Raw genomic sequence first — 72,089 nt, forward strand, 5'->3', positions numbered from 1 at the left:
AATTTTGTCATTTTATTTCAACACTATTCAATAACTTTTACCCCAATACTACTTGGTCACTTAAATACTACATGTTCTCTTCATATTATGTAATGTTCAACAAAGTCTAGATCCTGGTTACCATAAAAATTGAATGGATGTACAACAACTACCATCCTCCTATCGTCATCCTGGTTGCAGGGGGGCTGGGAAATAACCCTGAAGTGATAGGTTACAAGGCAGGGTACACCCTGGACAACTCACAAGTCTGTCACAAACAACCATTTGCACTTACATTGACAGGTAATTTAGAATCACCAATTAACCTAACTCTAACAACTGCATGACTTTTAACTGTGGGAAGAAACCAGAATACCCAGAGAGAAACCAGTGCAAACTAGCCAGACTGTGGATTTGAACCCAGAATCTTCTTACTGTGAAGCAACAACACTAACCACCATGCCACCAATCCAGACTTAACAAAAGCAGGAAAGCTATGATTTCAAGGCTTGATGCAGAATTTTTTGTAATGCTTTTGTCCTTGACAGGTTAAACCACAATAAATAGCAATAGCATACACGTGGTGTGTGTGTAATTGTCTGCCTCTTCTAACTCCAGTGATTTTCCTGCAGTTTGACATCTTGTGCGATCTTGTGAATTTCATGAGATCAGCAACTAACCACTCTTACTAGATTGTATCATGCCATCTCAACAAGAACAAATTAAGTTGTTGAATTTCGTACAGATCCTTCATGATTTAATTACGTTTATAGAAACATGATATTATTGTGTTTAAATTACAGGTTAGACTTTTTAATGTAACAACCACCCAATTTGCTCGATTTGACTGAGATGGATGCTTTCCTGAAACCACGATCCAAAGCGTGAGACTGAAAGTTATTGACTTACTTCACTCGAACATGATATGAACAATTTAATCTAGCCTCTCTGCATATCATGTAGTTTCTACACTATATAGTTACACTTAACTTTAAAGCATGAGGCACTTATGTTAAATACACGCAAGATGCTTACGTAAATCCAAGAGTTGGCCAATCCCTTTTTTTCAGTGTATATTTGTCTTTTTTGGGCTACTTTTATGTCAAGAAAGTTAACTTTTTAGAACTGTGATCAAGGATAACACATAAACCCTTGAAAATGTGATGGTAAAAGGGTCTAACATCTAGGTGTTACATGGTGTTGCAGGTGATAAAGAGCCATAAACTACTTCCATTTGTTTAGAGGTAATTGCCAGTTTGGTTGGGTTTTTTTTAGAGGCACAGAGATCCTGTCCTGCATTACTTTTTTTAAAAAAAAAAGGGATTTTCAGAGCTTTTGATATATGAATCAGTGTTCATAGAAACATGGATCAACCCTGTTTTGACAGTGAGAGTGTTACATTGTGACAGTTTCCATAAAAGCCTGCAAATTCTCTGAACAGGTAGCCATGAAGCAACCATATTTTTCTTAAGATTAATTCAATTTAATATTATTTGTATGGCCATATCACAACAACAGCATAGCCTTAAACCAGGTTTGGAGTAAGGAGAACTGGACATATAGTTGCTTTTTGGGTTACTTTGATGTCAAGAAAGTTAATTTATTTAGAACTGTGATCAAGGATAACACGTAAAACGTTGAAAGTGTCAATATAAAAACTGCACAAACTCCAGAAAAGTGGCAACTGAGGTGGCAAAAGTGCAGGCAATTTTTACTTAAGTAGAAGTACAGCTGCTAGTGTCAAAAACACTCGAGTAAAGGTTTGATAAAGTATCGGGTCAGAAATGTGCTCAAAGTGAGAAAGTCAAAGTAGTAACCTAACTGAACCTTGTGCTATAATAAAAAATAAAATAATATTAGTAGATAGGACTACAAACTTAGTCTGGTGGTAAAAGGCACAAAGGGCTCAGAGGCACATTTGGCAGCCAGGGTTAGAGCTCAGACACCTGGAGCCTGGGGGTTGGGGCTAACAACACTGACTGGTAAAAGAATCTAACATCCAAGTGTTACATGGTGTTGCAGGTGACAAAAAGCCATAAACCATTGTTTAGAGGTTGTTGTGGAAGTTTTCCATTTAATAAAGCCTGCAGACAAGCAAAGAGCGGTAGCTAACATTCTTTAATCAAGACAAAGAACAGAAATCAAGCTTGGTGAGGGACTGCCATCGATGGGGCAGACGGTGAGCATGGCTCTCAGTTAAATACCTCCTACAGGAACAAAAGGCAGTACACAGCTGTTTTCACACCTTTGGTCTTTCCCCAAAGAAAGTTTCACACTCCTTGCTATCTCTTACAGTGGAGAAAAGACAAAAAGACTCTTCCTGTGGAGTTGTCTGCTTCCCCCCAACTTCCTTACCAGACCCCCACCGTGTGTCTAACTGTTTGAATGGAGTATGAGGCAGACATGCTAAAACAGTGACCTAAAAGCATTACCAATAAACAAAGTGATCAACACATAAATGAAAGAAATTCTCTACAAGGTGATTGCCAGTTTTGTTGGGATTTTTAGAGACACAGACAGTCACAGAGATCCTGTTCTGCATTACTTAAAAAAAAAAAAAAAGGATTTTCAGAGCTGTTGATATATGAATCAGTGCTCATACAAACATGGATCAACCCTGTTTTGACAGTGTGAGTGTTACATTGTGACAGTTTCAATAAAGCCTGCAAATTCTTGCATTTATACTGGAGAGCAAAGAAAATTAAATGCTACTTGTACTATGGAAAATCAGTTTCATAAAAGCTACATAAACAGAGCTGAAGAAGACTGTGCTTGTAAAACTAGTGGTAACGTATGAGAACTATAAGACAGACTGTTTCTGCTATCGAAACAATTTGTGTTGTTAATCCTGAATGACTGATGGTGACAGCATCATAAGAAGAAGGTCATTTTACTCCACACACACACACACACACACACATTTGAAAATCACATAGTTTGACCATAAAATCCCAGAATAATTAGTATTTGAGAATGTGGCAGCAACATCATTAAAGAAAAATGTCTTTCCATGACACTTTCATTTAAAAATATAAAAATGTGAAGTTTTTTGTGTAAAACATAAAAGCAACAAAAACTTAAGACCATAAGAATCTCCTGATGAAATTTGTGAATATCTAGATCAATAGTGTTTCCATGTGAGAGTCTATAGGGCATAGACTGAGGCTGGATTTTAGAAATACATGATGGTAACATAAGACATGTTAACTCTGAGAACACTAACATTTAGTTGAACGTATGAGAGGTGAATGCATCACAGAAGCTAAAAAGGAGTTGCTTGTCTCTAGATTAGTTAATATAAATTGAAAATAAACTGATTTGAACAGGTTTGATGCATTATACAAAAAAAGAAAAGAAAAAAAAGGTTCATGACATAGTTCACATGATCTAAGCAAGAGTCACTCGGAATCTCAAATGTTAGAGTACACTTACTGATTGTACTTTTACTACATGAGCTAATGTAGATGCTCTAAAAGCACGCTGACTGAAAAAGAAGCACACATTTGGAGAAAACTGTGCTGTAACTTCTCATACTGTGAAGTTTTCTGACAAAAGTGAATTGAAAACTTCTGCTGTACAGCTGACTAAGGGGTCCTGTGATGGGCCATGTGCAATTACACAAAAGAACAAGTTAAATTTCACCATAACACTGACTGGAGAAAAGCCAGTTTGGGATTCTAATTGAGATTACAACTGTAATCAGTAAAATCAGTGCTGTGATAGTTTAAGATCAAAACCTGATTTAAAACACAGTCTAACATCAACATTCTTGCCCCTGAAAATAGGTCAGGATGGCCGAAAATGTACTTTAAAATGAGATTTTCTTTTGTTTCATTGGAACAGTAAAGTACCATAACAAAGAAATGAGTACACCTTTGTAGATATCACTGATATGGAGTTTTTCATGTTTTACACAAAGACTAAGGGCTGCTAGTTTCCTAGTGGCATTTTCTCATTTAAACCTTGGTGACTTAAAAGTTTAGCAGCAAGACACTTGTTTCCTTTGTTCCATCAAACATTTCTTTCAGCCATCTGTGTTTATCAGAGCGATATGTGACTATTTTTTTTATTAAATCACCAGAAAGTACACAAATACAAGATTAAATATGTTATTTATTTATCAAAGATACATAATTACACATTGATACAATGAACAAGGTGTCTATAAAAATTACACATGGTGTAAGAAAAACATTATAACATACAAATAAGTATTTTATGATAATGTGACATAGTTTAAAAGCATAAGAATAAAAGTTTTAATAAAATCATGTTCTTTGATGATCACATCACCTGTATCACATATTTTAAAGCATAACGTAGGGAGCAAAGTGTTCACAAAAACAGTTTTATGATTGCTTTTTCTACAGTGCTTGTATGCCTCTTGCAAAACTATGTACTTTTCACCATAAGACACAATGACTCACAATTATCTAAGACCAGCCATGAAATGTCCGTCGCTTCATTACAATCATTTGTCCCCGCTGCTGCCCTCAGATCCAGTCTTCTGTACTGGGGGTAAAATTGCTTTTTGGTGGTTCGTAAAAAAATATCTCAAAAGCGATGTTGGTGAGGGGACCAGAAACACTGGGTTGCAGAGCAGTTGGTAAGGACTTGTATATTTCTGGAGAGTCTGCAAAAGCTGTCTTGCTCGTGCTCCTGATTGGATATGTGGAGCCCGGCTCTGATATCTCACTGGTGGCAGCTAAAGGTAGGCACGCCTTGGAGGCGGAGTTGGTCTCGGGCGCAATCTTTTCAAACGAGCCTGACGGCATTTCAGGCAACCTCAGGCCGGAAACAACATCCGTCACTCGCGGTCAAAATCCACGGAGAGCTGGTGTTTCGCAGGGATCAGGTTAACACATCTGGCTTAAATGAGAGTCTAAAAAATAAAGAAAACAAAAAGAGTTTTAAAACAAGCAAACTAGCAAAATATCAAAGGAGCATAACATAACAATAACAAGATGATATGAGATACCTGATGAGGAAATGATAGGTGATGTAGAGATGTAATGTATGAGCTTTCACGGGAGTTAAACTGGATCTTATATATATTTTAAAGTGTATTGTACGTGGGATAGGCTCCAGCGCATCGCACGAGCCTGAAAAAAAGGATAAGCGGAAGCTAATGGATGGACGGATGGTGTATTGTACGTGTTACAAACCAATGTGATATTTTTTAAATGAAAGGATTGAGAGAATGGTAAAAAGGAAAATGCAAAATGTAGTTAGAGAGGAAGATGAACACTTACCGAGTGATATGCACATAGGGAAAGCGACGCGAGTTGTTGTTGATCCCTGGTTCTCGGTTGTTGCAAGCTCGCTTCCGCAGGCTCTTCTGCACTTCGGGCGTGGCGATGAGGCTCAAAACACCCCAATTAGACAAAGTAAAGGCGATCCGCTGTGTGAGGGGACCAAAACTTTCACCTCCTTTTAGCTGGTAGAAAAGATTTTGCTCTCTCTTAGGCTGAAGGCATAGCCCCAAAATCGAATCTGTCTTGCATAGGGTTTTTTTCCGGTAGAAAAGAAGAGTTACATTTAGGCCTAAATGTTAAATTATTTAACCTGAGTGAGAGCCAGCTGTCCATGCTTCCGAAGTCAGATGGCTTGTGAGAGACCAAAGAAAGTCTTAACCTCTGCGGAGATCATAAAACATCCGAGCTGAGTGCGATTGGCAACCGGGTGCGAGTGGAGCCGCCGCCTTTGTTATGTGATTGGCAGCGGGCAGTAAGGTTTACCTGGTATGATTGATATGCACACAGGTAAAAGTGACGCCAATTGTTTTAGTGGTCTGGCGAAGGGGTATTATTGTGAATTCGGTCTGAGTGGCGGCAGGGCAGTAAGGTTTACCTGGGAGGCGGAGTTGGTCTCAGGCGCAACCTTTCAAACGAGGTAAGCAGCATTCGGGGATGAGCCGGGGAACGAACAAGAAGGAAAAAGATGCTGCTCTGGCAGCGGTTCGGTGCGAGTAAGAGCGATGTAGGACTTAGACTCTGAGCGGAATTTGAGAAAAAATGCCTAAGGATTTGGTTTCAGGATTTTCCCCTGTTATCGAATATAAGGCTTGGGGATAGGAGGTTGCCTACAGGTTATTTCTAGGGTTTTTGTTTTATGTGATTTTGGAGAGAAAACGCGAGGGTTTTGAGGAGTTTCTCCTGCTTATTTGCCTAAGGATCATGAGTAAGAACTTAGACACGGAGCTAGTGTTAGGGCTGTTTTTTGAAGAAAAAAGACTAAGGATTTGGTTTCAGGATTTTCCCTGTTATCGAATATAAGGCTTGGGGATAGGAGGTTGCCTAGAGGTTATTTGTAGGGGTTTTGGAGAAAAAAGCGAGGGTTTTGAGGAGTTTCTCCCTGCTTATTTGCCTAAGGATCGGGTGGGACCCGCGGAGATCGCGAGTGTTTTTGTGACTCTGAGTTTGATTTTAAATTTCTTTGTTCGGATAAAACAAATGCATATAAATTGAAATAAACTTTTCCCACAAGGCATGCACCCTGTATGTCTGGCCATACTGAACGTTACAAAAGCACAAGTTTAACTAAGCACATTTATACTGGTTTAACACATTTTCACCCATAAACACGGTCCCAGAGACACAGGCCCGGTCCCGAAACAGGCGCAGCGACGAGCGCGCTTTGGGACACACAGGCGCGTCGCGCGCCAAGACTGTGCACTCATGCGCTGTCATGCGCTGACCCACCACCAGATGGCGCTTTCTTTAGGGAAAAAGGAAAAGTTTTTTAATGGATTAAAAAATAAAAGAATGCTATTTGATATAAAAACTTTGTAAAATAATCAATTAGTTCTTTTGGGGAAGAAAAGCAATGAACTAGCATATTTTGGATGAATATCATAATTTTATGAAAATCATAATTTTTATGAATATCATAATTTAATTAATATCATAATTTAATTACTTCCTGAGCTCATGAATAATTCATTAGAACCTAACACTCAAAAAGCTCATGAATATTTTTGACAGAAGGGGTATAATATCCCTCTCTTACTAACAAGGAACATGGAATCCAAAGCAGACTGGTAAGAGACACTGTGACAGAGGACAAAGAGAAACTGAAGCTTGAAGCTTAGTTTTTTAAGACTGTCTCTGAGTTCAGCCAAATGCTGAACAGTCTTAACAAAGCAGGCCTGCAGTTTATCTTCAGCCTGATCACTCTTATAACCTTACTTCTCCAATTGGGAGACAATCGCTCCACTCAATTGCATATTCCATGTGTAAGGATTGACCCATACATGTGGCAGGGTGTGTTTTGAAATTCTTTAAGACATTCTGGCTTCGCCGGTCACATCCCATGGCTTAGCTGTGCAGATGTGAAGTCAGCGACAGTTTGATGAGAATGTGTCTCTAAGGGGCCTCAAAGCTGGAGACATAGTCTCTCATTCTGAAAACCAAGGGTTTTTGTTTTTGGACTTTTTCAGCTTTATTGGAAAGAGCAGTGAATACTGACAGGAAAGCAGAGGGAGAGAGCAAAGAGGATGCTATGCAGCAAAGGGCCACGGGTTGGACTCAGGCCAGCCACTCTCTGCCATACGGCAAATGGTTGCCTGCTGATCCCAGTGAGCTAAACCGGCTCCCAAAAACCAAAGTCAGAAAGTATTCTACTGTTCTCTCACATCAAGTCTATCTCTCTACTCTGGTACATATTACACATGCATGGGTCCAATACCTTAAGCACATTACATGCCCACCAGATGAGGGCCCTGCCAGATGGAAAGGCCAGAGGGGCTTTCTGTCTGCAAGATACAAGACTGGCAACAAAGAGTCCTGCAAGATGCAGGGACCAACTGAAATGGAGTAACTGCTTTGGTCAGTCCGCAAGACGCCAGGCTGACTGTGGAGATGATGCCCTGTTGGCTATTGCCGAGGGTGCTGAAAAGAATCAAGAAAGAATCAAGAAAAACAAACGTTTTTAATCCCAGAGGAAAATCGAGAATATTGTAAAGCTGTTTTTGGATCAATTATCAACTTTTAAAACATGGAAATCCAATAAATTCAGAAGACACAATGATTGTGTTTAATTTAAGAAGCAATATGAAGCAGTAATAACAGATGAAAGTACAAACATGACAGTATGTTGGTATATATATTTTTCTTCTTCTGAGCAGGCTGTAATGTCTACATGTGTGTTGAAGACTGTTGGTGCCACCTGCTCTACCACAGGCTTATTTTCATCTACTGATAGTTCAGGTCACCTAGAAAAGAGGAAATGCAGCCTGTGGTTTCAGTCTGAGGTCTTCTGTTCAGCAGATGTCTTGTTTTATGTTATCAGCTCACAGCAGATAGTTAAGAAGGAATTAAGGCACATGTAGCATTCATAATTATTACTGTTATTCCTGTACAGGCAGATCATGTAAAAATGTGCCCTACCTACAAATGTCAAACTTCAGTTCCCACTGTGCTCTCTAAGTATACATGCCACTGTGTGAAAACAGGTAAAGGTGGAGTCAGTGTGTTTATCACATAATAAAGAGAAATTAATGTTTGTGTGCATCAAGAGAAACCGTGAAAAACTTGTTTCTCATGCTGAAAAGCAGCTGCCTTTATGAATGTCTGTGTGTACATGCTGTAGCTTTACATCCATCCACCCATCCATACTCTTATGACTTTCTGTGTCTGTTAAGGGATTTCTTAGGATTTTAGGATTTTTATTATGTTATGCTTAAAAGTACATTTCATTATCTAAATGTGTTTGCTCTTTCTTATTCAGCTTAACCTCTGCAACTCTGTGCAGACTCCTAAATGGGGAAGTTAACCTCTGCAACTCTGTGCAGACTCCTAAATGGGGAAGTTACACAGGAAGCCTGCAGTCCTATTTTCTCTCTTCCTGTATGTGCACTCTGAATAAAGACTCTTCCTTTTTACTGCAGCGGTGCGAGTCTCCCTCGACCGTGTACACGTAAACCTGTCTGAGCCTTTTTATTCCGACCTGGGTTGCAATTCAGGAAAACTCCTGACATTTCTTGGTCCTTCGAGCCGGATGGGACACAGCACTTTTGTGTGACCCCACAGGAAAGCCTCATCGAGTCCTGACGCCGTGAGAAGCCCGCGCTGAAGTCTGTCGACAGCTCCTGTCCAGGTACAGGATAAAGTCCAGAGACGTGAATTCGGGTTCTGGCCAGCGTTCTTATAAGTGGTCCACGGCAGTGGGGGTCGATGAGGTAGACCTGAGAGACCGGCAGCAACCAGGTGAATATTAACACTCAGACACCTCGCAAGAAAACGCCTAGGCTCGCCCAGAGGGGTTGGTAGCATTCCTAAAAGTAAACGCCGCCTGAAAAAGGGGTGGAAGCTATTTTAGGGGATTTCTAAATGTAAACGCCGCCTGAAAAAGTGGCTGGAAGCTATTTTAGTAGGGTTTCTAGAAGTAAACGCCGCCTGGAAGGGCTGGAAGCTATTTTAGATAAACCTGGTCCGTAAGACGAAAGGCGCGTGGAAAAGGTGTTGTTGTTGTTTTATTTTGTTGGTGGAATAAGTTGATTTTACAGCACAATAAGGAGGCTGAACTATTCCACTATTTTGTTTGCTGTTGGCCACCCAAGTACTGGTGAAAAGAGAGAAACAGGTTGTGTTGACACCGCTTTCAAGAATAGCTTGAAAGTAGAAGGCCGTGTCAACTACCACTCTCGATTCTCGTGCCAGAGAAGGTGCCGCGGTTGTGTAGTTGTAAAGTATTAAAAATAAAAGGATTAAAATGGGTAATGAAGCTTTCAAAACTCACTGCTGACGAGCAGTGGTTAGAAAAGAAATGTCCAGGAGCTGGACAAATTAGTGCATATAGATGGAGAAATCCAAAGAAAACCTAAATGTCCCACGTGGGAGGGAAAATGCATTAACTAAATTTATAAGAAACCCTCCAAGCAGAAATAAATACTGAAAAGGAAGCTAAAAAGAAATCAAAGAGTACACAAGAGTTGTAATATTTTAAAGCATGGAAAGAGGAATGAAGTGGAATAAACAAAAGGTTAAATTAAGGTTAACTTAAATTAAAGCAGAGCTTATCTAGTGATAAGCATGATAATAGGAGATAATAGGAAGGTTAACAACCTGTAAACTGGTATTAACAATGAAACATAGTTGGCATGATGACCGTGCCTAGAATGAATAGAATGCATGAAACCAGATAATTCACACGAAAATATATCAAATAAAAAGAGAGATGCATAAGGTATTATTATGGCTGTGTCATTGTTCAGCCAAGGAAAATGTCTCCAGCTTGGGGAGGTGTGAAGCTGCAGATTCACACAGACCTGTGATGGATACATAATAAAATATAAACTAATATACTATTGTATATTAGTAGTAAAGTAGTGAAGTAGTGTATATACTATTGCTGTTATAAAAAAGGAAAAACAATACAATGATAACATTAACAATGACATACTATTAATAAGAAGGGGCACCTCAATCAGTTATGATGTGAGGTGGAGGATTGTTAAAAGTAGTCTGATTCAAGCTTAAGGTTTGCTCAAACTCAGTACAATGATATAGGAGATGAAGAAAATAAGGAAATAACTACACTAATCAGGTGCATAGAGACACTCGACCTGCTCATAAACCTGTCATCTTAGATGAGACTTTGTTAAGATGAAGACCTATACTAACAACTAATGAGAAGCTGAATTAAATATGTGGACACTACCAAGCTAATGAGGAGCGGTGACGTGCATGGAGATGCTGGTTTTGCTCACTACAATTGTAGTTAGAGTTTGAATTCATAACTGTGGATGTACAGTGAGTGACCTCTATATATCTTGAAAAGCATGTCTGAAATACTCGTATGAAAGCATATTTTGAGTGATTCTAACTGTGTAAATGCTGTGAGTAGTAGGTTTTGAATGACTGGGTGTGATCTGTACAAAAATAATAAAACATAAGTAATAATAACACTACAAAGGTTCATAGCAGAGTGTGTGAACAAGTGGAAGTGTGTGTGTGATGATTCCTGATGTCTGAAAGAGCTCAATTTAAAAGTGTGTGTGAAATAAAGGTGTATTGTTTCTAGCTCAAGATTTAGCAGAATTAAAGACTATGAATACAAAGAGAAACAAAAGAGTTCGATTAGTCTGCAGAAACAGGAAATATGTATATAAATATATATGCGAGCTCACAGAGAGAAACAGAACTCTATGAATAGACTCTATGAATGAATAGACAACACATACTCAAACACTTGCAATGAAGAAAGCAGCTTACACTCAATTAATATGAATGCAAAGCCTTGATGCCAAAGGCAATTTGTTTTTGTTTTTGTTGGTTTGTTTTGTAAGTTTGGAAAACAAATTTGTGATCATACTTGTGGATCACAGTGACATATCATGATTAGGCACATGATTTAACAGTGACGAGTTTTAGAGCTGTGAGCTATGAGCTATAAGCAATGCAAAGTTTTTCCTAACTTAAAAGTTTGAAATATGTAAGATGTATGAATTCTTTGAGAAATAGGAATTGCCTAAAATGCAAGTCAAAATTAAGTCAAACTAAAATTAAGTCAAAATGTAGTGTTGCTTTTACAAAGAAGAAAGCGGAAGAAGCATTCAGTAACTTGAGAATAGCCTAGGACGAAACTGTGTAGGCTATGCAGTAACCACAGCAGATAGAGTTGTAGAAGCGAAACCGTTGACATCCTCACACACGCAGGCCAAGATATAAATATATACACTGACAGACAGTATGTTTTCTCAGCTGTGCAACACTTTGAGATCTTCTAAAGACACTGTCAAAACTGCCGAAACAGTTCAAAGGTCACTGAAGGCAATAACTTTGCAGACCAAAGCCGCAAAAGCAGCAGCACAACAAACTATAGACATATTAATGTTTGACTCCACAATGCAAATACCACTTGATGTGCTTATAAACGAACAGAAAGCCGCACCAACTAGAGAACAAAAGAGGTGGTTAAAAGGTGGAGCACAGCCAGAAAGTGGTTTGATGACTTGTAATAGCAAACCAATACTACCAAAGTCCCTACGCATATCAGCAGCATTGTTGTCAACAGGAGGGGGGGTAGGAGTGGTAGATAAAATTTCGGAAATTTGTCGGAACATGCATGATTTGCCAAAAACATAATGCACATAATGCACACCACCTCATCCTTTTCATACAATCCACATGAGTTTTATTGAGCTAAATGAATGCCAAGGCTCAGAATACGCTCTAGTGATCATAGACGTGATCTCAAAATTATGGAGGACCAGAAGAGCCACGCGCATCGAAATAAAAATTTCTGTGCTTTAATAATGAATTTTAGAATAAATTCTGCAATTGTAAATTCATTTTTGAATTCCAATTTAATAAACTGCATTTCAAAATCCTTTTTCCAATTGCATTTCAAAATCCTTTTTCCAATTGCACTTTAATAAACTGCATTTCAAAATCCTTTTTCCAGTTGCACTTTAATAAACTGCAGTTCAAAATCCTTTTTCCACTTGCAATTTAATAAACTGCAGTTCAAAATCCTTTTTCCACCTGCAATTTAATAAACTGCAGTTCAAAATCCTTTTTCCACCTGCAATTTAATAAACTGCAGTTCAAAATCCTTTTTCCACCTGCAATTTAATAAACTGCAGTTCAAAATCCTTTTTCCACTTGCAATTTAATAAACTGCAGTTCAAAATCCTTTTCCACTTGCAATTTAATAAACTGCAGTTCAAAATCCTTTTCCACTTGCAATTTAATAAACTGCAGTTCAAAATCCTTTTTTCCACTTGCAATTTAATAAACTGCAGTTCAAAATCCTTTTTCCACTTGCAATTTAATAAACTGCAGTTCAAAATCCATTTCCTTTCCTGTTCGCTCTGGGATTAGCTGCTGGATTAGCTGCTGGATTAGCTCTTCGATTAACAACTTGCTGGAGGCTATTCAAATTAGCCACACCGTGGGATGTAAGGAGCTCTCTGATTGGTTGGTCAGACACAGGCTGTCTGCCAGCCTGGATTTTTCTAGCTCAAAGCTTCTCCCTGCTACGAAGCGTGTGTGCTTGTACAAAAGGCCGTTCAGCGTCGGGATTTACACTCGGCTCGACACGGATATGTGAAGAATGAAGGGACCCTGCAGCGAAACGGAGAGCCAACCTCTGACTGAGTGCCTGTCTACACATTCTGACCACCTGTTGAAGGTAAGGTGCTAACGTGGCTAACGCTAGCCACCGCACGTAGCCCCGTTATTTTAAGATCATCTTAGCTAATGAAAGTTTTACGTCGCAGCTGTACGAGCTCGCTACGTGTTTTATAAGCTGCTGTGCTCTTCACAAATAAAGCTGGAAGCAGCTCAGACTGTTAGAACCAGCACTGAGCCCTGTTACATTTATACGGTGTTAGAGCAATGGCTGCAACCTACAGCCTTTAAACTAGCGATTACAAATGCTGACAGTAAACTCATCAGTCCAGATGTTACCACATTACTCTGTGGTACTTAAGAGTTAAAACAACTGAGACAGGCTGATTAAAATAACAGCTGTCAGTTCTCTCATTCAACATATAAAGACTGGAGATCACACTACTGATTTCAGTTCATTTAATATGTGAGTGCACAGATTCATTCTCAACTGGACATAAATGATGATCAAAGGTTGTATATATGATGAATTCATCAAATCCCAGCCTCTAACACAGTGCGCTGAATCTTAGCTTTGAATGTCCAGTATATTCTAATCAGTGCAATGTAAGCATTCACCGAACCTATAGTATCTACACCTGTGTGGCAAATGTGTGGTAAAGATACAGATAATGAAATTTAATTATTAATACAATATACATCATGAAAATGAAAGCTGAAATTGATTCAGTTTAGTACTTTTCTCTGTATGCTCTGTGATTATAAAGGCCTTAAATTCTGTGATATATACTGTAAATGATTTTCACAGAGGTCTTAAAGTACTTAAATCACTGCTGATAGTCTGGTTGTTTATATTTTCACATGTTTTTGTGTCTGTAGGGCTGTTTGATGACGATTTGGACTCCTATGGGAGATGAGGACACACCCACATCTGTTCCATACTGCAGCCATTGATGGTGTTACAGCTCTGAGTCAGATTTGGGCCATCAGACGCACACACTGGAAAACCAGCACCTGGACTTCATGCAGGAGAGACGGCCTCAGTGATGTAGGTTCATAAGCGAGTTCAAACATTTCTGGCCTCTTATCACTTAGATTTTGAATGCATTTAAAGCAGGAACTGCACACTAGGGTGGGTTTTAATAATCGATTCATCGATTAAAATTGCCTGGCTTGGATAACGTGAAATCGATTCATTAAAATCCTGAATCGATTTTTTAATATAAATTTATTTTGCCCGAAACGCCAGAATCTCAGGTGAAACCTCACAAAATTTCAACAACCACCAAACAGCTAAGACAGTAAATGAGAGCAGGTACACGGATTCTGCACAAGGACGTAAACACACAGCGCCGGACCCGTGGATCAGAATCAGTGAGATGTCGCTTTTCTCACCCGACGGGCGCTGCAGCTTTAAGCGCTCGCGCGTTCCCGCAGACGGCAATCACTTTCTGGCACAACAACTGCACGGACACGGTCGGTGCTGAAAGCCGACAGCTCGCTGATTCTGATGTTTCGCGGGTAGCGCTTTTGTGTTCTTTTTGCGCTGATTCTAAAGCTGTTAGTTTTATCTCTCCAAACAATATTGACTGAACCAACAGCAAAAGAAGATCCAAACTACGCTCACGTAAACATCGCCATGAATTCCCTCTGACTTTTACTGTTTTGCTTCACCCACGATAAAATCACACTTCATGCACAGCTCTCTCTCTCTGTACTGTTTTCTGCATTATTCGCTTGCTTTGTTACGCCGCAACTCTACTGTTGTTTACAGAGCTGTCGGCCGCTGTTTTTTTTGTTTTGTTTTTTTGTTTTACATACTTCCGAAAAGAAAACCTAATTTCTGCCGCTCAATACTGAACAAATCTAAACTTTTAAAATTATGCAAAACGCTTAGCCGTGTCTCTAATAAGACCGCTGTAACGCCAGAGGTAACGTTCATATGTTGATTAATGGTTTTCTTCGTTTTTGATGTACTGCAGATACATATTTTTATAAAATCCCAGGCCAGGAAAACCACCTTCATGTTTTTCTGTATTATCTTCAGCTACTTTGACACAAAGGCATCTGCTGTGACGCTCACACCTTTGATAAAGTCTTATGTGTGTCAGCTTCCTTTTATAGATACAAAAATATGTCAATGAAATCTGAATTATAATATTTCTGACTGTCAAAATTTCCCAGATTCAAATCGAATTGAATCGAATCGTGGATCGAATCGATTCGGGACCTTGTGAATCGGAAATGAATCGATTCTAGAAATCAGTGACGATACCCAGCCCTACTGCACACCTAGCTGTCAAAAGTTTGGCAGCATGAGTACTGTAAAGTTTTGTAGGGTCCTTGTTAAAAATTCCACAAGCACCACACCACATTTGTCATATACAGTTCCATTTTGTACAGGACATTTTTGAAATTATATCTATATAGATATTATATATCCTAGTTATCCACTTGTCAGTATTTTTTTGAGTAAATGGATGTCACTGATAAATCAGTGGTGATTCACCTGCAAATGTTTTAACAAACTTTGGTTTTTGTAGAATTCATCAGCAGCTGTGGAGAGATGCATTTGAATATCTTCTGGTTCCACTTTTCCTTACCTGGAAGCTGAGTATTGCTGATTTCTGACAAGGACACAAACCTCAGTGCTTATCGTGGGTGTTACATCCTCTGTGCAGCAATTCCAGAGAAAACGAGAGAGCAACGACCACTCATTAAGACCAGCCAGAAATCTGTCCCTTTCTGGCAGCTGTGGAAACTTCCATTAAGAAAGTTTGCATTCTTAGAACAATGCTGGATCATGTGTGATGTGTCATATGAGGATATTACATTTTGCCTTAATTCTGCTCAATTAAGTGTTTTGATCGTTGATCCAGTATGGCAGCTTTGTGTTGTGCTGCAAGTTAAAACCCATTGTCCTCATGAGCACAGCATCTAACAACTCTCCTTAAAAAAGTCGATTGACTTTAACTGGACACAATGGTTTCCAGTGGAGACACATTCATCACTCATCCGTGACACTGGAGAAGTCACCTGGATGAGTGATAAACAATTTTCCATGGAAAATCCAGAGGAACTAAACTTTGTTGTTAGTTTCTTTGGGCTCAATTTTGCCTGAGGCTGAAATTGAGCCCAAAATGTTTTCTTCTTTCAGAAGAATGTTTTCTTCTTTCAGAAGAAAACATTTTGCCAATAATCAGATAAAAAGATTGTTGAACCAGGTGGTATTCTCTGGAGTTTAAGACCAAAACTGAACTCAGTGAATTGACATTAGACTGGAAATTCATAAGATGAATAGAAATACTGCTGAAGCTGAATGATATGTGTGTGTATGTATGTGTGTGTGATCTTTGTTTTCTCCAATTCACCAGGTCTGTAAAGTTCAGTATGACTGTGGTACATGATACAAAAGAATAAATACAGAAGAATAACAACTTTATGTGAATAACTTTACTCTTCTTAAAAATAACTCATAAAACAAGTAAAAGTACAAATGTGTACAAGTTAGAGACTTCCTCAGTAAGTTTACACTCTTTTGGAGTGATTTTAATTGTGTGTTAAAGAAGAAAGATTAGAGGTAAAGTAGAGGATGCAGAGTCCATCACTGAGGCCGTCTCTCCTGCATGAAGTCCAGGTGCTGGTTTTCCAGTGTGTGCGTCTGATGGCCCAAATCTGACTCAGAGCTGTAACACCATCAATGGCTGCAGTATGGAACAGATGTGGGTGTGTCCTCATCTCCCATAGGAGTCCAAATCGTCATCAAACAGCCCTACAGACACAAAAACATGTGAAAATATAAACAACCAGACTATCAGCAGTGATTTAAGTACTTTTAAGACCTCTGTGAAAATCATTTACAGTATATATCACAGAATTTAAGGCCTTTATAATCACAGAGCATACAGAGAAAAGTACTAAACTGAATCAATTTCAGCTTTCATTTTTCATGATGTATATTGTATTAATAATTAAATTTCATTATCTGTATCTTTACCACACATTTGCCACACAGGTGTAGATACTATAGGTTCGGTGAATGCTTACATTGCACTGATTAGAATATACTGGACATTCAAAGCTAAGATTCAGCGCACTGTGTTAGAGGCTGGGATTTGATGAATTCATCATATATACAACCTTTGATCATCATTTATGTCCAGTTGAGAATGAATCTGTGCACTCACATATTAAATGAACTGAAATCAGTAGTGTGATCTCCAGTCTTTATATGTTGAATGAGAGAACTGACAGCTGTTATTTTAATCAGCCTGTCTCAGTTGTTTTAACTCTTAAGTACCACAGAGTAATGTGGTAACATCTGGACTGATGAGTTTACTGTCAGCATTTGTAATCGCTAGTTTAAAGGCTGTAGGTTGCAGCCATTGCTCTAACACCGTATAAATGTAACAGGGCTCAGTGCTGGTTCTAACAGTCTGAGCTGCTTCCAGCTTTATTTGTGAAGAGCACAGCAGCTTATAAAACACGTAGCGAGCTCGTGCAGCTGCGACGTAAAACTTTCATTAGCTAAGATGATCTTAAAATAACGGGGCTACGTGCGGTGACGCTAGCGTTAGCCACGTTAGCACCTTACCTTCAACAGGTGGTCAGAATGTGTAGACAGGCACTCAGTCAGAGGTTGGCTCTCCGTTTCGCTGCAGGGTCCCTTCATTCTTCACATATCCGTGTCGAGCCGAGTGTAAATCCCGACGCTGAACGGCCTTTGTACAAGCACACACGCTTCGTAGCAGGGAGAAGCTTTGAGCTAGAAAAATCCAGGCTGGCAGACAGCCTGTGTCTGACCAACCAATCAGAGAGCTCCTTACATCCCACGGTGTGGCTAATTTGAATAGCCTCCAGCAAGTTGTTAATCGAAGAGCTAATCCAGCAGCTAATCCAGCAGCTAATCCCAGAGCGAACAGGAAAGGAAATGGATTTTGAACTGCAGTTTATTAAATTGCAAGTGGAAAAAGGATTTTGAACTGCAGTTTATTAAATTGCAAGTGGAAAAAGGATTTTGAACTGCAGTTTATTAAATTGCAAGTGGAAAAGGATTTTGAACTGCAGTTTATTAAATTGCAAGTGGAAAAGGATTTTGAACTGCAGTTTATTAAATTGCAAGTGGAAAAAGGATTTTGAACTGCAGTTTATTAAATTGCAGGTGGAAAAAGGATTTTGAACTGCAGTTTATTAAATTGCAGGTGGAAAAAGGATTTTGAACTGCAGTTTATTAAATTGCAAGTGGAAAAAGGATTTTGAACTGCAGTTTATTAAAGTGCAACTGGAAAAAGGATTTTGAAATGCAGTTTATTAAAGTGCAATTGGAAAGGATTTTGAAATGCAATTGGAAAAAGGATTTTGAAATGCAGTTTATTAAATTGGAATTCAAAAATGAATTTACAATTGCAGAATTTATTCTAAAATTCATTATTAAAGCACAGAAATTTTTATTTCGATGCGCGTGGCTCTTCTGGTCCTCCATACAAAATGGCCAGAAATCTATCCTGTGAAAAAGCAGACGCCATCTCAGTAGCAAAATGTTTGTACAACCATTTTATTTCAATATATGGCATCCCCACTCTGATAAGATCAGACAATGGGACACATATTGTTAATGAAGCAATCAGTAAGGTCTCTGAAGCACTGGGAAATAAAACAGAGACTGAGAAAATGCATGGAAGAAACAGGGAGACCATGGCCTGAGTGTATAGGCCTGGTAAAAATGTGGATGAGACTGACACAAAGTTCTCAGAAACTCACAACTTGAAATTACTTGAAAATAAAGAGATTGTTCTAAACAACTCTCCAGTATCTTGCAGGTTGAAACCAGGTGATCGGATCCTGATCAAAGTACTCCAAAAGAAAAATTGGAGTTCACCAAGGTGGGAAGGTCCTTATCAGTGCTACTCACCACACCTACTGCCTGCAAAATAGCAGAAAGACCGTCCTGGATCCATCAAAGCCACTGCAAAAAAGTGAGTGACAACCTAAACGTTTAGACGCCGACACCCCTAACTCCTGTATGGTGATCTATTGGTGGAGGGAGGGCTGATCGGGTATACCCCGCCTTCTTCTTCTTGCCAGTAGTCTACTCATCAGAGGTCACAGGTGTGTCTGGTCATCATGAAGACGCTCGTCCTCCTAGTGGCTAATATTGCACTCCTGGTGAGTTTATTAACACTCACCCGAAAGAAAGAAGATGGACACATGACAACTCACATCTTCGTGACATGACACAAGACCACATTCACCCATGGATGAACAACGCCTGGTATCGATATATACATGACAGCACACCCAGACAAGACTGCTATGTTTGCTCCTATATGCCCCCAACGACACAATACACCACCTTGTATGCGAAGGGAGTGGACATAATTCAAGCAAAGTGTGCCGGAAGCTACGCCAGCCGTGGGCATCAATTCCAGGGAATCGTGGTCAACCATGAGGACCTCTCCAAATAGAACTACGAAACGGCACATGTGACGAATGGTTCTGGGTCGACCTGAATGTGAAGCACAGAAGTAAGGCTAAATCATTCCCAGTCTTTCTTGAAAACAATGAGAATTAGAGCCACAGCCCATGCTACCGCCAAGAGAACGGATCCACGCCAATGGGAAACACCACCAACTGCAAAGCAGTACAGACACACGTGAAGAGCAGCTACATCTCAAATGACACCTTGCACCTTCTGGGTGCAAGGGATTGCCTGGGATATCCTTCCTGGGAACTGGACAGGTCAGTGCGCTCCCATTTTCATATCTGACCACACTTTCAAGATAACCATGGACGCCACGTCAACTTCAACGTCAACAACAAGGAAAAGACGAAGCACCCCAGACCTCAAGCAGCATGATTCCATATGGGGTTCCGATGTCCCAGAGGAATTCAAACTTTGGACTGAAAGACAAAAGGTTCTGAATGCTTCATGTAGATTCAACGACGAACGGGATCAAGAGATTGATGCTCTGTGCGTTGCAGTAATGCAACACAGGGTAGCATTGGACATAATTCTCGCCGAGAAAGGAGAAAGGTGTCCTCTCAGAGTTGTGTAGGTTGTTTGGGTTCTTTCTGTTCTTTCTGTTTAGATGTTCATATATGTGTGAACTGAGTAAAGTTAGCTATATTTCTGTCTTGCTGATATGATTTTCTTGGTATTAAAACTCCAAACAATCATTAATAACTTATAAGACATAACTCTAAAGTAGTGGTGCAACGGATCAAAAGTCTCACGGGTCGGATCGGATCACGTTTTTTTCATCACGGATCGGATCAATTTTCGAATCAGCAGAAAAAAAGAAGACAAAAAATTAACTCGCCATTTACTTATTTAAGTATTTTTTGCCTATTAAAAAACATGAAACTCAAGACTTATTCCACGCAATTATATAAAAACAAATTAAGGTGCAATATAGGTCAGTACAGGGCTTTCTAACTACCACTCCGCTGTGATATAACGAGCGGTCATGGTCACGTAGCTTTCCGTTGCCCTGGAGGTCCACCCATTTGTAGTTAGGGCAACAGAAGATGCCTGGGACAGCTCAGCCATAACTTTAAACTTTTCCTATTCATACATGCTTGGAGGGATCTTGTCACTGAAGTGGACGCGCGACGGGATGTCATAGCGTGGCTCAAGCGCGTTCATCATAGTTTAAACTAGTGCTGTCAGCGTAAATCTCGTTAAAATGACGTTAATGCCATAACTGCATTAACGGGGCAAATCTCCGTTAACTAGTTACCGCGGATCGCCCCGTGCGTGGGGCTGCACGGTGTCAATGCGTCAACTAACGCCTTGACTAGTTTAAACCCCTTGTTTTGCACAACGGAATATGCCCTCCCGTCTGCAGCTAAACACCCCAATAGCTTTTGTAATAGCTTTAGCCCGGTCGGATTGGGCAGCAAAGGGCTGCTTAAATGCCACAAACTCCTCTGCTCCTCCACTTGGACCGCTAGCGCTGACCATAACTATCGCTTGACAGACTGACCACGCGCACCATACACATACTTTTTTCTTCTTTTTCGAATCTTCGGATCACGTGCGTACCGAACCGTGGAGTGGGATCAGTTTGGATTAAGGATCAACCGTGATCCGTTGCACCACTCCAAAGTATAATCAGTGGTTTGCAACCTGTCATGAATTGGAGAGTTTAGGACACATAGACACATTTAGACAGGCAGAGTAAACCAAAGGCAAACTGTTATTACAACTGGAGAAAAGTCCTTAAAGCAGATTCCAACAGTAAAATCAAGAGTATCCAGACCTGCTTGGAAAATCACAGAGGAGGTTAACAGACACTGAGACAAAGACTGACGGGAAGACAACACAACATACACACAAGGATGATCAGGGGAAGCAGGCACAGTTGGATAACAAGATGCAGGCTGAAGATAATCAGAAAACTAGACAGGAGAGGAAGTAACTATCAAAATAAAACAGGAAGTGAGAATGGTAGTAACAAAGTACCTTAAAAAGTACCTGGCTCTTTCAGAAGTTCCATGTTAAGTGTAGACACAACACTGGTTCATCTATTTTAACACAGATCAGTGTTAAATGGCTTAGAAAACTGTAGGCAGTCCTGTGAAAATGGTCAGATACAAGGAACAGACTGAAAATGGGAGAAAATCAGAATCAGAACACTTAATTAATCCTTGAGGAAATGATGCGGTTACAGTTGTTCCACGAGAGTAAGAACAGTAACTGACTAAAGTAAAGCAAATAATAAAATATATTACAAATAGACTGTTAAACTAAGAACATTAAAGTATCCACAAAGTGTTCACTGGTCTCTAAAATCAGCTGAACATCAGGGTTGTTTTCTCACAGAGTTCAATACAATCAGACTCCAACCAAAGGAGTCACCACCTGCTGACCATTGGTTGGTTTTATTGATTTTATATTATTATTTTTTTTTATATTATCATGAATGAAGTGTATATTAAGTGTGTTTAACAAGGTTTAACATTAAGGTTCACTTCTCAATAAAGACACATGAATGGTGGAAAATACTGTGTTAATATTTCTGTGTGGTATCACTATAGGTGACCACATAGCTGCAGGCTCATCTGCACCATCTCTGCAGTCAAAAATAACAATCAACTCATAGTTTTTCCATCAGCCTGCAGAAATAAAATGAGGAAGAACAGTTGAAGCTAAATGTGTGCTGCCCCCCAGATGACATCATGCCTTAGGCCTGCTAGCTGACAGCAAAGAGAGATTATCAAGAGACTGTGAGACGTAAAACAGACAGAATACAGAGCAACAAGGCAGAAAGTTGGAATAGAAGCTCTTCATTTTACTATAAATAACATCTTGATAAAGTATGAAACTTGCTTTATTCTAAAAAACACACAAGCTCTGTGTATATGTGTTCTGTGGTTGCTGCTTTACAACAATTACAAAAATCACACATGTGGTCCATATGAGAGACATACTGAGTAAAGGTGAAAACTAACCAGAACTTTGTTTTGTTGGGATTTGTGTTTATTTGAAATGTAACATGTTAACTTAGCTCACCAAACAAGCCTGAGCTGCATGTAGCAGCTGTGTGTGTGTGTGTGTGTGTGTGTGTGTGTGTGTGTGTACAATTATTCAACACACCTCCTGTACATATCAGTATACAGAGACTGTGTGCCTCTGCAGTGATTGTCTGCAGCTAAAGACATATTAATGCTGTTAGCTCTGTTGTGTTAGTGTTGCGTTTCCAGTACAGAGACACGATCAGGAATGTTTTTCCTGTTGAACTACGTGGGAAGCGAGAGTATAATTACCATCTCTGAGCAACTGAATATGCTAAAAATAATCTGTGCACAAATAACATTAGATATGGCTGTATGGATTTTATTTATATTATTTGTGTTGTGTTTAGAACAATTGTGTGTAAATAAAGGTCTGGCAGAAAAACACACGACCTGTCAGACATCTCATCATTTACCTGTTTGTTTGTTTGTTTTTTAGGACCAGATATAATCCAATTACAGACTTTTACTCGCTGAGTGTTTCATAGGTGAAAATCTTTGTAATTAAACTTACAGTATGTCGCATCTAGTTTTCTACACACATGTTGTAATTACAGTGTTTCAGCTTTATCTGTAATCTGTTTTTTTATATATTGAGTGAGGTTATCAAGTCATCTTCAGATTTGTGTTAATATTTTTCTTTGATATGCCACCAAATAACTTTACTATGAATTCAAATGTTATAATTTTACTTCAGTTTGTGAATCACACACGTCTTTAGTTTAGTTTGAACTACACACTGAGTCACTTCCTGTGTTTGGGGTCACAGCCAAACTTAAAGGCAGAATTTCACCACATCGTGAGAACATTCACAGATCTGTGCTGAGCTTAAAGAAACATTTTGACTGTAGAACTGACTGATAATATTTGAGCTAAGAGGAGAATTAATTTCAACAAAGTTCCTGTGAAAAAAACAATATGAGGAATACAACCGATTCATAAAGATGGAGAAGATCTGGGGCCAAAGGGGCCAAATAAAAATAAAAGGCGCACTTCTGCAGCATCAGTCAGGAGGTACAGAACAACTTATACTACTAGAAGTCAGAATAGTGCTCTTAAGATGAGGAAAACCTGTGACACCATTAATAGTTATGAATATATTAAAACACTGGCTGAGAAGATGACTCTCAGTCTGCAGAAGAAGAAAACTCCAGCAGGATCCACAGGACACGACAACAAAGACAAAACTATGACCTGCAAAGTGTGTCAGTAACTAAGCAACAGAGCACCTTTGTATATTACAGGGAAAGGTAGGAACTGAAGCGAGATCGATCAACTGTAGACCAGACAACAAACGACGGAGGCCCAGAAAAGTGCAATCAAACGATGAGTTTATTGACAACGGAGAACAACCGTCAGCATATGGCTTATTTGCTCTGACAAAAATACACTGAGTTCTGGTTTTATAGCATAGAGGATCACACCCCCACATACACGTCAATACAGGTCAAAAATACATTATGTCCAGTCATTGTTTACAGACAAGGGTACATCTTGTACATCTCTAATAACTATAAACAGACATATAACTTCTCTCTTTGATAACACCTTCCTTTTAAGGTAATAACTTCAAGCTTCAGGGCCTCTAAGGGCTAATAATGGACCCTCGTCCTCAATCACTAAGTAGACTGAATTGGCGCAGGTCTCAAATAAGAAGCAGAAGACACTTGGGCCTTCGCTCAGGCCTGCTACTAGATTTATGTGTATTGTAAGCATGCATGCAATTAACCTGCTATGTTCTCATCTTCCCTCACCATGTATCACCTGGACACTCTCACCAGTGAAGCTTAAAACCCTCTTGGATAGAACATCAACTCTAAACAAGCACAGTTATGCATTGTGTATAGAATGAACTCAACCTGTGAATAGAATGAATGTGATGACAAACATATTCAATGCAATATGAACCCTGTAAACAATATTACTGATAAAATAATACTGTAGAACATGTTATTAATGCATTTATCATAAGGCAGAGTATATGGCAGCAATAAAAGAATCTCTAAATCCCAACAGAACACAAAACAGGAAGAAGCTTAAATGTTTGCAGTGGACAGGAAATGTGAACACGTCACACAACTGCTGTGGTCAAAGCTACAGGAGCTGTTTGAGGTTGGTGTAAAAGGAAGGAAGCACAGAGAGGTGATAGAAGGAGGAGCTGAATATAAACTCTGGTCTTATCTACATTAAGTGCAGCTTCTCTTTGTTCTGCATTTATTATCAATGCAAAGTCGAACACTTTGAGATTAGATGCAGATCAGCGTGCAGGGCTGGACGTGAGGATGGGGCACTCTTTGCTCTGTTTGCTGGGGTTATTCTGTGAGTACAATACACACCTTTACTGTTTGAATGGCAGCGATGAAGGAAAATGTTTCTCACTGGTGACAATTACAGTGTATCACTGCTTTAACCTGTTTACCTGACAGCTTCAGCACAGCAGACTAGATTTTCTTCATGGTTCCAGCCTGTTTGACAGCTAATAGAAACACAAAAATTAGGTGATGAGCAATAACTGTACCATGAATATTTACCTTTTAAAAGCCCCAGTTTATATATTTATTGTGATTTTGTCAGTTGTATAATGTCTGATGATGTTTCATTCATTATTTTAGTGCTCAGTACAGTCATCTATGGAAACACTGAAGGTGAGAAATTGTTTTTTTCTCCCTGTGTTATATTCTGTATCATAAACCAAACATTTCATTGAGATTATTGGTTAAAATGTTAATATAACCATGTTAAGTGTGTGAGCACTCAAACACACACCCACGATACAAACTGTATATTTACTGAAGAGCTGTGGCTTCATACATGTGGATTTTCTTTTCATGTTTATCTGATCTGAAAATATCAACAGTGTGTGTAGTGCAGATTATCTCACTGAGTTATGCTGTTGGCATGTATGCTGGATTATATAGTGGGATTTTTTTGGATTACCTCTTGGAGTTGTAAAAATGCTAATTATCAAAAGCTGCACACAGATGACAAATTAAAGGAAAAACCAACATGAAACATGGTAACCAAATGCTGCTCTGAGCTCAGCATAGAGTTTGTTACCTTCATCCCTCATCTGGTCTTTTAATTAGAAGCTGTCTAACACGTCACTCCAAAGTCTCTGTAGATGTTCAGTGTGTTGAATTGTGTGGCTGTTCTGGGACCATCAAACAACAGCTGACAAACAATGAGACAATTATAACAATAATAATAGTTTAATATTTAATGACTGAAACAAAATGGTTTGCTATATTTACGTATGAGCTACAGATGCAAGCAGCACATTTTCTGTACATCTTGAAGTCACTGACTGGGCTCTGCACTTTTTTTTCTGTTTCCTTATCAAGAGCATCCAAGGACATGTATCCCTTTAGAAATAAACTTAGCCCTATAATTCTCTACTAGCCACACAAACATACTGCAACAGAAAGACTCGATGATTAGACACAGGGGGTTACAGGTGGGTCCTTGGATGATCTTGATAAGGAAACAGCCTTTATTGTTTTATGACTTGTTTTGCTGACTGTTGGGGCCCGAGCTGTAACCCCTCTGTCTAATCATCGAGTCTTACTGTTGCAGTGCGTTTGTGTGACTAGTAGATAATTATAGGGCTAGTTGCATTAAAGGAACATTGGGTGTCAATACAGGGCTAGTGTGGCTAGGTGAGAATGTGTGTTTTTAGAAGTATCACAAGAAAAGTTTATTTCTAAAGGGATAAATGTTATTTGTGGTACTCTGTTTAAAAACTACAAGGCTCTGTCTCTTTCGGAGCGCAAAAGAAAGTGAAATGCACCTAAACTAGTTGAATTAAATCATCTATGTCTAAATAACAGAACGCCGAGACCTATGCGATCCTTAAAAACAGTTTAATTAATTAAAATACATAAAGTGCAGGTATATTACTACTACCATGGATGGAGCAGGTGTAGAGAGATGGCAGTCTGCTAAAATGACCAACATCACGGTCAGAGGAGGGACTAGAAATGCAGACGTGGCTCACAGATCTCTTCAGAGAGCTCAACAGATGAATAAAGTCATTTTTAAGTTTTTCAGACTGTTCTTTGCAGAATTGTTCCTGCATGAACAACGATGTTTTTTAATTAATTTAGTAAAAATTAATCTCAAAATACTACATAAATCTTAATTACAGTTCACGTATATTTTATATTTATTTATTATTCAATATATGAACAGTGTATGAACATACTGTCACAGATTGTGTTTGTGCATAAAAGTGTTTCAGGTTGTTAACTTTGTGGTTGTGTTGGATCTAGATGCTGTGCTAACTATTGAACCCAGCCGGTCCAGTTTTTTCATCGGAGAGTTTGTTACCTTCAAATGTGACATGAATGAAGGAGAAGACACTGACTGGTGGTACAGAGTCAACAAGGATGGTCGAGAATTTATCGCCTACAACACATATAAAGAGTACACATTAAAATTAAATCTACAGGTGACAGTGGTAAATATCAGTGTTCTGGTCTCAGGATGGGATCATCTTATACAAAGAACAGTAACACCGTCTCTATAACTGTATCAGGTAAGTCCTCAGTGTCCAATAATGTGATGATTCATGTTGAAAATCATCTGAATTATAAAACTCTGAATACATCTAATTAATGTTGTCATTGAAACTTGCTCACAGTATACACAGTACTACAATACTCACAGATTGACAATTATTATTACTAAATGTGTTATTTTAATATATAACAAGAATAACTGTGGATTAAATTCATTTTAAATAAGGAGAAGAAGAAACATCAAAAGCTTCATAAAAATTAAGCTGATGATGTTTCTGTTATCTAAACCTGAAACTAGGCAGATCCCTCTGAACCCATCATTGTGTTTCCTTCAAGAGTGAACAGGGCTGCTCGTGATTTTTCGTTTTTATGGGCCGATGGGGTTTTATTTCTTTTCTTTTTTTAACGGTATAAATTAATGGTGGTGGATTGGCCAGTTGGTCATGATCGACTCTGTGCTGGACCAATTACAGCCGAGGAGGTCTGACTTTAAAGTTGAGGTGAAAAGGAACGCGATTTGTCCCGTACTATTTCAGCTAGAAAGTTGCTAATTCAATCATGAAACTGATCAACGATCAGCTGATCGGCTTTTCTCTCTGCGCCAGAAAGAGGAAACCAGTGGATGCAGCACATTTAAGCTTGATCAGCTGTTGTTAGAATTTATTTAATATTATTTTCTAGTATCAGCTGATGTTTGCTGGAGCCACAGCTGTAAAGCTGCTGGTCATGATATCAGTTTGGTTATCTGGTGAGAGGGAAACATGAAGATGAAACCAGGAGATGTCCTTACTGAATCATCAGAGCTGAACAGGTGATGGAGAAACAGGTTTACCTTTTAGGTGACATGAATGAGTTGAAGGGAAGTTATGAACTGTTTCTGAGAGACAAATAACACCAGGATCCTTTTCTAAGTGGTGTGAAGGGGAGAAATATTTTACTGCTATTATTTGCTGCTATTTTATAATCATCATTACCATTTCATGTGATGTTGCATTCAGATGCATTCAGATGTTCAAATATATTGGTATTATATTAGTCTTTATTACAGGTTCAGTTATAATCAGTTGAATCTATAATTTAAAGGTTTTTGAATGTTTTTATATTCTTACACATAGTCTTCAGTGGGTGAGAAAACTGAGTTGCAGGCTGACAGGAAACGGCGTGCTTTTGCAGAAGTGAAACCGAAAGCAGAGTGAGTGCAAGCCAAAGAGCAGGGTGTTATTATGCATGTATCGTTGATTAACACACACACTTAGTTAGAAGGATCACTGATAGGGGAAAATTCAAATTGCTTTGCTTGGGGTGGCTTTTAGACTATATTAGGAGGAGCAAACATATTGGCAGATCTAAGATCATCATTCGAGTGTGACATTTAGCCTAGAAATTACACAGAGTTCAGCTGTGTATGTGCACAGGCCTTATGTCTGGCTAAGATGAGAGGTGTGAGGTTAGCTGGGGTGCAGACAGGTCATGACATGTACTTAGCATACACTGCAGACACATACACACCATGGTAGATCTATTTTGGTAGGGCAGAAATGCAGAAGTGTGCCGGCGTGCTTAGAGGAAGTGCACCTGATGTTCCAGGGAGATAAGCGACAGCGGGCGGGCTGACAGGAAGCATCAGCCGTGAGACACGAAGATGATGTTCTATGTTAAAAGTCATTGTGGTTTTGGTGTGACGTATTTCTGCCTAGTAACAGAAAAGGGGCTGTACTACCTTAACCCCATAAAACAGTTGTCTGAATATGAGAAAGACAGTTCAACACTGATTGGGTTGTTGAACTCACACATGTGTTTATTAAAATACTGTCTAATTGCACACCGGACTGGATCTGTGGTTATTTATGGATTCCTCTCTCAACATTGAACCCTAACATTTGGGGGCTCGTTCGGTGAGAGAGAGGTAGAGGGGTAGATGGAGAGATCCGGGGTCCGTGGTAATTGGACGGGCAGACGGTAATCAGTGGTGAAAGTGAGCAGGCATTCCCGGGGCATTTAAAGGTAAGACACTGCCTGTTGAAATAGATTTCCAAAAGGTGTCACATTGGGCATGTCAAATTAAAAGCCTGGTCACTGTAATTACTGGTGAAGGTCTGTTTTGAGTTTGATGGGAATTTCATGAGCATGCTGGTTGAAGTAATGATAAGTGATAAGTAAAAGTACTGGGTTCAAGTCCCAAAGAAAAGGAAAAGAGTTAAAGTGAGTTCAAGTCTCACGTAGAAAGTAGGGAAATTGGTCATTTCTGTGGGTTCAAGTCCCGCTGGACATTGGGTCTATCTTGTGATGGTCATCTCGTGGGTTCAAGTCCCCTATGTCCACAAAGGTAGATCTGCCTCAATCTTAATCCTGTTTTGGGCTTAGATTGTTGTTTCAAATTATTGTAAATTTTTCTAGGACGACAGCGGCGTCTGTTAAGAAGCGCATTTTCTCGGAGGTAACGCTCCCTCCTGGATAAAGACGTTTATCCTTGACCTAGCGGCGACTAATGGGATAGTACGGCACGACAAGCCGGGGAAAACTGGGGAATTTCCAAAATTGCTAGGGGTTCAAGTCCCCTATTCTTGAGCTTTTTTGGCTACCGGTAAATTAAGTTAGGGCTAGAAATCTGGACAGAGCAGTTCGAGTCTGGTCTGTTAAATTGGTCGCAAAAAACCTGAAGGTTTGCCCGTTCGAGTCGGTTATGGAAAATTTTCGAAATTTGTAGGAGCGACAAGGCCTAAAAAAAATCTGTGCAGTTGTAATTAAAGACGTCTGTAATATAAAATATGAGATCTATGAGTAAGATCAGTCTCTGTGTCAGTAATGCACAGCCGGATGTGCACGGATGGTGTGTGTAAATGCAAATGAGCAGCAGTGACGCGCAGAGAGGGTGGTTTCAATTTCGAGAGGACTGAGAGCTTTTTGCTAAATGCCTGTATATAAGAGGTTGGTTTTGCTTATTATGAGAGTGTAAATACAGTTTGAATATATTAGTGTGGATGTATAGAAAATGATTAGAAAATGACTGAATTTTGATAGATGTATAGTTCGTGAGCCATAAATGTTGGTGTGGTTTATTTTTCAGTTATGTGTGTGTGGGGAGAAGCTGTGAGACGATGAGAGGTTTCAGTTTTCTTTTTCTTTTTTCTTTTGACTTGCTCTTTCTGATCATGGAAGGCATGTCCAAAATACTTGTATGAAAGCGTATTTTGTGTGATTTTAACTGTGTGAATGCTGTCAGTATTTGGTTGGAGTGACTCTCCGTGAGTTCTCGGAGTGAGAGAAAAAGGCAGGGTGTGTGAGACGACTCATGGCGTCTGAAAGAGGTTAGAACCTTTAAAAGGGTGTGTGAGAGGAAGGTGTGTGTGTGACTGATGATGTCAGGGGAGCCCCCAGAGAAATAGACAGAGTTAAATTCTAAGAAGCTGAAGCGAATGCATGTTTTAAGAAAAAGTAATAAAGTAATAAAATTATATTAATTACAGGGTTTAGAAAAGAGACAGACCGAGAGAAATAAATACATGAACTAACAATTACATTAATGAATTGAAAACGCACGTACACAAACTGTTACATGTGAAATTATGGTTGGAAAGTTTAATAAAGAAAGCAGTTTACACTCCTTTAATTTCCAGAACCAGTGTGTCCCCTAGACCTGATAACACTCTTGCCCAGTTGGCCCCTGTAGTAGGCAGGCAGGGAAGGCTGGACAGCCCATGACGGGTAAGATCCCACCTCGAAACCCTGGGACAACCTAAGGCAAGGCGCAGTCACAATTGCTTGAACCTAAGTCCCGGAGTGACCTTGGAGTCACTGGAGGAGACGGGATTTAACAGGTAAGGCCACTGGGCACAGACGAAGGGGAAATGTCATTAACAATGACCAGTGATGAGCCAAAGAGAGAAAACACACCCTGTCAAAAGGAGTTTGAAACACTGCAAAAGAAACATTTACAAGATCACAAAGATCATAAAGAAACATTTATAAAAATCACACATAAAAACAGGAAATGCACTAACCTTACAGAGATAAGCTCATGCAGAGTAATGCATAGATAGTGATTGAAATTTGGCTAAGAACACAAACATATGTAATTAAATCAGCCTGGTAATTTCATGAGGGTTAAAATGGTGTGAATGTTGAAGAAAAGACACTTAAAACACACTTGGATAAAATAGAGTTGTGGTGGAATAACTCAAACGAAGCTGTATGACAAGGGAGTGAGTTAGGGAAAAAAAAAACAAACAAAAAAAAACAACAAAACAAAAGAGAAGTGATTACTTAGGAGTGCTCTTGCACTGATTGATAAGGGTAAGTGATTAGTATAGAAAGAAAATGAAAAAATTCAATAATGTGATAAGGTTTAAATATGTATTTTTCTTGTCAAGGTGGCTGTTGAGCTGTGGGTTTATGCAAATTAGCTGGAGCAGAGACACTTCCTGTGTGCGTGTGTGTCGGAGGCTTTCAGTTCAGTTCAAGAGAGAGCAGTGGCTGTTGAAGAGTATTTGGCGAAATATAATGGTAAAGTATCAGGGTATTTGATTACGGTGGTCAGGTCTGTTCAGAGGGGCAGATTTGGACAGGAAATTTATAATTTAAGGATGATATGTGGTTGAAATTGGTTTTTATTTTGTGCTGAATGAACACATGGTAAAGTGAGGAAGGGTGACATTGTGCAAACGGTCTTTGATCTTTTGACGAGGTTTTCGGTGTGTTGAACGGGTGAAATTTAAGATTGTTTCAGATTTTTGAGGCTGTTGTTTCTATTTCAAGAGAGGGAGTTTTGATAAACATGGACATGTCTAAAAGGGCCCATAGTTTTTGTAACAGTGCACTTAGAGAAAAACCTGTCAGGTGATTTTGTTTTGTACTTTGATGAGCTAATAATCAGCTCTCTTTTTCATTTTTGTTCTAAGCAGGCCTGGAAGAGAGTGAACGGACGGCGCTGACAAAATTACCAAGTACGAAAATCAGGTGGGCATTACAGAATTATAATTGATTACAATCAGAGACTGAGTGGCGGCGAGTCCCCGTCTAAAAAATGATTGCAGCGAGTCAATCCAGTCAAAAGTATGGCGAACTATTTTCCTAAAAAGGAAAACGAAATAAAACAAATGATTGAGCTCATTTTGCTGATGTGGAGCATCTGATGACGTGCGCAGAAGGCTGCAGATCAGCAAAAATATCATGTGTGAATGCATGTGAGTGAATGTGAGTGACTGGACTAAGGTGGGAATGAATAAATGTGGACAGATTTATCATGTGAGGAAAAGAAAGGGATGCTTTGTTTTGCTTTTGCCATAAGCAGGACAAGTGGGAGACTTAAATCTGGGGATGCTGATGTTCCTTTGAGTGAATTTCTGTTTTATTGATTTGGGTTAGACCATATTAATACATTATAAAATGCTAAAAGGGAAACATTGATGTAACTCAAGTTACCATTAACTGAGGTAACACATGATTAATAACTGTTCTGTTTAAGTTTATTTTGTGTCATGACACAGATTGGATCATATAGGGGGAGAGTTGAGTAAAGGTTTTGTTTCCAGGAAGTTCCAAGGATCCAGACTTTGCATGGAGCAACGAGTTGGAGAAGATTTGACATGATGATTAGATTGATTTTGTTCCTTAAACACAGGTTTTCAGGGCTGGAGCAAAATACCGGAGAGGAGGATGGCTGAGCTGTTCTGAGAAATGAAATGAAATGACTAACCTTTTTTCCTTTTAATTGGTTAAGCCTGGGTGGAGCACTTTGAGTTTTTTGCCACATGAGATGTGTCAAAAAAGAGAGGGATTTAAGATTTAATTTGTTTAATTTGAAATGGGTTTTAGTATGATTTTATAACGATTGGGGTTGTTTGATAATTTAGATAGGGTAAAACCGAGGCAGAGATTGTAAAGAGGAGTAAAATGAACTGAATTAGGTTGAGAAGATAAATTGCTGGTGTTAATAAGAAGTTCTACACCAAACTTAAAGGGGAACCGTGGGAATAAAGGATATGCTTTGGGGAAAATAGTGAACATTTGATGAGTAGAAAATGTGGGATTTCTTTTTGATTTTTAGGATAAGTTGTAACAGTGACATAATGCTAGAATGTTGTTATAATGTAGGCTTTAGAAACAGATAGTAAATAGATTTATTTCTAGGGTAGAGGAGAGCTTTTTATGAGGATGTTAAAAGTGTTATGGACTCAAATGAATAATATTGGAGATTATATATGTAGAAATGATTTTTCCTTACACATTGCAATCGTGCTCATTAACAGAGTTGATGTTCGGTCCATTTAAAGGTCATAAGCTTCGATGAGCGTTATGTCTCAGTCGATATATTGTAGGGGACTTGGGTAACAGAAGGATAAACAGCATTCACGCTTACAAACACATATGGTTTAAACATAGGTGAGGCCTAGGGCCTGAAATTCCTTTAGCTTTTAACTGAATTTGAGTTGGCCCAATAACAAATGACAGAAAGAGGAACTGAATAGGAGTTTTGCTTGTAACTAAACTGAGTGACATATAAAATATTGAGATAACACATGCAGCTCTAACTTAGTCCTCTTATATAAAAAGCAGTTACAGGATAACAAATACTTGTTGAAGCAAAACAGAAGCAAAGGGAGAAAGCTTATATATGTTGGTTAAGTCTGATAAAGTTTAAGTTAGAAGGAGTCATTACATTAAGAGCAGCAAAATGAAATAAAATGATATATTCAAACAGGTTATCACCCAGGAAATGGGAGTTCAAAATGCAGTTAGAGTTCAGCTTTTAGCTATGATGAAGTTTATCTAGGAGCAATTAACTATGTGCTTACACTGAGTGATTAAAGTGGTTGTTTTCCTTTGATCCTCTTAAAGACAACGCTTTCAGAGGTTCACAAATGCTGAGTAATGTTGAATAAGATATAAAAATAAATGTTGAAAAACCAAATACGTAATTAGGTTCATGTTTTGAGTAACATTAGGTTGAGTAACATTAGGTTTGAATAAAGAAGACAACTGAGGGACATAAGGCAGGGAAGCCGTACTAGGGAGAAAGTGTTTTGTTTCCTTTGCAGGTGGCCAGATTTCCACTAGAGTGGGACCCAGAAGAGGAGCAGAGACCACTTAAGCATGAAGTGTTCTCAAGTGGGAGCGGGCATTTTATAACTAAGACCACCTAGATGACATGAGGTTGTCTGATTTGTTAAGTCACAGGATGCCAAGAGAGGGTCAGAGCTAAGAACAGTGATCCTAATGTCCATGATGTCAGGGGTGGACAGGGAAGCAGTTGAATGGGCCAAGGAGTGACCCAACATAATGTATGGCGACCTCTGGTGTGCCAGAGGTCGAGAGTGGGAGTGTGAAGGGGAGAAATATTTTACTGCTATTATTTGCTGCTATTTTATAATCATCATTACCATTTCATGTGATGTTGCATTCAGATGCATTCAGATGTTCAAATATATTGGTATTATATTAGTCTTTATTACAGGTTCAGTTATAATCAGTTGAATCTATAATTTAAAGGTTTTTGAATGTTTTTATATTCTTACACATAGTCTTCAGTGGGTGAGAAAACTGAGTTGCAGGCTGACAGGAAACGGCGTGCTTTTGCAGAAGTGAAACCGAAAGCAGAGTGAGTGCAAGCCAAAGAGCAGGGTGTTATTATGCATGTATCGTTGATTAACACACACACTTAGTTAGAAAGATCACTGATAGGGGAAAATTCAAATTGCTTTGCTTGGGGTGGCTTTTAGACTATATTAGGAGGAGCAAACATATTGGCAGATCTAAGATCATCATTCGAGTGTGACATTTAGCCTAGAAATTACACAGAGTTCAGCTGTGTATGTGCACAGGCCTTATGTCTGGCTAAGATGAGAGGTGTGAGGTTAGCTGGGGTGCAGACAGGTCATGACACGTACTTAGCATACACTGCAGACACATACACACCATGGTAGATCTATTTTGGTAGGGCAGAAATGCAGAAGTGTGCCGACGTACTTAGAGGAAGTGCACCTGATGTTCCAGGGAGATAAGCGACAGCGAAGGCGGGCTGACAGGAAGCATCAGCCGTAGACACGAAGATGATGTTCTATGTTAAAAGTCATTGTGGTTTTGGTGTGACGTATTTCTGCCTAGTAACAGAAAAGGGGGCTGTACTACCTTAACCCCATAAAACAGTTGTCTGAATATGAGAAAGACAGTTCAACACTGATTGGGTTGTTGAACTCACACATGTGTTTATTAAAATACTGTCTAATTGCACACCGGACTGGATCTGTGGTTATTTATGGATTCCTCTCTCAACATTGAACCCTAACAGTGGCTGACAGCTGGTAACTGTGCAGGGGCGGGTCTAGCAAAGTTTTGCCAGGGGGCCAGGTAGGGCATTAACAGGGAGAGGGGGGCACAAAGAAATACTTTTCTTTCTTATTCTCATTTAAAATATCTAGCTAATAATAAATAATTATCTGAATCTTACACCCAAAGTTTTCATCTGATGTAAAATGCTTAGAAATCCATTAATTATTAAGTATTAAGTATTCAGTAAATATTAAGTCTAGTATATACCCTAGTACGTTATAGTATTCTTTCCTTTGGGAAGGTACCATCTGTGCAGTCTGCTATTCTGTTGAAGAAAGATGTTGAATTAATTTAATTACTGGAGAAAAATGATAGATTTCTGTGCATTTGTTTTATATGTGCATTAAATTAAAATCAGTTTTGTCAGTTAAGCATCTTGAGGCAGAGGGTACGAGAGTGGTTCCCTATTTTTTTTCTTTTCTTTTTTTGCTGAGAGTTGGCAACGCTATTAGTGAGGTATATGTAATTATAGATTAGGTTGTTTTATATTTTTGCTAAGTACCGTTTAGAATACCAGAATAGTGAGGATGGTGTAGGTTTAAGTTTATTATAAAAGCTGGTCTTAGATCAGCTAAGAGTTAACATAAAACCAGGGCAACAATGGAATGGTTCAAAACAAAACATATCCATGTGTTAGAATGACCCAGTCAAAGTCCAGATCTAAATCCAATCGAGAATCTATGGCAAGATCTGAAAACTGCTGTTCACAAACGCTGTCCATCTAATCTGACTGAGCTGGAGCTGTTTTGCAAAGAAGAATGGGCAAGAATTTCAGTCTGTAGATGTGCAAAGCTGGTAGAGACAAACCCTAAAAGACTGGCAGCTGTAATTGCAGCAAACGGTGGTTCTACAAAGTATTGACTCAGGGGGCTGAATAATTACGCACACCCCACTTTTCAGTTATTTATTTGTACAAAATGTTTGGAATCAAACATGAATCAATAAAAATAAAACTGATTCATGTTTGTGGCTGTAATGTTACCAAATGTGGAGAAGTTCAAGGGGGCCGAATACATTTGCAAGCCACTGCAAATAAAATTGTATTTTATAACCTAAAACGGAACATAGTGGAAACAAAGAGACATTTAGAAGCACAAGAAAACAACATGATACTGAAAGGGCAAGATACACAGCCCAATATAATCCACAACTAAAACTCCAAAAGAACAAGTCATGAATTATGTAAAAATGGAAACATTATAAAACTGAAGATTCAAGATCAAGATTTAAGATTCAAAGTGTTTATTGACATGTGTCTAAAGAAAAAAAAAGGCATTTCTCTGTGTAATGAAATTCTTTCTTTGCTGTCCACTCACAGATGCTGATTAATATATACATTAGAAATACAGGGTGGGCCATTTATATGGATACACCGTAATAACATGGGAATGGTTGGTGATATTAAAGTCCTGTTTGTGGCACATTAGTATATGTGAGGGGGCAAACTCCTCAAGATGGGTGGTGACCATGGTGGCCATTTAGAAGTTGGCCATCTTGGATACAACTCTTTTTTTTTCAATAGGAAGAGGGCCATGTGACACATCAAACTTATTGGTAATGTCACAAGAAAACCAATGGTGTGCTTGGTGTCAACGTAACTTTATTCTTTCATGAGTTTTTTACAAGTTTCTGGCCACTTATAAAATGTGTTCAATGTGCTGCCCAAGGGCGTAGATTTGGCATGGACGGAAGGGACGTGTCCCCACCAATATCCAGCGATTATTGAATTGTCCCCACCAATAATTTGATCTCTGCGAGTAAAGAAAAACAAACCCGACAGAAAGAAAGAAAAACACGATCTGTCAACGTCTCATTCACCCAGCGGTGCAGAAAGAGTTAAATTACGTTCTCTACTGGCAAATATGCCCAATGTGATTGGCTGTGCCTTTCAGGGAGCTCTGTTTAGTTTTAGCAGCGGCAATCCTGCGCTGCGAGGAGGAGAGGAGGATGGCAGCAAAAAGGAAGAACCTGGATATAAGAAAGTAATTTTCAAAGAAACCTGTAAGTCACTTAAAGCCAAGCTCAGTCATTCTCGTCATAATAACGTTACAGGCTATGCTAGGCTTTGGCCCACATCAGTCTAAAATTGTATGCAACCGTGAATAACGTGTTTTGGAAACTAACTGCACAACAGGCAGCACTATTAGTTATCTCAGTCTCAGAGTAACATTTCTAATTTTGATTGAAACTGTCAGAGAAAACGGCAGCCTCGAGCAAGCCAGGATATTAGTTTACAGAGGCTGTTAAAATTATGTCTAAAGTTAAAATGTTGGTGACACAATAATTTCATCCTAATGGCACTGACATATTCATATGGTTAGTTTTTGAGACAAAATGTCATGAGGTAGTCATGATTTTGCAAATATTCCACCTTGTAGTGCAGTTTGCACAAATTGTTTAAAAATGCACTCACCCTACAAACATTACTGATGAGTCAAGATCTGCACAAAGTGACAGAAACACTGAAGCAGCTACACATTTTATTCTTATTGTCATGTATGTCCTATTTGACAGGTGACAGAAGAACCAACACAAAGCTCAGAGAGTAATGGTGACACAAGATCACAGGTGAAATTGGATGATGACTTGGTGGTTCATGACTGTATTTGAAGCACATGTGTGACTGCATGTATTTGGAATGTCTCACTGTTATTTATCAGGTGAGAGAGGCAGCTCTGCCATGTTGTAGCTCGGACAGAGGGGAAGAGGCGAGGTCACAGGTGACTGGCTGATGATTTGGTGCTATAGATTAACTAGTATTTATTATCATGACAATTGTTAGGCTGCTGATGTAAATTGATTCATTAGTGTGTATTTGACAAAGAATCTGAATTGAGGAGTCTCACTTTTTATATGGCACGAATCAATGTGTTATTTTATTAGGTGGCAATATGTCCTAGTGCAGTCAGAGGGGAAGAGCCAGGGCCAAAGGTGAGACACATCAAGCACAGAATAATAATTTTAATCTGAGGATAAAACACATGTACTGAGGCTGAAAGAAGCTTCAGTGCTCTCAGAAGACTAAAAAGATGTCTAAGGTCAACTATGACTCAAATGAGATTAAACAATGCTGGTGTATGTCCACCAGGACAGACTGGACAGTATAGATGGAAAACCAATATGCCAGCAGTTTATCTCAGTTAATGAGGGGAGAAGGCATGTGTTTGGCTGCTTCACATAGTGGAGATTGAGTTGTTGTGTGGGACACCAGTAGTCCATGTCTGTTGCTGTAACAGTAGTTCATGTTTAGAATAAAAAATCCCAGCTCACTGATTTGATCGGGGCAATAGTGCCTAAAATGTTGCATAATTTTGCTGAGAGATCTTTTACTTTGTGGTAATCTTAGATGAGTAGTTTTATGGACAAAAACCAGCAGGTCATTCAGTGTTCCCTTAGTGCTAATGTATCAGAGATGTTGGTGTACTATAACTAAACTAATGTTAAGTCCTTAAAGTCATATTCTTTTATTGTCATGACTGTATTTGAAGCTATTTTTATTTTTGTATGGTACCTGATTTATATGGAATATGGCTGAAGTAAACTAAAGCCTAAAATACTTAGTCGGTCATTTGTTTAATAGTAATGTAACATTATATAATTCACATATAAAACTATGAATTGTAATTTTAAATGGTTTAAAAGCATGTAGAATAGCATATGTAGGCAAGTATATTTCTCCTTTTTTATCAAGAAGCAAAGACAAAAAGGGAAAAAAAAGGTTCGGCGGTTGAATCATCCGTCCCCACCAATGCCAAAACCAAATCTACGCCCTTGGTGCTGCCCATTGTGTTGGATTGTCAATGCAACCCTCTTCTCCCACTCTTCACACACTGATAGCAACACCGCAGGAGAAATGCCGGCACAGGCATCCAGTATCCGTAGTTTCAGGTGCTGCACATCTCGTATCTTCACATCTTAGACAATTGCCTTCAGATGACCCCAAAGATAAAAGTCTAAGGGGGTCAGATCGGGAGACCTTGAGGGCCATTCAACTGGCCCACGACGACCAATCCACTTTCCAGGAAACTGTTCATCTAGGAATGCTCGGACCTGGCACCCATAATGTGGTGGTGCACCATCTTGCTGGAAAAACTCAGGGAACACGCCAGCTTCAGTGCATAAACAGGGAAACACATCATCATGTAGCAATTTCAAATATCCAGTGGCCTTGAGGTTTCCATTGATGAAGAATGGACCCACTATCGTTGTACCCCATAAACCACACCAAACCATCACTTTTGTTGTTCCAACAGTCTTGGAGGGATCCATCCAATGTGGGTTAGTGTCAGACCAATAGCGGTGGTTTTGTTTGTTAACTTCACCATTCACATAAAAGTTTGCCTCATCACTGAACAAAATCTTCTGCGTGAACTGAGGGTCCTGTTCCAATTTTGTTTTGCCCATTCTGCAAATTCTGTGCGCCGATCTGGGTCATCCTCGTTGAGATGCTGCAGTAGCTGGAGTTTGTAAGGGTGCCATTTGTGAGTAGCTAATATCCGCCGAAGGGATGTTCGACTAATGCCACTCTCCAGTGACATGCGGCGAGTACTACCCTGTGGGCTCTTGCTGAATGAAGCTAGGACAGCCACTGTTGTTTCTTCATTAGTGACAGTTTTCTTGCGTCCACATTTTGGCAAATCCAACACTGAACCAGTTTCACGAAACTTAGCAAGCAGTTTGCTAACTGTAGCATGGGAGATGGGTGGTCTCGTAGGGTGTCTTGCATTGAAATCTGCTGCAATGACCCGGTTACTGCGTTCACCAGATATCAACACAATTTCAATCCGCTCCTCACGTGTTAACCTCTTCGACATGTCAATGGCTGTGAACCAAGAGAAACTTGTAAATAACTCAAGTAAGAATAAAGTTACGTTGAAACCAAGCACACCATTGTTTTTCTTTTGACATTACCAATAAGTTTGATGTGTCACATGGCCCTCTTCCTATTGAAAAACAAAAGTTGTATCCAAGATGGCCGACTTCTAAATGGCCACCATGGTCACCACCATCTTGAGGTTTGCCCCTCACAGATACTAATGTGCCACAAACAGGACTTTAATATCACCAACCATTCCCATGTTATTACGGTGTATCCATATAAATGGCCCACCCTGTAGAACATAAAAAATACAAATAGTACAAATAAATAAATGAAGACAGAAAAGGAAACAAGATATTGAAGTGTGAAACAGATGTGTGCAAAGAGCTATAGCTTAACATGCTGGGTTAATATGTAGGATGACCTGATGTGCAAAAAATTATTATTACTGTTCGAAAATAGGTCAGGTGTTCAAGAGTCTGATAGCAGTGGGGAAAATGGAGTTGTTAAGTCTGGTTGTTCTGGATTTCACACTCTGAACCTCCGTCCCGAGGGCAGAAGTGTGAACAGTCCGTGTTGGGGGTCTTTGAGGATGGAGGCAGCTCTCCTCTGGACTCTGCAATGGTAGATGCTCTGCAGAGAGGGCAGCGGAGTCCTGGTGATCTTCTCCGCAGTTGTTATCACTCTCTGCAGGTGTTTGTGGTCTATAGCAGTAGTGCTGCCGTGCCATGCAGTGATGCAGCTGGTCAGTTTGCTCTCCACAATGCAGCTGTAGAAGCTGCTGAGGATCTTGGCCGACATACCAAATTTCCACACCCTCCCCAGGAAATACAGCAGCTGCTGAGCCTTCTTGACCAGCTGTGTGGTGTTAAGTGTCCAGGTGAGGTCCTCAGAGACGTAGATACCCATGTACCTAAAGCTGCTCACCCTCTCCACTTCAAGGCCCCGGATAATCAGTGGCTGGTGAGGCCTCTTCTCCCTCGTGTCCACTATCATCTCCTTTGTCTTGTCAGTGTTGAGGGTGAGGTTGTTGTCCTCACACCATGACACTAGACCGGCCACCTCTCTCCTGTGAGCCGCTTCGTCCCCTCCAGTAATGCAACCGATCACTGCAGTGTCGTCCGCCAACTTAAAAATGATGTTATCTTTGTTGGAGGTGACACAGCCGTGGGTGTAGAGGATGGGACTGAGGACGCAACCTTGTTGAATGCCAGTGTTTGTAATAATGCTGGCTGAAGTCCTGTTGCTGATCCTGACAGACTGGGGCCTGCCAGTCAATCCTGTAGCCAGTCACATAGCGTGGGGTGTAGGCTGAGTGTTGCCAGCTTGTGAGTGAAAATGAACTGAAAGTAAAATGTACTGAAAAGAACATCAGTATGGCCATCATTATTTGCTTGGAAAGTCTAAAGTTTGTTGGCTTTGAACAGCCAGAGAACACAATCCCCAGCTTAGAGCGACTAAAAGTAACTTCTTTTAACATTCTGTCATTCTCCTTCTTTATCAAAAATCCACTAAAAATAGTCATTTGAAAAAAAAATATTTGCCATTTTTCATGAATTTGGGTTCCTCTGTTTATAGCAATTAAACCAAGTTTTCGAATGCAATATATTATGCTTTACTAATGTAACGCTGCATGCCAAATCAATTTTAAAAATATTTGTGAATTCTGTATTGAAAAATGCAGGCTTGTTTCAGAATTTATCTTTATGTTCTTAAAAATGTATTAAAAGTACAAGACTGGAAAAAGTACAAGAATGCAATAAAAAAAATACAACCAAACAAGCTTAATTAACAGTTTGAAATACAGAACATAATGAAAATATATAAATATCTATTTTTCCCCATATCCAAGTATCAAAGAAAATGTAAAAACAAATTACATTCTTTCCTCAGTTTCTATTAATAAGACTTAAATTTACATGAAATAATTCAACATTGTCTCCTTCTGAATAATGTATATGAAGACAAAAAGAGACAAAAAGAAAAATGGAGAATGTCCTGATGCATTCTCAATCATCCAGGTAAGTAAATCCCCAAAGTTTGATTCTGTTCATCTGGACGTAGCGTTTAAAGTGGGAGAAACTTTTTGTCACTCATCCAAGTGACTTCTTCAGTCTCAGCAGACTTGCAGGTTTCCCCAGTCTTATAAACAGTACATTGCAGTTTCAGTCATTATGCAATGTACTATTTAATAGAATAACTTGCTCTGTATTTATCTGGAGGCACTGTGTGTGAAACCCTTTTGAACAGCTGTTACACTAGAACAAAGCAACTGTATAAAATGGAGTGAGGGAATGGAGCTATAAATAGATTAATATAGAGACATGAAAATAAACTTAAATATAAACACATGAACACAAGTAATAACAGTAATGTTTCTGGGATATAATAGACAATATGAGCATACAGGTGTGAAAGTAAACATTGTGCCACACAAAGTGAGAGAGTGCAGTGAATCATGTTTATTCCTGTTCAATATGTGTCTGACACAAGTGGATGAATTCAAGAGTCTAATAGCAGCAGGAAGGGAAAACCTAGTGTGTCATTCCCTCAGAGCAGGGTTGAAGGAATTTGTTGCTGAAAATGTTCTTCACATTGTCTGTGTTATGGAGGGGATGAGAGTTATTTTCCTTGATTGCCAGCAGTCTGTCACTGACCACCTCCTCCAGGGTGGCAAGCATAACATCAACAACACACTATGCCTTCCCGATGACTTCCACTCTGTTTACATTCTTTTCTTTGATGCCTGCATCCCAGCTTGACGATTCCAAGACCCTTTTTGTAGTCAGTGGGTGTGTGGGCAGACAACTCCTGCTTGTCACCCATTGGATTCCCTGGTATTTGTAAGATGGCACTATCTACAGATTAGGACACATCAACTGTGATATTAAAAAAATGACATGATAACATAGTCCTTGGTCAGTTTACCGAGCATTTCTCAGTTTTGTACTTTATAGTTCTGGTCATCATGTAGCCGCTAAGACTGGTGGACCTAAATCTTCACCTCCAAGTCCGTTCACATACAAGAGGAAGGGGAGTGAGTGGGTCAGCGCTCAGGGCACAGAAACTAAGCTGGCTTTGAACACACACCATTTATTTCCATAAAAAAAACACAGCCAGAATCACAAATACAAGTTAAAATCCCCCGTATACAATAAAAAGAGTGTTCTCAATACGCTAAAACCCTGCCGGCAGAAATAACTATACACTTAAAACAAAGGTAAACAAATGTCTCCCATATGCCATATCCCAACACTGATGGTGAGAAATGTTTTTTCTTCCATTTATATCATATGTGTTGTTCTTAACTAGTATTTAGCTTCTCCTGTGTTGCTCTAAATGACGTCCTCTGTGTTATATTTTGTATCATAAACCAAACATTTCATTGAGATTATTGGTTAAAATGTTAATATAACCATGTTAAGTGTGTGAGCACTCAAACACACACCCACGATACAAACTGTATATTTACTGAAGAGCTGTGGCTTCATACATGTGGATTTTCTTTTCATGTTTATCTGATCTGAAAATATCAACAGTGTGTGTAGTGCAGATTATCTCACTGAGTTATGTTGTTGGACTGTATGCTGGATTATATAGTGGGATTTTTTTTTGATTACCTCTTGGAGTTATAAAACACTGATGTCAAATTAAAGGAAAATCCAATATCAAACATGGTAACCAAATGCTGCTCTGAGCTCAGCATAGAGTTTGTTACCTTCATCCCTCATTTGGTGTTTTGATTGGAAGCTGTCTAACACGTCACTCCAAAAGTCTGTGTAGATGTTCAGTGTGTTGAATTGTGTGGCTGCAACTCCAACTCCAACAGATGATTCACATTATTTAAAATTTGCATCAAACATTCAGAGCGTCAATTTTATACTTTTGATCTTTTTCTAAATGACAGAACTTGGAGTGAAGGCCACGCTGACAGCAGACAGATTAACCATACCAGCAGGGGGCAGTGTGACACTGACCTGTGATGTGAAACACTCTGCTGACTTTGAATATTACTGGTTCAGAGAAGCCCGTTTATACTCTAATCAGAAGACCGCAGTAGTTGGTGAATCAAACAGAGAACTTGTGACCTCTGAAGGCGGCATCTACAACTGCAGAGGACGAATAAAAGGGACAAATTATATCACAGTAGAAAGTAACTCAGTCATCATTCAGGAAACTGGTGAGTTTAACATTTTAATCTGGATTAAAACAGCTTGATTTCTTCAAAGTTTGAGAAAACTCACTCTAAAAAACTGGTAATGTAAAAAGTGAATGATGTGACCTCATCTTTTCTCTACAACGAATAATTATTTTTAAATATGTGAAATCTCTTAATGCAGCGTTTGTGACCTTTAAATTGTCTCAGAAAATTTTGTTCTACGTTTTGTATTTAATTAGTGGATAAATCATTGAACCTAATACAGCTGATTAAAGTTATTGATCTGAACTGTGCAGAAAAGAAAACATCAAACTTCTTCATCCTGTAATGTGATGAAAGATGAGGACACACACACACACACACACACACTGTAGCATCTAGTGTTCTGCTTTATTTGTGATTTGTGTTTCAGCTTCATCTGTAATCTGTTTGTTTGTTTTAAATATTGAGTGAGATTATAAACCTGTCTTCAGACGAGTGTTAGTGTTTTCTTTGATATGCCATCAAAACATTTTCACTGTAGAACTGTGTGATAATATTTCAGCTAAAGGTGTGGAGGAAGAATTTCAACAAAGTTACTCTGAATACAACAGATTCATAACGATGGAGAAGATCTGTGGTGAAATAAAATTAAAGGAGGATGTTTGGAGGAACAGAACAACTTAAACTACCACAAGTCAGAATGATGCTCTTAGGATGAGGTGAATCTATGGCACCATGAATAGTCCTGAATATGTTAAAACACCAGCGAGAGGGAAGTAAAACTCAACATAAGACACAAGAAACAAATGACGACCTAAATAAAATGTTACATTAAAATTACCACAATAAAACAGGAAGTGTAGATTAATAACTAAACAGGGAAACAGACGCAGTAATAAAGTTAACAAATGGGAACTGACACAGGAGGATGAGACAGGAAACACTGATGGAACAAATGAAACTCTGAGACTAAATTATAAGAAGAACTAAAGGCTCTAAAAATGCTCAAAAATAAATAGAGATCTTTAAAAAAAACTGCAAACGTGAACAAACAAAGAATTCAACCTCAAAAAACTCAGAAACACAAAGTCAGAACCAGGATCACGACACACTCCAGACTTATATCCTCTTTAGATTCATCAAATATTCTCACAATTGATGTTTTTATGTTAAAACTTGAAATTAGAAGCTCTCTAATATGTAACTCCACTAACTTTTAGTTGTGTTGTGATATTTTTTCACTTTAATTTACATCAAATGGTTTTTGTTTTGTTTTTGTTTTTGTATTTCTTTATTACAGGACATGGAGTGAAGGTCACTGTAACAGCAGACAGCACAACTATACCAGCAGGGGGCAGTGTGACACTGACCTGTGATGTGAAACACTCTGCTGACTTAAAATATGAGTGGGTCAGAGAAACCTCATCTGCAGTGAAGTCCACAGAAGCTGTTGGATCAGATAAAGTGATCAAGATCTCTAAAGGAGGAAAATACCAATGCAGAGGATGGAGAACAGACACAACTTCACTCATAGCACAAAGTGATCCAGTCACCATTCAGGAAACTGGTGAGTTTAAACATTTAATTTGAAAGTAATTTATGGACCTGTCATGCATTTAATAAGGGCCAATAAAACTGTTGTAGTTTTGTCAAAATTTCAACAGCTGTCGAATTTCTCATAATAATAATAATAATAACAATAACATCTAGTAGCTAATCAGTTAGAAATTTAATGTAGGGTCAGTGATTCATAAACACGTTTTTATGTAAATACAAAAAAAATCCTGTGATAAACTGATGGCATGAGCTGTAGCTGACCAATGAGAAACAGCTGCATTAATCACCTAATAATGACATTGTTCAGGCAGAGGGATACAATAAATATATATGCGATTCTATAAGAAAGAAAAATATCTGAGAAAACAAACATTATTGTGGTTAATCAGCCAACACTGATCAGCCAGACACACATTACAAGCTGAGGCAGGACCAAAGAAACGGGTGATGCATTAATGCAGCGTCCAAACACCTCCCATCCCCTGGAGGAGCAGCTGGCCCAACAATCAGGAGGTTTCTGGGGATCTGCTTTTAATTATAGAGCCAACAAGCAAACACGATATTAGCTATTACAATATTTATTCCTCATGACGAGGCACAAACACTATTTATGGGGGTACCGGCAATCTACTGTTGTGGGTTAGTACCAGTTTTCTTAAAGTTATTCAGATTTGTTGCCCACTTTGCAAAAAGAGGGATTAGGGTAGCATGACCACACCTGAAGACGACCATGAAGAGTTAAGTGTCAGATGTTATGACCCACACTGTCAGTCAACCTGAGCCGACAGAGCAGGAGGGGTCCAGCAAACTGTATCAGCAGAAAAGGACAAAACTCACAGAAGGACCACAAAGAGGCCCCGGGGCCCATGATGATCACGTAATTATTAACGGGCCCAACCAGGGATTAGTAAAGCGCTCTAAATACAGCCAGGTGTGTAAAGACTTTCATATCCTGAATGCAGACATTTTTATCTGTGACGGCCGAATAATAATAATAATAATAATAATGATAATAATAATAATAATAATAATGACTGACACGTGTGCAGTTTGCTATTTTCAGGTATGCACTACAGATGTGAGCAGCACGTGCGTTTTCTGTATATTTTGCAGTTACTGGGTGATCAGACCTCTGTACTGGTGTTAGTGACTCAGTCCTGGTAGAAAACTGGTCACAGGTTTCACTGACTGCACACAGACACTCAGACATGGCAAAGCTCCTGATAAGCTAAGACATGGTCACAACCTGTGAAGCAATGAATTCTTTAAACATTTCATTGATACAATAATGGTGCAAATAATGTGTGAAATTCACATGTATAAATCACCAATCTTAGCCAAGGTAATGAAAGTTTTACTTTAACTTTCTTTCTGAAAATAATTCATATTTATTTACCGCATCCCTCCACCTGAACAATGTCATCATAAGGTGATAAACACAGCTATGTTTCAGGGGAGGGGCACCAATTCTACAAGTAACACTGCAAGTAGTGTAGAACAGGAGTCACAACATCAAACCACAGAGCAGAGTCATGCTGACAGTTTCTGACAGGAAACAGAAAATCTCAATGTAAACATCAGTTTTTGTGTTTTTTATATTAAGATTTAACTGTTTGACATGTTTATATAGTAAAAGTTTATAAAGCAGATTTACTGAAGTCAACATTTTGTGTTCATTGTGGGAGGAGGAGTTGACACAGCAGGAGTTGACTCAATGTGCTTTCTAGTCGAGGAAAATAAATGAAGTGGATCTTTTATAAAATTATGTTATGAAAAATCAAATATAATATATGTTTATCAATAATTAATTATTGTTTGTTGTAACTGTGTCAGGAGCTGACAGCTCTTCATCTCCTGTGTGGTTGATGGTTGGACTGGTTTGTGGAGTCTCTCTCATTATTATTCTCCTGCTCTTGTTGTATCGCTGCAGACAGTCCAAGTGTAAGAGCCTCTTCTTTTCATGCTGTATTAGAGAGTTTATTTACTACATAGACTTTAATTATTTACACATATATGTGAACTCTTATGGAACAATTCACATCACAAACATGTGTAATAACATTTGTCTCTTTCACAGATTCCTGCTTCACCAGGTTGGTAAAATACTTTTTATTATTATTTTAAACAAACATCAGTTACTTTTGAGTTTATTGTGTTTATTTCATGTTTCAGGTCGATCCAGTCTGAGAGTCACAGTCCGGGCTCCTCCACAAATCATGGAGTCAACCAGAATGAAACTCATGAATACAACTCTCTTCATCCTGGTCAGCACTTAAACCGATCTTTATTATCATTATTAATATTGACTTTTCATTCAGTCTCCATTAACAGGAACATTTCTTAGGTTCAGTTTGTGCTCAGCAGTTTTTCAAAGAACATTTATCAAAATCCAGTTGGACAAACATCCAAATAACCAACTGACTACATGCACAAAAGATCAGAAACAAACAGGATTTTACAACCTGATTGTATCTTTAACTCGACTGAAAGAATCCAGAAATGTTATTGTTTCATATCAGAACACAAACAGTAACACCATGATGGGTTCATGCTCTGAAAATATCTGATAGTCCTGGATTTGACTTAAACACAACTAATGAAACTCTCTTTGACTGATGACATTAAAATGAAACTCTGACTCTGGTTTCTTTTCATGAAGGTGATGCTAACCTCTATGAATCCATCACACGAGAGGAAGACACTGGAACTGGTACAGTTTATATTTAGAAAAGCTCAGAGCAGCTAGAGATGCAAGAAGCTTTTGATTTAAGGAGACTAACTGCATGTGATGTGTTTACAAACATTTTTATATTTCAGGTGCAGATGAACCCCGAGACGTCACATACTCTGTTATTACACTTCAAAACTTTGGAAAGAAGAGTGAGTACACAAAACACTCAGTGTAGAAAAAAAATCTGGAAAGTTTTAAAACTCTTTCAGATGTATTAATTATTTTCATTAATCTGATCATCTTAACAGGGAAGCATCATAAACCAGAGCAGAGTGCTGTTTACTCTGAGGTGAAGACGGGAGCTGCAGGTACAGTCACAACAGTCTCATTCAGTGTTTGTACTTGAATGTGTCATCACATCATTATATTGCAGGTAATTATAGGTCAACATGGAGTTTAGTTATTCACTTACCAAGCTTAGCTACTACATACGACCACTACACATCAGCAGAGTTGAATCTTATACACATCGAGGGCCGTTCAGAGTTTAGTGTAAGTTTGTCTGCTTCATATACAGAATGATATTGTTATTGTACAGTATGGTATTGTCCATCTATATGTCCCCAAACTAAATAGTTTCTCTCATGTTTTTACTCTGTAGTAATGTTCTTGTCATCATATCTGTGCTGAACAAATGTGTCCTGAGCTCTGACGTCTCTTTTAGAGGACAGTCTGATGTATGCTGAGGTCAAACAGCCCAAAAAAGGAAAAGCCAAGAAAAACAAAGGTGAGCAAAGTCTGCCATCATCTCCACTGAATATTGTTCAACATGTTTATCTGCTCTTAAAATGTAAATCTGTTTATTTTAATATTTATATTTATGTATTCATTAGTTGGTTAATAAAATCTATCATACTCTTTTATCTTTGCATTAGTGGAGACATCCAGTTTCCTCCTGGTTAATGATATTATTGTTTTCAATGATCTTCTCTTCATTCACAGGAAAATCAAGTCCTGCAGCTGATGCAGCAGTTTATTCTGAAGTCACATCAGGAAGCTCTCTCAGTAATTCTGCTGCCATGCAGGCTGATTTATTCTTCACATTATTAAATGTCTTCAGCTCATAATATCTTTACATGTTGGAAATCACTTTGTCTTTTTGTGCTTGTCTTACAGGTCAGTGAGGAGAGCTGTAGCAGCAAAGCCAAGAAGAAGCTTTTTATGAAGCCACTCTTGCTCCTCTGCTCCCCAAATATCAGACATGCTCAGCTTTATGTACAGTTACAATATTAAATCATAATATCAGACATATTCCTCTCTTTTAGTATAAAACAAATGGATGTGTATTCATATTTAATATTCATGCTCTTTATATTCATTTATTTGTATAAAGATTTTGTAATAAACCTTGAATGTATCTAACATGTTCCAACAGCAGTGAGAACAAAGTGTGAAATATGTGATCTTTAGTATCTGACAGCACAACTTAAAGTCAGTGTTTGCAGTGTTTCACAAGTAAATACTGATATGGGACCAACAAATACTTTAACTGTGTTTGTCTAAAGATCTCGTACATTATATAAATAAGAAATATATGATAGGCAGTGAATACATTTGAATATATGAATACATGTGTTTTATGTATCTATTTTGTCTCTGATCTTTTTATTCATCTATTGTTAGAAGGGAAAAAGTAAAAATCTTTTTAAAGTTAAACTTTTAATGTTTATGTTTGATTTTTTTTCTGTATGAGATTATCCACAAACTAACAACACAAACACGTAAACAGTTTGCATCAGCGTTGTCATGGAAACCTGAAATAAACAGATGTGAGTATTATTTGCACAGTGGTCACTAACAGTACAGAGCATGACAGCAGTCTGCATGTATCTGACACAGAGGACTGTGAAGCAGAACATTTACAGAGAGAAGCTCTCTGTGTGCTGCTGTCACAGGATGCAAAGGAAAAGAGAACTTGTACATGTGGTAAATCAGCACGACTCAGAGAAGTAGCAGTATTATAATTTTCCATAACACTCAGTTTTGAGCATTAACTGTTCACACAAGAATTTATTAATATGACACAAATATCAGAGCTAAAAATCCAGACAGGTTCAACAGAGAACAATACAGAAACAAAACATCTCTTTGACCCTGCAGAGTCTCATTCTTTAGTCACAGTAAGGTGGGATCCTGTCAGCAGGAGGGCACAGGTCAGGGTCCTGCTCACTCAGGTGTATACGTAACCAGCTGGGTCGAGCTAGCTTGGCATTTTCCTCTGCAAAATCACCATAAACACTGCTGATCATGTGCTCTAATAACTCAACTGTATGTGCTGTAGATGGGTTTCCCTCTTCACTATCAATCATGCACTTGTCTTATAAAGTAGGAGAGCAACAAGCACACTGGTGACTTTTTATTTTGTCCTGTCACCATTTGTAACTAATTTGTTGACTTTCAGTTATTTTAGTTTCCAATAAAATCTCATTTTTAATCATGTTCTGATGTTATATGGTCTGAATGCAGTCCTGTGTTCCTGTTGATTTAACTAAGCGGTAAATGCAAAAGTAACAGCGTGTTTTATGATGTATTCAATCAATTATAAATGCAACAATGGGAGCGATATGTTGTAACTTTTATTTATCAAATACCAGACAGTTATAAAATACAAAGGTACATACAGAAAGGATGATCTCCCCCCAACCCTCCCCTCTCCTGGTAATTGGAAAGTAAATATACTACAGAAAAATGTGTTAACCCACACACTTAAAAAAAATAAATAATTAAAAAAAACAGCAAGGTGCTAGTGCTAATCCCTGTAAATTAATATTAATATTAATGGCTACTTGCTCCTCATTCCGAGTAAATACTAGAGTATCTTAAATGAAGTAATCTTTTGAGATGGGACAGCAACTGCCGGTAGAAACAGAAGAGTTTGTGCACAGTCGTATAATAGACTACAAAGAGATTTCTCTAGCTGGTAGTTTTTCTAAGTATTTAAGCAATGGTTTCCAGTGAACAGAGACTCTATCAGACGAGCCTCTGAGGGAAAATTTTATCTTCTCCACTTTTAGGAGTCCTAGAATGTCACGTAAGCAGTTTTTGATTGATGCCAAAATTCAGAAACTTGGGGCATGCCCAAAACATGTCAGTAAGGTTGCAAGGTGTCTGTGAGCATCTATTGAATTTGTCGTCAAATTTGTCTGGGTAAAGTTTTTTTTCTTTACTGTAGTATAGTCTGTGGAGGACTTCAAATTGTATTAATCAAAGTCTGGCACAACTGGATGACGAATGAACAGCTACAGCTCCCTCCCAGAACGACTCAGAGAAGCTCTGATTCCCATTTCATCTCAGCACTATGGAAAAAGATTCACTGGGTGGAGAAACTAGTTTGTAAAGGTAAGCGATATGGACCTTTAACAGGGTATTAGCTTTAAGAACCAAGTCTATTCTGCTGGGAGTTGGGATATGTGGGAATGAAGTTGAGTGGTTTTTTGCAAAATGTCGCAGCTGGAAATAGCGAAGAGAATCAGATTAAAGCGAGAAACAAATTGATCAAAACTTGCAAAAATACCATTTATGTATAAGTCACGCAGACTACAAAGTCCTTTATCTTCTAAAACAGAGAATCTTGAGTCCATCTTCGCTGGAGCGAATAACTGATTGTTGCAAATGGTGGTTGCTAGAGGGAGTGTAAGCCATCCGAAGTCGCGTCTTATTTGCCACCAAATTTTTAATGTTCCAGCAACAACTGGGTTGGAAGATAAGCTTAATGAGGGTGACTGTAAGGCATCGCATGCTAAAGCACGTAACAACGAGGATCAGGAGGCCACTTCGCTCTGGCACCAATTGGTTTGAGAGGACGTGCACCACGATAATATTTTATGCATGTTGGATGCCCAATAATAACTAATTAGATTGGGCAGCACTAATCCTGCTCTATCCCTATAGAGGAGCGAGCGACTAGCCCTTGGACGTTTGCCGGCCCAAATGAAAAATGAAATAGCTTCATTTATAGCTGTAAAAAATGATTTAGGAAGATAAATGGGCAAACACTGAAAAACATTTAGATATCTTGGTAATACGTTCATTTTTATAATTTGAATCCTACCAGCTCGGGACAGCGGTAAGTAGTTCCATCTTTGTAGATCAGACTTAACCTTTGTTGTTAGTAAGATTCTGTTCTCGCATTGTTCGCAGAGATCATGTAATTGCAATGCAGAGATATTTGAACCCTGAGTTGGCTATTTTAAAGGGTGTAGTTGATGTAGGTATGTCTGCAGCCATTTGGTTAATAAGGAAGTATTCACTTTTGGAAATGTTAAGCTTGTATCCAGATAGGCATCCAAAGGAGTCTAATACTGCCAAATGCGAGAGATATTTGATAAAGGATCATTAACATAGAGAAGCAAATCATCTGCATAAAGGGACACCTAATGTTTTAATGAGTGATATGTTTTAACAATATACAGGAACACATATGTGGAGTTCCAGATTACTTACAGATTTTTACTTAAATCTGACTCCCAATACTCCAAAGGACCTTCACAAATATACACGTGATGAGTGTTAATAAATGTAATGTATAAAAAAGCAAAACATTGTCTCACATGGTTGATTTCATCATTTCATCATTGTGTCAGACATAAAATCTTAGGCTGCTGACACAACACCTTTATTCTGAAAGTGCCATCATAAACAGATGACAAATTAAAGGAAAAGTGTGTCAGTGAGGTGTGTGTGCATCATGTGCCTCCAGAACAGCTTCAGTGTTTCTTGGCATTGATCGTAAAAGTATCTGAAAATCTGATCTAGGGATGAACAGCATTACTTTAGAAAAAAGCCACTTTTACTGACTCACAGTGACTTTTCCCTGATATAAATGGACCCTAACATGGCATCAAAGTCCCACAGCCCAACTACACCCTCAGGGTAGAGGTCAAAGGTCAGGATATACATGCTTGTCATGACGCCATTTACATAATTCTCATTCTGCACAAAAAAGCCTGAAGAACAGTTTGTTGTGATTTATTCAGATGCAGTTTAAGTGCTCCTAGCTTATATAGTTACACTTCAAACAGATTTACTCTATGAAGCATTCTTGCTGCATCCTCACCTGCTGGAGAAAAAGGACATTAGATTCATCTCCAAACCAGCACATGTGGGTATTAAATGAATTAGAAAAAAGAAAAAAACATTGGAAAAATTGACAGTTAAATGTTTTTTTGCAGGGGGTCAATAATGGTGGTGTGAGAGGACTTTAGAGTTTTTAAATTAAACAGAAATTCTGCAGCGACTCTGAGGCTGAAAGACAAACAGTATTTGGAGTCTGCTGTTACCATTCCAGCTGTGTAGGTGGCAGTAATACAACTTTATACTGGTTCTCAGCCACTAATGAAAAAGAAGAAGTGAACTTTTTACAGCTCTTCACAGCTTACTGTTATTAGTGTATTTTTATGGTAAATGGTAAATGGCCTGTATTTATATAGCGCTTTTATGGTCCCTAAGGACCCCAAAGCGCTTTACATATCCAGTCATTCACCCATTCACGCACACATTCACACACTGGTGATGGCAAGCTACGTTGTAGCCACAGCCACCCTGGGGCGCACTGACAGAGGTGGTTATTGGTGTAATGGCTTTAGGACCCAGGGGATCAAAGGGAGGGATCAAAAAGGAAGTAGAGGCAGGTGCTCTTCTTCTTCTCTCCTTTGTTCTGATGTGAGAATGTGGACTCTGGTTGGGGTTTTGGAAGATTTGGATTTACATTATATTGTGGCGAGCTCAGGAAACGGAGGAGACGGAGGTTTCTTCGGGAGCACCCGTTTATTTAGCTCTTGGGAAGCAACAACACTGGCGCGAGCCCTCTGCTCCGCGCGGCAACAACACAACACACAAAATGGCCCTCTCTCACCGGAAACACACACAGAGGGAGCGTCACCCGTAACCATGACAACAGACAACAAACAGAACTGTGAAACATAACATAAATGTCCATAACAAATCCGAACAGCCCTGGGCTACATAGCCCCCACCTAAGGGGTCAGTCGTCCCCGACAACCCCATTACCCACACAAGTCCTGCAACTGTCCATGTGTCTTCCTTCTGCGGCGCAGGCCGATCTCGACCAGCAGGGAAGAGTCGCTTGGATGAGAACCTGGGGTGCCACCAGCATCCCCTGCCCGGCGGCTGCTGGGCGGGCGGCCAGTACAGTGAGCCTGTCCTGGTGCAACACCGCCACGCAGCGTCCTGGACCTGGCATGCGGATCCGGTACACCACTTCTGTTAGCCGCCCCACGACCTCCGCCGGCCCTTGCCAGTGACCGCACAGCCTGGGGACACCCCTCTCTTGCGAACCGGGCAGTACACCCAAACCTTGTCGCCAGGCACGAAAGCTCCCCCTCGGCACCTGGTGTCGCAGGCTCTTTTCTGTCGTACTCCGGCACTGACCTGGGCCTGGCGCTGCTCCCTCAGCCTCCTGTAGCCGTCTCTGGCCACCAACACGCGCCGGTTCTCTGCCTCGGGGACGGGGAAAGGCTCTAGGACGTCTCCTCCCACTCTCTCCATCGGGGCCCCCACCCGATGCTGCTGTAGGGGGACAGTGAAGCATTGAGCGGAGCCCTTCCGTGCCGTACAGGTGTCACAGCAGTGCACATGAAGTTCCACATCCGTCGACAACCAGGCCAGTAGAACCGTCCCCTGAGGCGGCGGAGAGTTTTAGCATTTCCATAGTGGCTGGCCCCCACCGAGCCGTGGACGAGCTCGAGCACCTGCGACCGCAGCGTCCGAGGCACCAACAGCTGCAAGAGATCTCTGCCCTGCCCGGTGGCCCGCCATCTCCGGTACAGGAGGCCGTCGTGGGTCTCCAGGGTGTTGTACTGGGAGTAGTAGGCCTTCACTTCGGGCCCCTGTCCTGACACCCCTGTCCAGCCTGGGCGTCGTGCTGCCTCCAGCCAGGCCCCCACCTGAACCAACGTCGCATCAGCCTCCTGCTCCTGCTTCAGCTGCTGCATGGTCAACGAGCCACCCCTTCCGCCGGCTGTGGCCCGAGCAGTAGCCACGCCCCGTGCCTCCTGGGCCCGCTCTCCCTGCCATTTCGAGAGGGGCAGCTGGCGTGGGCGCAGACAGATGGGTTGAGCAGAGCCGGTGTCGGTGGTGTGCTGAACCAGCCGAGTCTGCCTGCAGTCTCCGGTTCCCTGCTTTTGACCGCACTGGAGGGCCAGAGTCTCTGTACCAACAGTGATAGCCAGCTTCAGCGGTGTCAACGCAGGCCCCCAGCGGGTCAGCAGATCAAGGCCGATGATGCACTGTTCTTGGATGTCAGCAAGCCAGAAGTCGTGCACCAGCTCCAGATCCTTCACTCGGATCCGCAACGGTTTCTTCCCCCGCATGTCAGTTCTCTCCCCCGTCACTGTCATCAGCTGGGTGTCGGTGGGTGACCAACCCATCACAAGCGGCCCGGATGTTCCAGGAAACACACCAGGTCGTATTAGGGAAATGGTGGACCCCGTGTCCACCAGGGCATGGCAGGGCTGGTCCTCAACACAGCAGCTTAGGTAGAGTCCCTTGAGGTGCCCGACTAGGCCCGCCACCGTGCATCGTTCTTGGAGGAGGGCAGGAAGCTGGGCGGTGGTCCCTTCGTTGTACCGCTCTCTCTCATCCCCTGAGGCCATATAGTTCTGGCCTTTGGGGCGGGCGCCAGGCAGTCGCGCGCCACGTGGCCAGGCTCATCACACCGGTAGCAGCGGTCGGTCGGTTGACGGGGCGCCTCCAGGGCACCGAGGGCTGCTGCTGGCATACCTCCGGGACCTCTCCTCCCTGTAGTAGTCTGCGGCTCTGATTTGAGGGTAGTTTGGGGCGCACATGCTGGTTAGGTGGCGAGGTGAGCACCAGCTCGGCCCTCTCAGCCTCAAGGCGCCTCACGGAGAGTTTGAGGCATGGCTAGGCGGACGTGTTGGCGTGAGTCGCTCTGGAAAAAATCCTCGCAGGAAAGCATGCAGGCTAAGCTCCTCACGGGCTGCTGCTGGGAACTCTGGGTAGCCACGACGAGCATACAGCAACACATCCGCTGCAAAAGTGCCCAGGCTCTCCCCGGCCTCTGACTCCGGTTGGTCAGCTGCTCCCTGCTCTGCTCAGTAGAGTGCCGCTGCCCGAATCGCCTCTCGAGTGCTATGGTGAGGGCCTGGAGCTCATGCTGCTCTGGCGCTGCTAGGTCATGGAGTACCTGCAGTGCATCTCCTTCCAATGCTAGCGCTAGCTGTGTAGCAACCTCTTCGTCGCTCCAGCTATTATGTCTCATGACTAGCCGTGCCTTGTGAGAGGTAGGGCTCTAGCGGGGTTAGCCCGTTATATTTCGGTACCTTAGCTGGCGTTGCAGGCGTCACTGCTCGCTGTCGGGGCCCGGTGTGTCGGCCGGCGGAGGCAGCCCGTGAAGCATCGCCCTAAGCGTCGGTCGCGGCGGGCCGCCGCCGCTGTCTTCAGCGCCATCGGGACCCGTCGGGGCACTTACATGGCCGCTAGCTTCCTCTCTCTTCAATCGCCGGCTTCCCAAGCAGCGAATACTCTCCTCGACGGCTTGCTCCAGCCTCTGAGTGTCTCTCTCCATTCCGGCGGGGTGAGCTATCCCACTTCTGACACCAATGTGGCGAGCTCAGGAAAGCGGAGGAGGCGGAGGTTTCTTCGGGAGCACCCATTTATTTAGCTCTTGGGAAGCAACAACACTGGCGCGAGCCCTCTGCTCAGCAGCAACAACAACACAACACACAAAATGGCCCTCTCTCACGGGAAACACACACAGGGGGAGCGTCACCCGTAACCATGACAACAGACAACAAACAGAACTGTGAAACATAACATAAATGTCCATAACAAATCCGAACAGCCCTGGGCCGCTACAATATTTAATTAACTTTGAAATGTATTTGATGTTTATTGCATTCTGTTTTTGTTGTTGTTGTTGTTTTTTAGTAATGATTAAAAGGACATTAATGATGTTGCACAGCAAGCAAGCAGTTAGCTGAAGGTATTTGGCTGTAGTGTTTCACACTGTCAGGTATGCTAGGCTGCACATGTGATTGTATCACTGTTTTGTTGTCTCACTTTCTAGTTTGTTTTAGAGTAAGGGTCGTATTTTATTTTAAAACTGATTCTTTCTTTATTCAGTTTGTCTTTATGTCAACTGGGCCAGGTGCAATATTAGCCAAGTAATATGCAATCCCTGAGTGGGGACTAACAGATCATAGGAATCGGCCTTGCGTAAGTGTTTATGATGCACTGATTTGCTGTGTCTAGTATTTTGTTCTAATTTGTTTGCAGTGGTCCCAATTATTCCCTTTGGGAAACACTATAGTTAAAAAAAGAACCTGTGAGCTTCCTGCTGGTGAGACTGAGTTATCAGGTGACATTGCTGGCATGTTGCACCATTAAAGGTACTGAGGGGTCATTGGTGGCCTTCCACTGTGATTTTATTGCAAATGCTTCTAATAATAAAACTGTACAAAGATTTGCTGATACAGACCTGCTGTCTCGATTATCCTGGACTTATAACTAACTGAAAGTTTGTATGACTACACTCATACAAACATCCTGCCAGTTAAAATATGAACCTATAGGATCAAGGCCTTAGTGTCTGTGTGTTTTTGATCACTACATTAGTGTATTTGTGTTATTTGATCAGCAATAATTCAGTTCATTAAAGTGTTTGAAATTAGCTGAATGACTGAATCACAGTTGAAAGGTTTTGTTTGTTGACCCTGAGTGTGATTATTGTGCTGCTGTTACAGCCCCATTTCTGTTTTACTCCTCAGCACTGCCATCATGTGTCTGAATACACTGTGCACAGTCAAATGTAATAACCTCAGTGAAAGATCTGATAACATTTAATGTCGTTGATCAGCAGGGCAGGCTGTTTTTGACCTGTTTGCATTTTGAATAAAACTCTTGAAATTCTTTGCAAATGGAAAATGTCATTTATTTGTGATGTAAAACTTTTAAAGCACTGAAAGGAAAATCTAATAAATTCAGATCTGCAAAGAAATGCATTCATTATGTTTTATTCAAGAGGCAATATCAGAGAGTATTACAAAATTAAACTGCAAACGATAACGTCTTTACTCTTCTGACTGGCCTACATGTGTGTGAAAGACTGTTGGTGGTCACCATCTATTCTCCCACAGGCTTATTTTTATCCACTGACAGGCCTCATGGTTTCTGGTTGAGCCACCATGAACAGAGGAAATGCAGCCTGTGGTTTCAGCCTGAAGTCTTCAGTGTAGCAGATGTCGTGTTTCATGTTATCAGCTCACAGTAGAGAGTTAAGATAAGACTTTATTGATCCCACGGCAGAGAAATGTGTGCGTTACCAAAGCTCAGGTACAGACAGCAGAAGAATACAAAGGATAGAATATAAGAATATAAAGATTATAAAGAATATAAAGTCAAGAAATACAAAATAACTAAGATGATGCACTATATACAACGGTAGCTGAGGTTCTATGTACACACATGCACAGTATGTGTTATGGATAGAGGGTTGTGGAAATATGCAAGTAATACATTTCAACTATTCTGCTGCTACTATTACTATATAAGTGACAGATATCTATAAGTATCTATAAATATAGACATGTGCATGCAAGCACATGTAAAAATACACATGCATCCATACACACTAAATCTACACACACACACACACACACACACACACACACACACACACACACACACACACACACACACATTGGTTAACAAGGAACGCAGACAAAGAGCACAGTGGAAATTTGACCTGTCTGCATGACACATGTTTATATGATGTGCCTGTACTGGAATAACAGTGATAATTATCAATGCTACATTAAGTATCTCAACACTGTGTGAAAACAGACAAAAGTAGCATCACTGTGGTGATGACAGAGTATGTGGGCATCAAGAGAAGCTGTGAAAAGTTGTTCTCATGCTGAAAAGCAGAAAAGAGTCTCTGCATGAACATGCTGTAAATATTCATTTATCTATATAAAAGAGTCTCTCGCTAAAGAAAGAGATTATTTAGTAAATTCAACATCATCGTTCTTCACTGACAAAAAATCTGTAAATGAAACCATTATTTGCACCAAAGATAATTTATTCAAAGCTAATAACTGAAAACAAAATTACATTTCTTCATATTTTTGCTCAGTGTTTAAGAAAGGTTTTATGTTCCACACACTGTGGGAAATACTGTGTTAATATTTGTGTGTGGTATAACTGTTAGTGATGACATAGCTGCAGGCTTTTCTCTACCATCTCTGCACTTAGAAAAAACAGTGACTTCATTTTTCCATCTGCCTGCAGAACTAAAATGAGGAAGAACAATTAAAGCTAGATATGAGCTGCCTTCCAGATCACATGCTTTAGCCCTGATAGCTGACAGCACAGGCAGATGATGAGGAGACTGTGAGACGTTAAACAGGCAGAATACAGAGCTCAGAGTTTTAAAAGATCAGCGTTCTGGTTTGTTGTTCTCAACGCTTCTTAAAACATGAGAAAATATTTACTGACCAATTTTTTCATTGAAGCCCTTCATTTCACTATAAATAACACCTTGGTGTGTAAATTGTGCTTTGATTGCTAATTTACTGTTTATAGTTATTAATGTGAAAAAGAAATGAAAAAGGATGACGAGTCGGTCCTTTTATGTGCAGGTAAATGAGGATGGAGAACAAGTGTGTCACCCTGAGCTGCCTGTACCAGCTGTGTGTGTGTGTGTGTGTGTGTGTGTGTGTTTTCCAAACTCAAAGCTCCTTTTTGTAACAATTATATCTGGAGGTACAGAACAACTTTTACAACCACAAGTCAGAACGGTGCTCTTAAGATGAGGCGAATCTATGACACCATGAATATATCAAAATGTTGGCTGAGAAGATGACTCTCAGTCTGCAGAAGAAGAAAACTCCAGCAGGATAAAGATCCAGAGGACACGACAACAAAGACAAAACTATGACCTGCAAAATGTGTCACTAAGCAACAGAGCACCTTTGTATATCACAGAGAAAGGTAGGAACACAAAACAGGAAGAAGCTTAAATGTTTGCAGTGGACAGGAAATGTGAACACGTCACACAACTGCTGTGGTCAAAGCTACAGGAGCTGTTTGAGGTTGGTGTAAAAGGAAGGAAGCACAGAGAGGTGATAGAAGGAGGAGCTGAATATAAACTCTGGTCTTATCTACATTAAGTGCAGCTTCTCTTTGTTCTGCATTTATTATCAATGCAAAGTCGAACACTTTGAGATTAGATGCAGATCAGCGTGCAGGGCTGGACGTGAGGATGGGGCACTCTTTGCTCTGTTTGCTGGGGTTATTCTGTGAGTACAATACACACCTTTACTGTTTGAATTCAATTCAATTCAATTCAATTTTATTTATATAGCGCCAAATCACAACAAAAGTCGCCTCAAGGCGCTTTATATTGTACAGTAGATAGCACAATAATAAATACAGAGAAAAACCCAACAATCATATGACCCCCTATGAGCAAGCACTTTGGCGACAGTGGGAAGGAAAACTCCCTTTAACAGGAAGAAACCTCCGGCAGAACCAGGCTCAGGGAGGCGGGGCCATCTGCTGCGACCGGTTGGGGTGAAAGAAGGAAAACAGGATAAAGACATGCTGTGGAAGAGAGACAGAGATTAATAACAGATATGATTCGATGCAGAGAGGTCTATTAGCACATAGTGAGTGAGAAAGGTGACTGGAAGGAAAAACTCAATGCATCATGGGAATCCCGGCAGCCTCGTCTATTGCAGCATAACTAAGGGAGGATTCAGGGTCACCTGGTCCAGCCCTAACTATATGCTTTAGCAAAAGGAAAGTTTTAAGCCTTGAAAGTAGAGATAGTGTCTGTCTCCCGAATCCAAACTGGAAGTTGGTTCCACAGAAGAGGGGCCTGAAAACTGAAGGCTCTGCCTCCCATTCTACTTTTAAATACTCTAGGAACAACAAGTAGGCCTGCAGTGCAAGAGCGAAGTGCTCTAATAGGGTGATATGGTACTACAAGGTCATTAAGATAAGATGGGGCCTGATTATTTAAGACCTTGTATGTGAGGAGCAGGATTTTGAATTCAATTCTGGATTTAACAGGAAGCCAATGAAGGGAAGCCAAAACAGGAGAATGGCAGCGATGAAGGAAAATGTTTCTCACTGGTGACAATTACAGTGTATCACTGCTTTAACCTGTTTACCTGACAGCTTCAACACAGCAGACTAGTGACTGTTTAAACTGTTGCATACATTACATTTACTGTTCACACTATTTAAACATTGTTTGACTTTTAATGTTTTTTTAAAGATTTCTTCATGTTTCCAGCCTGTTTGACAGCTGATTGAAACACATAAATTCGGTGATGAGTAATAACTGTGCAATCTGAAGATTTACCTTTAAAAAAACCTCATTTTATATATTTAATGTGATTTTGTCAGTTGTATAATGTCTGATGATGCTTCATTCATTATTTTAGTGCTCAGTACAGTCATCCATGGAAACACTGAAGGTGAGAAATTGTTTTTCTTCCATTTATATCATACGTGTTGATCTTAACTAGTATTTAGCTTCTCCTGTGTTGCTCTAAATGACGTCCTCTGTGATATATTTTGTATCATAAACCAAACATTTCATTGAGATTATTGGTTAAAATGTTAATAAAACCATGTTAAGTGTGTGAGCACTCAGACACACACCCACGATACAATTTGTATATTTACTGAAGAGCTGTGGCTTCATACATGTGGATTTTCTTTTCATGTTTATCTGATCTGAAAATATCAACAGTGTGTGTAGTGCAGATTATCTCACTGAGTTATGTTGTTGGACTGTATGCTGGATTATATAGTGGGATTTTTTTGGATTACCTCTTGGAGTTATAAAACACTGATGACAAATTAAAGGAAAATCCAATATCAAACATGGTAACCAAATGCTGCTCTGAGCTCAGCATAGAGTTTGTTACCTTCATCCCTCATTTGGTGTTTTGATTAGAAGCTGTCTAACACGTCACTCCAAAGTCTCTGTAGATGTTCAGTGTGTTGAATTGTGTGGCTGCAACTCCAACTCCAAAAGATGATTCACATTATTTAAAATTTGCATCAAACATTCAGAGCATCAATTTTATACTTTTGATCTTTTTCTAAATGACAGAACTTGGAGTGAAGGCCACTCTGACAGCAGACAGATTAACCATACCAGCAGGGGGCAGTGTGACACTGACCTGTGATGTGAAACACTCTGCTGACTTTGAATATTACTGGTTCAGAGAAGCCCGTTTATACTCTAATCAGAAGACCGCAGTAGTTGGTGAATCAAACAGAGAACTTGTGACCTCTGAAGGCGGCATCTACAACTGCAGAGGACGTATAAAAGGGACAAATTCAATCACAGTAGAAAGTAACTCAGTCATCATTCAGGAAACTGGTGAGTTTAACATTTTAATCTGGATTAAAACAGCTTGATTTCTTCAAAGTTTGAGAAAACTCACTCTAAAAAACTGGTAATGTAAAAAGTGAATGATGTGACCTCATCTTTTCTCTACAACGAACAATTATTTTTAAATATGTGAAATCTCTTAATGCAGCGTTTGTGACCTTTAAATTGTCTCAGAAAATTTTGTTCTACGTTTTGTATTTAATTAGTGGATAAATCATTGAACCTAATACAGCTGATTAAAGTTATTGATCTGAACTGTGCAGAAAAGAAAACATCAAACTTCTTCATCCTGTAATGTGATGAAAGATGAGGACACACACACACACACACACACACACACACACACACACACACTGTAGCATCTAGTGTTCTGCTTTATTTGTGATTTGTGTTTCAGCTTCATCTGTAATCTGTTTGTTTGTTTTAAATATTGAGTGAGATTATAAACCTGTCTTCAGACGAGTGTTAGTGTTTTTCTTTGATATGCCATCAAAAACATTTTCACTGTAGAACTGTGTGATAATATTTCAGCTAAAGGTGTGGAGGAAGAATTTCAACAAAGTTACTCTGAATACAACAGATTCATAACGATGGAGAAGATCTGTGGTGAAATAAAATTAAAGGAGGATGTTTGGAGGAACAGAACAACTTAAACTACCACAAGTCAGAATGATGCTCTTAGGATGAGGTGAATCTATGGCACCATGAATAGTCCTGAATATGTTAAAACACCAGCGAGAGGGAAGTAAAACTCAACATAAGACACAAGAAACAAATGACCACCTAAATAAAATGTTACATTAAAATTACCACAATAAAACAGGAAGTGTAGATTAATAACTAAACAGGGAAACAGACACAGTAATAAAGTTAACAAATGGGAACTGACACAGGAGGATGAGACAGGAAACACTGATGGAACAAATGAAACTCTGAGACTAAATTATAAGAAGAACTAAAGGCTCTAAAAATGCTCAAAAATAAATAGAGATCTTTAAAAAAACTGCAAACATGAACAAACAAAGAATTCAACCTCAAAAAACTCAGAAACACAAAGTCAGAACCAGGATCACGACACACTCCAGACTTATATCCTCTTTAGATTCATCAAATATTCTCACAATTGATGTTTTTATGGTAAAACTTGAAATTAGAAGCTCTCTAATATGTAACTCCACTAACTTTTAGTTGTGTTGTGATATTTTTTCACTTTAATTTACATCAAATGTTTTTGTTTTGTTTTGTTTTTGTATTTCTTTATTACAGGACATGGAGTGAAGGTCACCGTAACAACAGACAGCACAACCATACCAGCAGGGGGCAGTGTGACACTGACCTGTGATGTGAAACACTCTGCTGACTTAAAATATGAGTGGGTCAGAGAAACCTCATCTGCAGTGAAGTCCACAGAAGCTGTTGGATCAGATAAAGTGATCAAGATCTCTAAAGGAGGAAAATACCAATGCAGAGGATGGAGAACAGACATAACTTCACTCATAGCACAAAGTGATCCAGTCACCATTCAGGAAACTGGTGAGTTTAAACATTTAATCTGAAAGTAATTTTTGGACCTGCCAAGCATCTAATAAGGGCAAATAAAACTGTTTCTCATAATACTACTACTACTACTACTACTAATGATAACATCTAGTAGCTAATCAGTTAGAAATTTAATGTATGGTTCAGTGATTCATAAACACGTTTTTATGTAAATAATAAAAAACAATCCTGTGAGAAACTGATGGCATGAGCTGTAGCTGACCAATGAGAAACAGCTGGATTAATCACCTAATAATGACATTGTTCAGGCAGAGGGATACAATAAATATATATGAGATTCTATAAGAAAGAAAAATATCTGAGAAAATATGTTAAAAACAAACATTACTGTGGTTAATCAGCCAACACTGATCAGCCAGACACACATTACAAGCTGAGGCAGGACCAAAGAAACGGGTGATGCATTAATGCAGCGTCCAAACACCTCCCATCCCCTGGAGGAGCAGCTGGCCCAACAATCAGGAGGTTTCTGGGGATCTGCTTTTAATTATAGAGCCAACAAGCAAACAGGATATTAATTATTACAATATTTATTCCTCATGACGAGGCACAAACACTATTTATGGGGGTACCGGCAATCTAACATTAATAATAATAATGTTCTTATTGGAAATGGTTGAACATGAATAGTCATGTAAAATGTGGAGTCTAGAGAATCAGTGTCAGGAATGTGATCCAAGGAGGGGAGACTAGGTGGGATTATGAATGTGAAACAACCACTTTCAGCAAATCTCCAAATCAACATAAATTCACAATTAGTTCTGTATCAACTCTACAAGTAACACTGCAAGTAGTGTAGAACAGGAGTCACAACATCAAACCACAGAGCAGAGTCATGCTGACAGTTTCTGACAGGAAACAGAAAATCTCAATGTAAACATCAGTTTTGTTTCTTTATATTAAGATTTCACATGTTTGACATATTTATATAGTAAAAGATTGTAAAGCAGATTTACTGAAGTCAACATTTAAGAGGAAATTTTAAGGACTTGTGTCGATTTGTTCATTGTGGGGAGTCAACACATTTTAAGTTTCTTAATAATTAATTCTTGTTTGTTGTCACAGTAACTGTGTCAGGAGCTGACAGCTCTTCATCTCCTGTGTGGTTGATTGTTGGACTGGTTTGTGGAGTCTCTCTCATTATTATTCTCCTGCTCTTGTTGTATCGCTGCAGAAGAACCAACAGTGAGACCTTTTTCTTTACTTACTACAAACACTTTATCATTCAAAGACACAAATGCATCACGAGGTCCATGTAAATGCAAAAGTCTTATTTTACATTCTAATAAAGGTCCTGCTAACGAGCAGACGCTCAATCAGGATGAAGATCAGCAGCACGTGTACTCCTCTCTTCTTCATGGTTAGTTTTTAATCTACATTCACATATTGTGATGCGATTTGCAACAAGACTGTACTTATTACATCTGCTGCAGCTTTTAATATAAATGTTATTTGCAAGAATATTTGTGTTTAAATTAGTATCACAGACATGAGGTGACTGATTTTCTCTGACCTGCAGGTGATCGTTGTGTCTATGAGACAGTCAGAAGATGTGAAAACACTGAAAATGGTAAAGTTTACACTTTCATTAATATAGAGCTTGTGGAAGCTGGATGATTATACAATAACTGTGTTTAACATGAAAGTCAATCAGATTATTATTTCAGGTCCAGCAGAAGGTGATTACACCAATGTCACATCTGTGATTCAGCTCAAAGTCGTTAACAAGACAAGTGAGTGCACAAAATGTGAGATTTGAAATGCAAAAATATACATTGGTAATTATTCTCACTGATAATAAATGCATTTGTGGACAAAACAGAGGGAGTTTGTTTTGAAATGCTTTCATTTGATCGCCTCAACAGGGCAACGTGGTGACCCAGAGGAGAGCTCTGACTACAATGATGTCAATGCAAATTCAGCCACAGCTCTAAAATCTTAACAGCAGCTCTTTAGCTGTTTTTCTCTTTTTCCTTGTAAAGTCTCTTTGAACTTGAAGTGACTTTGAGTGAAAAGGAGAAGATTTTGAATTCAAAGCAATGATCCTGACAGCCTGAGTTTATATTTCCTTTAGAAAAAATCGCTCAGTGTGTTTCACTTGTTTCTCTCCCATTAGATAATAATTTTAATAAACTGATCTACAGCACATTAAAGTTCATTTTTGTTTTTAACTATTTCTTTATTTTTTTATATATTACAATTTTCTTTCTGTGAAGCACTTTGTAACTTTGCTAATAAAAGTGTGATATAAGTAAAGTGTGTTGTTGTGTGTCAGACTGAGCGTACATGTTACAGCTGTTCAGTGTTGTGCATGAATCCACTGAAAGAGAGCTTTCATTTAAAGACACTCACTGTCATTTAAAACAACTTAACACGTGTGATGATCAGAAGCTGTTAGCTTCCTGCTAGCTAAGAGTGACTAATAAAAGCATGTAGCAGATCATAACAGGACTCATTCTTCATAAATAAGGAGACAAACAAAACATGGTACTAGGAGTAAATCTAAGCTGAGGTGCATCGTGGACGACAAGAATGGATTCTGTCAAACTGCCAGAGAGTTTGAAGCTGACGGGAAACGTCGCCATCTTTCTGCAAGAAATGTGGCATTACTGTATATGATGAGCCAGGTGATAAAGTTTGACGTTGTCAATGAAAAGTTTCATGCCCTTTGCTCTAAGAAGAATGAGACATATGAGAGATACATTTTTCGCTTGAGGATTCAGCAGTTACACGAGTCATTTTCCCAGCAAATTGTTTTCAAACCCACCGCCGTCTTTCTCTACGACCAACAAAATCCAACCCAGAAAATTTTGACGTTTAGAGACCTGCCAGCATCCAGATCAACAGCAATTATATTAAACAATGACATGCTCTTGGTTTAATATCAGCACCGGAAGACTGATCATATGGTTCATCTTTGTATTAAAATCTTACTGTGTTTATTTTAAATTGGTACAAAACAGTTTTGAGCCTATTCCACTCAGTTTTTCATAAATTCTCCTTTTATATTACAAATTTCCAGGCATGTTCTCCACACCCGCCTCTCTGCTTCTTGTGTCATCAATTCTTCCCTGTGATTGGACCGTTTTTACACATGCATTCTAATGATGCAGTGTAAAGTTTTGTAAAGCTCGTCTTCTCGTCTAGGGGAGGGATACCTCAGTAGGTAGAGTGGTGGCCCCATGATCGGAAGGTCGGGGGTTCGATTCCCCTGAACAGCTACCCTGAGGTACCCCTGAGCAAGGTACCGTCCCTACACACTGCTCCCCGGGCGCCCAAAGGCTGACCACTGCTTCACTGAGTGAATGGGTTAAATGCAGAGAGGAATTTCCCCACGGGGATCAATAAAGTACACTTTCTTTCTTCTCATCTTTCAGTAACCATCTGAAATGTCTCTGTAGCCCAACTGCTCAAGGAGATACGGTAGTGCGAATCACCCATGGTAAATAAAGGTACGTGTCAGTTGGATATTCCTTGTCCCATATTTCCAATGTCAAATTCTGAACACAGCTTCCAAGTACAATCACTGGACTGTGTTTACAGCTGTTGGCCAACAGAGGGAGACATTAATCCATTTATAATTTGTTGTATCTCTCATGGTCTCTCAGTCCTCCTGGTCAACCAACACATTCTCTCTCCTTGTGAGTATAATGAACTTAAAACTTTACTTTCTGTTTCCGTTCTGTGTCTCCTGTACACACTGCTGCAGTTTCATCAGAGAGGCAACCTGACTGTCTTAAAGGTGATTTAAATTCATTCAGAATGAACAACTCTGATGATCATAGCTGGACTGGCCATCGGGCATACCGGGCATTTTCGGTGGGCGATGGTGATTTTTCGTTTTTATGGGCCGATGGGTGTTTTTTTGTAACGGTATAAACAATGAAAGGTGGTGGATTGGCCAGATGCTGGCCGATGTGTAAAAATAACTCAGTTACTTGGTGGTGGCTATGGCGGAGCTCCCACAGAGGCCAGCAGGTGGCTGAGGAGGAGAGACCCGAGGCGGCTGCCGGTCCGAGTGTCAGGTGAACTGGATTTCAGGTAAGAAGTTATGACCTGCAGTCTATCTGGGTCAGATATAAACCAAGTTTAGGTGTAGTTTATTTTCGTTGTGCTGACTTTTTACAGTCAGTTACAGTAACACATACTGCGTACTAGCTAGCATGACGGAGTTTCTATACAGCTGGGTGGGTGCTGTGATGTTACTGATAGTGAACTTTACTTTATTCATAAGGTTAGTTTGTAGAGTTGCAAACCGCGTTTCGTATTGAGCTGAAAAGGAACGGTCTGTCCCGGACTTCAGCTAGAATGAAAAAGACAAAGCTGGAGTTATTCTGTGTCTTTGCTGCACAGCTGCCTCTTCTTCTCTCATCCTCTCCCCCTCCCTCTCCTGTTGCTACTTCAGTCATGAAACTGATCAATGATCAGCTGATCGGCTTTTCTGTCGCAAATCCCGTCTCTTTTGCTTGTTTATCGCCCACTTTGTGCCAGAAAGAGGAAACCAGTGGATGTCGCACTAAAACGTTTAAGCTTGATCAGCTGTTGTTAGAATTTATTTAATATTACTTTCTAGTATCAGCTGATGTTTGCTGGAGCCACAGCTGTAAAGCTGCTGGTCATGATATCGGTTTGGATATGTGGTGAGAGGGAAACATGAAGATGAAACCAGGAGATGTCCTTACTGAATCATCAGAGCTGAAAAGGTGATGGAGAAACAGGTTTACCTTTTAGGTGACATGAATGAGTTGAAGTTATGAACTGTTTCTGAGAGACAAATAACACCAGGATCCTTTTCTATGTAGCTGACAGCTGGTAACTGTGCAGGGGCGGGTCTAGCAAAGTTTTGCCAGGTGGGCAGGGAGAGCATTAACAGGGAAAGGGGGGCACAAAGAAATACTTTCTTATTTTCATTTAAAATGTCTGGCTTTTAATAAATAATTATCAGAATCTTACAACCAAAGTTTTTATCTGATGTAAAATGTATAGAAATCATACATATACAAACAAGACAGTGTACAGTGTTGTTTTCATTCAAAGGCTTTATGGCTTTAATACCTGGTGGGCCGATTTTTTGTCCCAGTCCAACCCTGCTGATGATGTATATTAATTATTAAAAAGTATCGGTACCAGTATCAGTATCATCGATACAGGCCCTGTATTTACTTGGTATCAGAGCGATACCAAATCTTGGAGTATTGCACACGACTAACAAACAGTGAAATATTAAATTCATTATACTGTTATTATTTCAGCACCATGGACAGCACACAAGGTTTTCACTGCATGAGCTGTGCTCTCGAACATGTGACTGCAGTGTATAGATCTCTCGCTCTCGCTCTCAAAAAAACCCACTGTTGTACTGTTTCTAGGGTCCCTGTCCCTGGGTGTATGTGTACTCTGAAGAGCACATAATGTGGCTGCAAATGTTTATGTATATTTGAATTAAGAAATCATAAGAGAATCTGTCTCTCTCTCTACCCACAAAACCACATATAAATGTATTTTTCTTTGTGTAACTTCAGATTGTCAGATCATTGTCTTTCTCCACCTTTCCAATACAGAAAGACCTGTGAAATATAAACACTGGGTTGTGTTTACAGCTGGTATTCAACATAGGGCACAATTTATTTAATTATCACAATGGATTAATCTGCTTGGCTGAGTATTAAATATTTCCCAGAACTGTGATGATAAAGACTTTGACTTCAAAGTCTATTATTTACATCACAGCAGTTGCAGAATAATAATATCCCCCAAAAAAAACAAAAACAAAAACATGTGTGTTGTAAATGTAGCTGTAACTGTTTCCAAAGAACAAGTTTAGATCAAATAAAAGTTATTTCTTAGAAAGGATGAAACATTTCTTATGGATTACTGGCTGAAAGTGATTAAAATGTTTAATGTTGTGACACAGAGGGCCCGCACTCTGAAAGGGAGGGGAACATCCAAAGAGGCATATGCCTGCTGAATGGCCTCCACAACCCTGTGGGACAATCGGGACTTAGACAGGAGTCTGCCCAGAATTCCAGAGTGGAAGCTGACAAACGGCTGTCTTTCTTCCTGAACGGCCGGGTAAGCAAGACATGCTGTCCCAAAGCACGGAGATAGCACAGGGCAACCTGGCTCCAAGCTGCCTCTTTGTCCAGGTCCCCAGTGGGAGATATTTGTAACTCAACCAATTTTGACTCAGAAAACTCCTGCAGCATTCTCACTTTTAGATCAGGCAGCCCTAAGGCCTGGAGCCTCTCCCTCTCAGGGTACAGGCTCTCCCCCTGACCCCTACTGGAAAAAGGTGGAACAGTGACCCCCTCACCTGGAATAGGAGGTCCCTCAGAACAGGGAACTCCTGGGGTGTCCTGGCCATGAGTGGCAGGATAACTGAAAAGTAGCATGTGTGGCCAAAGAGAAGCCACCAAGATCAACCTTAACTCCTTAACTCCTCCTTTTGACCCGGTGAAGGAATAAATGGAAGAGGGATGATGGAGGGAAGCCCCAGAGAAAAGCCTGTGGCGAGGGGTGCACCAGGTCGTCTGCAGGGAGAAGAACAGATAACAATGTGTGTCAAGTCCCTGGGATAAAAAAAGGTCTACTGAAGCGGCTCCAGATCTGGTGGACCACCTCTGGATGGAGTCTCCACTCCTCTTGGATTGGGCTCCCCCTCGACATATTGTAATGCCCACTGTCACGTTTAATGGTCCTGGCACAAAAACTGCTTTCAGTGAGTAGAAGAGGGTGAGCCCACTGCCACAGTCTGGTAGCTATCATGCAGAGGAGGGGAGACCCTCGGCCCCCTTACCTGTAGATGTAGGCTACTGCGACCATTCTTTCTATCTTGATAATAACTTGGTACCATAACAGTCGTGACAGAAACTGCTTGAGTGCCAGGATGACAGCTTGCAGCTCCAGCATATTTATGTAGGAGACGCCCAATGACTGATATAACAGCTATTGACCGTAGAGCCCTCAGCCTCAGGAGCTGACCCACGAGTGAAGCCCAAATGGATCTAGGCACACCGCGAAGGTCTGCTGTCAATTCGGGGTGAGGGACATGGAGGCTCTGATGGACTCCAGGGTCATGCCCAGAAATGATGTGATGTGGGAAGGCTGCACATGACATGAGCAGAGCTACATGGCTGCAGCACTGTCCTTTAGTACAGCAGAAGGATACAGCCCGATGCAGTGGGAGAAACTCTCACTCACTGAGTTAACAGCCAGTCAGCCACAGAGAGGACCCACTAACCATGTGAACGCGCTGACAGAGGTGTTCTGACTTTCAAGCATGTTTCTCACACAGCATGCTGGTGTTCTTGGCTTCTTGGTCTTATGGGGTGCAGATGCTCTCAGCACAATTTACCACACTGCTGGGTGTTATCTACACTAGTGTATTCAGCTTTTCTTGAGTGTTTTGATTCTGGGTCTCATCATGATGCACTTTTCTGGTGTTTCCAGGGGTTTTATATTATGAAGATTAAGGAT

This window comes from Oreochromis aureus, linkage group 3 (assembly GCF_013358895.1).
Source record: "Oreochromis aureus strain Israel breed Guangdong linkage group 3, ZZ_aureus, whole genome shotgun sequence".
NCBI lineage: Eukaryota > Metazoa > Chordata > Actinopteri > Cichliformes > Cichlidae > Oreochromis > Oreochromis aureus.